Source organism: Dendrobates tinctorius, unplaced genomic scaffold (assembly GCF_039654945.1).
Source record: "Dendrobates tinctorius isolate UK_male_01 unplaced genomic scaffold, ASM3965494v1 ptg000119l, whole genome shotgun sequence".
Classification (NCBI taxonomy): Eukaryota; Metazoa; Chordata; class Amphibia; order Anura; family Dendrobatidae; genus Dendrobates; species Dendrobates tinctorius.
The window spans coordinates 887,534-959,622 of NW_027361787.1; the positions used below are offsets into that span (position 1 = coordinate 887,534).

Sequence of the window (72,089 nt, forward strand, 5' to 3'; positions counted from 1 at the left end):
CCCTATGTGATGTCTCTAATGTTTATTAACAGTTGATTTCCAAGTAAAATATTTCCCACATTAAGAAAATGAAAACGGCTTCTCCTCTGTGTGACTGCTCTGATGTCTAACAAGAAGCGCTTTCCGGTTAAAATATTTCCCACAATCTGAACAGGAAAAAGGCTTCTCCCCTGTGTGAGTTCTATGGTGTATATCAAGATTACATTTCTGGTTAAAACATTTCCCACATTCTGAACAGGAAAAAGGCTTCTCTCCTGTGTGAGTTCTTTGGTGTATATCAAGATTACATTTCTGGTTAAAACATTTCCCACATTCTGAACATGAAAAAGGCTTCTCCCCTGTGTGAGTTCTCTGGTGACTAACAAGATGCCATTTCTGGTTAAAACATTTCCCACATTCTGAACAGGAAAAAGGCTTCTCCCCTGTGTGAGTTCTCTGGTGAATAAGAAAAAGTTTTTTTTTGTGAAAACATTTCCCACATTCTGAACATGAAAAAGGTTTCTCCCCTGTGTGAGTTCTATGGTGAGCAACAAGCAGTGATTTACGTGCAAAATATTTCCCACATTCTGAACATGAAAATGACTTCTTTGCTTTAGGAGAAGTTTGTTTTTTAATGCCTCTTTTGTGACTTTGATTTTTCTTAGTAGTCAGTAATGAATCAGAAGATGGGACCTGTTTCATAGGACCAGATGACAGATCTTTGCTGTGAATGGATGATGATATATCTGGAGTAATAGCAATCACTTCAGTTGTATCTTGTAGGATCTCAAGATCATCAGATTTCAAAATTGAAGATGTCAGCTGTCCCTCTGATCTCCTGGTACAGTCATCTGCTAAAATAAAAAAACAATTATTTTTAATAAAATATCCTTGAGTTTTATATCTTTGAACGTTTCTACTTGAACTGTCCATAAAAATGGCAAGCTATGTAAAAAACTTTAATTATTTACCAAGACAATGAGAGTTCACAGTCTAATAGAAAATCTTGTTGGATGAGCCAGTAGTGTGCGGTGTTCAACTGTTGGTTCATTCTGCCTCCCAAATATCGAATAAAAAGAAACCAATCAATGTTATGTAGGCGAAAATAATACCAATTCTCATCTCACAAAAACAAGTCCCCACTCAGGTCCATCATCTGTCAATGGAAAAACAGAGGTTCCCGCACTATTAGTGGCTCAAAGGCTGTTGAAAAGCAACAAGGTTTCCATAAGCCAATCCTGCAAAATCCGCTCTCACTTCGGAGTCTTGCAGTGTGCGCAAACAACATTTAGGATCCCTGTATTTAGCAATATTATAGTGAGAAGAATCCACTTAATTTGTGGTGTGTGTCTCCTGGAGCACAATCTGGGCACTATGTGCTGGGTAATAAAATGGCAAATGTGTAATTTTCACTCCAACATCCACTGCGTGTTAATTTCCGGAAAGGGGCTGTGGAGTCAAAATATTCACTCCTCCTACACACGTGGTCAAAATTGTTGGTACCCCTCGTTTAATGACAGAAAAACCCACAATGGTCACAGAAATAACTTTAATCTGACAAAAGTAGAAATAAATCAAAAATCTATGAAAATGAGCAGATGAAAGTCTGACATTGCTTTTCAGCCAGGCTTCCACAGAATTTTTTAAAAATTAAAACTCATGAAACCACCATGGTTACTTACCGGTAGCCGTTTTTTCCGGAACCCATGACAGCACCACATGAGAGAGGGATCCGCCCCGCCAGGACAGGAACCTACTGAAACATAAGGGGCGGCACCTCTCCCCCGCTTCAGTTGGATTACAGAGCACTTGAGAGGACTTCCCGGTTAGTTACATATTTATCCAACACCACATCACACAAATACACCCGACTATTGTGCACACCCAAACGGTGAAAAGGGGGGGGAATATACGGGTGCTGTCATGGGTTACGGAAAAACCGGCTACCGGTAAGTAACCATGGTGGTTTTCCCTTCACCCATGACAGCACCACATGAGAGATTCTGGAGACTTCGAACACCTTAGGGAGGGACCACCGCTTGCAGCACCCTTCTACCAAAGGTCAAGTCAGCCGAGGAGGATAGATTTAGTCTATAGTGTCTAAAGAAAGTTGAGGGTGAGGCCCAGGTAGCGGCCTTACAAATTTGATCTATTGACACCTCTGCTTTCTCAGCCCAGGAGGTCGCCACGGCTCTGGTGGAATGAGCCTTGATGCCGTCAGGAACCGGGACGCCACTAGCTGAATAGGCTACACTAATGGCCTCCCTAATCCATCGGGCAATAGTCCCTTTTGACACTCCATAACCTTTCCTAGCACCCTGGAAGGCTACAAATAGGGACTGGGACCTCCTCCACTGGCTGGTTATAGACATATACTCTACTAGGGTTCTTTTAACGTCTAGGCTATGAAATTTCTCCTCCCCTGGGTTTTTCGGATTCTCGCAAAAGGAAGGGAGGACAATTTCTTGATTTCGGTGAAAGTTAGTTACTACTTTCGGCAAGTAAGCAGGGTCTGTTCTCATCACCACCCTATCCTGGTATATCTGGGTATATGGTGGGTTGACTGAAAGGGCCTGCAGGTCACTAACTCTACGTGCCGACGTTAGAGCTACCAAAATGATGGTTTTTAGGGTGAGATTTTTAGTTGAAATCTGCTGTATGGGTTTAAACGGCTCCTTCGTAAGGGATTCCAGTACCAGATTTAGATCCCATGGAGCTATTTTCGGTAAGGAAACTGGCCTAGATCTGTGGCAAGATTTTATGAACCTGGCTACCCATCTGTCTGCTGCTATGTTGCAATTGTATAATGCACCCAGCGCTGAAACCTGTACCTTTAGGGTATTAACCGCCAGGCCTAGCTGTAAGCCTGCCTGCATGAACTCCAAGATGGACTTGATTGGGGGTTCTTGACCTAACGGTTTTCCCAGGAATTGAAGGAATTTCTTCCACGTCCTGCCATATATGTTGGTTGTTATTGGTTTCCTACTTTTCATTAGAGTAGTCACCAACCCCGGGGAAAACCCTTTATCTCTCAAAAGCGCCCTCTCAAATTCCACACCGTCAGATGGAGCCCCTTGACTTGTTTGTGGAATATCGGCCCCTGAGCTAATAAATCTGGAATTTCTGGCAGTACCCACGGGTCCGAGAGAGACATCCTTTGTAGTAGTGAAAACCACGGTCTTTTTGGCCAGAACGGGGCTATGAGGATTACTCTGGCTTGCTCGTCTCTTATCTTTCTTACCACTGCCGGGATTAACGCTATCGGGGGAAAGGCGTAGCTTAGTTTGAACCGCCACGGGATTTGTAGAGCGTCTACTGCCCACGGGTTTTCCCTTGGGTTTAATGAGCAGAACCTTCTCACTTGCCGGTTGTTTTTGGTAGCAAAGAGGTCGATCACTGGTTGCCCCCATACCTGTACTATCCTCTGGAATATTATACGATTTAAGACCCACTCTCCCTGTTTTAATTTGTTGCGGCTTAGAAAGTCGGCTTGAACATTTTCTGTCCCTCTGATGTGTAGGGCTGTTAGGGAGGTTAGATGTTGTTCTGCTTTGAGGAAGATTCTTTTGGCTTCGTCCATTAGGGAGTTTGACCTTGTCCCTCCCTGGTGGTTGACATACGCCACTGCCACCCTGTTGTCTGACATAATCCGGACGTTTTGACCCTGAAACATGGGGATAAATGCCTCTAAGGCTTTGTTTATCGCTCTTAACTCTCTTAAGTTGGAGGAAGCCTTCTGCTCTATGTGACCCCAGGACCCTTGGGCCATATGTTCTCTCAGGTGTGCCCCCCATCCCGAGGAGCTTGCGTCCGTCAATATTACATCAGACACGGGCCTGTGCCACAACGTTCCTCCTGCTAAATTTGTGCCGTCTAGCCACCAAGTGAGAGAGTTTTCCCCCTTTCGGAAAGTTCCAGCTTCCCCTCTAAACGCCCTTTCAATCGTCTCTGGGCTGACAAGATTTCCGCCTGCAGTTGCCGGGTATGAAACTGTGCCCAGTTGACCGCCGGGATACAGGCTGTTAGCGTGCCCAACAGGGACATTGCCCTTCTTAGGGTCATGTGAGGATGCTGTATTGCCGTAAGGGTCATTTCTCTCACCTTCTCTAGTTTTTTCTCTGGCAAGAGACAAACTTGACGGTCGGAGTCCAAGACGAAACCTAGAAATGTTTGTTTCCTTAGGGGTTGGAGTTTTGATTTTTTTAAGTTTACCATCCAACCCAGTTTTTGCAGGGTCTCCGTTATTTTCTCTACCTGATGTGCGCAGTGATGTTCTGAATTGCCAATGACCAAAAAATCGTCCAAGTAAGGCACCATAATCACATTGTGGATTCGAAGGAAAGCTGTCATTTCCGCTATTACTTTTGTAAAAATCCTTGGCGCTATGGAGATGCCGAACGGAAGAGCTGTAAATTGAAAATGCCTGAGGTCGCCCTGGATGTATAGGGCTACCCTCAGGTATTTCTGGTATTCTTGGTGCATCGGGATATGGTAATAGGCATCCTTCAAATCTATTACGGCCATGAAGCAGTTGTGGTGTAACAGCTTTATGGCCAAAGTCACTGATTCCATTTTGAATGTTTGGTTCGTAATCCATTGATTGAGGCGCCTGAGATTTATTATCGTTCTGAAGGAAAGGTCGGGTTTTTTTATTAGGAAGAGGGGAGAATAGAACCCCCTTCTCTCTTGGTCTTTTGGGACCTCTATCAGAACTTGTTTCTCCAACAGTCCTAAGATTTCTGTTTCTAAGGCTGATTGCTCTTCTGGTTTCTTCCTGACGGGGGTCACCACAAATGAAGCTCTTGGATGCTGGAAGAAGGGGATTTTTAGGCCTTTCTTTATAATGTTCAAAATCCAATTGTTGGCCGATATTTTCTCCCATTCTTGGAAAAAGAGCCTCAATCTTCCCCCCACAGGAGGGCTGGTGTCATTGCGGGGATTTTTTGGCGGTTGAGGTAGTTCCCCCAAACATGAATCCTGGTTCTTTTTTCCTCTTGTCGTCCCACCTTTTCCGCTCTCCCGGGGGATGGCCTCGATTGAACCTTCCCCTCCGAAAGGGCGGTCTCCTTTGATCACCCATGTATCTGGGGAAGCCCTTCTTTTTATCACCGGCTTTTTCCAGGATGTCATCCAGGTTTTTTCCAAACAGGAACTGCCCATCACATGGTAACGAACATAATTTCGCCTTAGATTGAATGTCCCCAGGGCAGCCTTTGAGCCATAACGCCCGTCTTGCGGCGTTCGATAGCCCCGCTGCTCTTGCCGTTAACCTCATCGAGTCGGCGGAGGTGTCAGCCAAGAAGGCGGCAGCTCTGTGTAGCAGGTACATTTCTCCTAATATTTTCTCCCTTGGTACTTTGGAGACTAATTTCTCTTCGAGTTGTTGCAGCCAGACCATTAATGACCGGGCTGTGCAGGTGCCGGCTATTGCTGGTTTCAGACCCCCTGCCGCTGCCTCCCAAGTGTGCCTTAGGTATGAGTCCGCTTTTTTATCCAAGGGATCTCTCAAAACCACTGAATCCTCCAGGGGCAGGGCCGACTTCTTGGAAGACCTAGACACTGCTGCGTCAATCTTTGGGACCTTGTCCCAGACGTCCGTGTCTTTAGCCTCGAAGGGGTATCTGCGCTTTGAAGAGGAGGGAAGGCTACCTGACTTCTCCGGTTTCTTCCACTCTCTCTCGATTAGGGCTTGAACCTTGTCATTGACCGGAAAGGTACGCTTTTTCCTTTCTTGCAGGCCGCCAAACATTACATCCTCCAGTGATCTCTCTACTTTCTCCTCTTGCAGGCCCATAGTGGACCTGATGGCTTTAAGGAGAGTGTCCGTATCTTCTACGGGAAAGCAAGGTCTGCCCCCCGTATCACTGTCTGAGGATGAAGATGACCCCTGCTCAACTTGATACTCCGAAGAGGAGGAGCCTGATGAGGAACTCGGGGAGGCTTTCCTACTCTTCTTTTTTAATAATTTTTTAAGTGAGCCCTGTACCTCAGATTTTATTATCGATCTGAGGTTTGTTGCCAGGTTCGGCACCTCTTCAGCCATAGTCCGCTGAATACAGCTGACACATAAGTCCTTTGGGTAGTCTTTTGCTAAAGGGCTGTGGCATATGGCACATTCTCTATTTTTCTTTTTACTTATGGCTTTTTTGGCTCCCTAAGAAAAACAAAAAAGACATAGGAAGGCCTATTATAATACTGCCTAACTTTCACGGAGATCACTCACCACCCAGGAAAGACTGATACCGGGCTCTGGGGCTGCGAAGGAGCGTGCGCCCTGCGCTCTTTTGACCTCGAGGAATCCCTCGATTGGTGACTTGGACGGCTGCTGCTTTTGCCGCTCGAGCGGCTCTTGCGACCAGAAGCTTGCGATGGGGGCAGGGACAATGGGGACGGTGAGCGATCCTCCTGAGACGCCATTGTCACCCCTGCAGCCGCTTCTGCTCCTTCTTTTAACAGTGAGTGAGCCCCACATTACCCCTCCCCCCCGCTACCGCCAGCCGCTCCTGGCCGGCGTCGCGCCCGGCGCCATGACTGTCGCGTCCTGATGACGTCAGCGGTCGCGCTCCCAGAATCCTCTGCGCCGCTGACGTCAGACGCCGGTCCCCGCCCCCGGCTTCCCCTGCATGCAGGCGAAGGACGGGCGCGCGGAGGGGGAGGGCGGCACGAGGAGGACCTCCGAAGGGAGGACATCAGGACGTGCCCGCACGAACCCGGGGCCCGAATCAGGCAACACCCCGGGGACTGCGCTACCAGCTGCCGACGGCCGGCGTTGCAGGTAAGTCAGCCCTGCAATCCTTACACGCCGGGACGGCCCTGGGTCTTTCATTCTGACAGGCACCGCCGCTGTCAGAGGGATTCCTTTCCAGGACAGGAACCCAACTGAAGCGGGGGAGAGGTGCCGCCCCTTATGTTTCAGTAGGTTCCTGTCCTGGCGGGGCGGATCCCTCTCTCATGTGGTGCTGTCATGGGTGAAGGGAAAATAGGCCTTAACGTAATCGGTTCATGACCGCCAATGGTAGATAATCGCCAGCGCTAGCAGGGCTTTGTGCAGCGCAGTCGTTTGTCTACGGTCGGCAGTTTTGTGCTCATCGGGACCCCACGTACCTTATAACTAGGGGATTCCACCGCAAAATGCTTCCTGTGACCCCCTACCTCATTGAGACCTGATCGGTACAGGTCCTTATGACGTCAGTGTCACACCAGCCAATGAGACAAATCACTAGGAAAGTTTGTTGTAGCAGCGAACTTTTCCTGGCAATCTGCCCCATAAAAACGCTGTTTCTTCTCAGATCTCCTGTCAGTGAGAGATTAGAGGAGAAACAGTGTTACAAGTGCTGCTGCCAACAGCTGTGTCAGTCAGCGATTGTGCTATAAAGTAACAATACAGATAAGACAGGTTAGGGTTAGGCTAAAGAATTAGGTTTTTCTCAATTGTTTCCCCAATAATTTGGTCACGTCATAGTTTTCTATTTCCGGAAAAAAAAATAAATAAATAAAATGGCCCGTCAGTATTATAGTGCAGAGGAGGCTTATGCACTTTTATGTTCTGACAGTGAAGAAAGTGCAGTGTCAGATGGCGATGTGGATTTCGAGGGCTTTAGTAGCAGCGACAGTGATAGTTCAGAAATGAGCAGTGATTCTGGTCCATCCTCACACACAAGGACCAGTACAACAAGAAGGACAAATAACGCTTCTGGAGAAATGTCTCCAACTCAGGGAACAATGCCCAGTACTAGCGCTGTCCCTAGTGCTCGGGAATTGGCGCACACCAATGTCCAAGGGGCTTTGCTTCTTGATGAAATATTTCCAAGATGGGAGGCTTCAGATTCAGCTACTCCATTCATCCCTAATTTTAATGCCATTCCTGGTATAAATGTGGAGGTGGAAAATTTTGGAACAATTAATTTTTTAATTTGTTTCTGACAGATAGCTTGCTAGAGCATATTGTCCTACAAATTTATATGTGTCCCAATTCATCAGCCAGAATCCACGATCCTATTATGCTAGGTCAAATTTATGGACACCAACTAATGTCCTAGAAAGTAAAACATTTTTAGGACTTACATTCAATATGGAGCTTGTTTAAAAAAATGAGCATTCAGTCCTATTGGTCCAACTGCCCTGTTCAAGCCACCCCTATGTTATTTCCATTGATGAGTCCATTATAAAATTCAAAAGGAAGACTGCATCTTAAGCAATTTATTCCTTCTAAGAGGGCAAGGTTCGGCATAAAGCTCTATAAAATGTGTGAGAGTTCAACCGGATACACATCAGCTTTTCACAATTATGACAGCAACCTGAACCCACCAGGATGCCCTACTTATCTGGGGACTGTCAGGGTCCTGACAGCGCCAGCGTACAGCCTCCACTAAGCAGGGACTCACCCGCACCGTAGGGACCCCTGGGGACAAGAACAGCCGGAAAATAAAGATGAACAGGACCTGAATGTAGAAGTTTAGCAAGCCGGCATAGGACCTATGGTCATGTGAACGGCCATGTGACTGCAAGGGGGCAGGGCTTAGTGTCCTGCTTTCAGAGGAGGTAGAAAACTCAGAGTCAGGCAAAGCGGGGGTCAAGCACAATACAGGCAAGCGAGGTACCTGAGGGATAAACAGACGGAAGGTCAGACAAAGCCAAAGGTCATACACAAGATATCAGTACAGTACCAGGGATGAGACAGAACGGACAGTCAGGGCCAAGCAGAGATCAAAACCAAACAGACGTAGAAGGTACCAGGCAGAATCCAAAGCGATATCCAGAGAACAGACCGAGTCATACACAGAGAATCAAGTAACCAGAACACAGCACTAACACACTCAGGGGTCACCACACAATGCCAAGGGCGAAAGTATAACTGACGGGGGATGGGAGCTTCCTGAGGCTATAAGAAGCCTCCCCAGAACCAATGAGAGGCCACCATAATAGGTCCCAGGTGTGCAGGTGAGAGTCTGCACTGCGATAAGAACATTAACCCCAGAAGTGCCGGTCACCCAGCACTGGTATCATGACAGTAACCCCCTCTCAACGGGGGGGCCTCTGGACCCCCAGGCTTGCCCGGGTACCTAGCATGGAAAGCCCGAACCAGACGATCCGCATGCATCAACCGGGCCGGCACCCAGGACCTGTCCTCCGGCCCATACCCCTTCCAATGAACTAGGTACTGTACTGACCGCCGTACCAATCTAGAATCTACGATGTGACCAATCTCATATTCCACATGTCCCTCAACCGAAACCGGAGGAGCAGCGGACTCGGATTCTCCCCGGACTGCTTCAAACGGCTTCAGTAGAGATCTATGGAAGACATTAGGGATCTTGAAAGAGGGTGGAAGGCACAGCCTGTACGCTACTGGGTTGATTTTTTCCACAATCTTGTACAGGCCAATGAATTTGGGGCCCAACTTGGCTGACGGAATCTTTAACTTAATGTTTCGCGTGGAGAGCCAAACTTTCTCTCCCACCTGAACCATGGGACCAGGTGTTCGTTTCCTGTCCGTGAAAAACTTATACCTGCCTTGAGACCTAGATATACGCTGCTGGACTTCTGCCCATGTATCTTTTAACCGCTGAACAGAGTTCACAGCCCCGGGGCACCCCGAATCCAGACGAGAAAACTCACCAAAATGAGGACTGAACCCATAGTTGATCAAGAAACGGGACATACCAGTGGATTGACTCACCCGACTATTGAAGGCAAATTCAGCCAACGGCAGTATATCACACCAGTCATTCTGTCTAGCAGAAGTCAGACATCTGAGGATCTGTTCCAGAGACTGATTAGTGCGTTACGTCTGACCATTACTCTCAGGATGGTATGCAGACGAAAAGGACAGAGATATCCCTAATTTTTTGCAGAAAGCATGCCAAAACTTAGCCACAAACTGCACACCACGATCAGGCACCACATTCAGGGGTACCCCATGCAAGCGGACCACATGCTGCACAAACAATCTGGATAAGATCTCAGCAGAAGGTAATGCGGACAGGGGTATAAAATGAGCATGCTTTGAAAATCTGTCCACCACTACCCATACCACCGTATTACCCCTGGAAGAGGGAAGATTGGTAATAAAATCCATGGACAGATGGGTCCACGGTCTTTCGGGAGCTTCCAAGAGCATCAGCTCCCCCGCCGGCCGGCTATGGGAGCTTTTAGAACTAGCGCAGACCCCACAACCAGAAATGAATTTCTTTATATCAGAACCCAGAGTAGGCCACCAGAAGACCCTAGCCACCACCAGTCGTGTGGCTGATATACCAGGGTGAGCACACAACTTGGATTCGTGGAACTCTTGCAAGAGTTTAAGGCGAAGTTGCTCTAGGACAAACAACTTGCCCCCTGGCTTGGCCGCAGGAGCCAGCGACTGGGCCCCCTCAATTCCCCGTTCCAATTCAGAGAAGATCCCTGCTAACACCACCCCAGGGTGAAGAATGGAGGACGATGGCTCAGGGACAGACACAGGGTGAAAACTATGAGATAAGGCGTCAGCCTTGACATTCTTTAACCCTGGATGGAATGTAATAGTAAACTGGAAACGAGAAAAAAAAAGTGACCAACGGGCCTGTCTGGGCGTTAATCTTTTAGCAGACTCGATGTAAGACAAATTTTTGTTATCAGTGATCACAGTAACCGGGTGACTGGCCCCCTCCAAAAAGTGCCTCCATTCCTCAAACGCCAACTTAACCGCAAGAAGCTCTCTATTGCCTACATCATAATTTCTTTCAGCAGCAGAGAACTTCCTGGAAAAGAAGGCACATGGCCTGAGTTTGGTTAGAGTGGCAGGCCCTTGGGACAACACCGCTCCCACCCCCACCTCGGAGGCGTCTACCTCCACAAATGGCTTGGAAGGATCTGGCTGTACAAAGACAGGAGCAGACATAAAACATTTTTTCAGCGTCGCAAAGGCCTCTTTTGCGAGTGAGGACCAATTTCTCACATCCGCACCTTTGCATGTTAGATCTGTGAGAGGTTTGACCACTTGCGAAAACCCCCGGATAAATTTGCGGTAATAACTGGCAAACCCCAAGAAGCGCTGAAGACCCTTAAGATCTTGGGGTTGCACCCAATCCGCAATGGCCTGCACCTTCTTGGGGTCCATGCGAAAACCCTCACTGGATACAATTAATCCCAAAAAAGACAATTCTTGCACACAGAATACACATTTCTCCAATTTGGCATACAGATGATTTTCTCTCAGTCTTTGGAGAACAGATCGTACATGTTCCAAATGAGAATGCTTGTCGGAGGAGTATATCAAAATATCATCTAAGTAGATAACGACAAAACGACCAATGAGATCTAAGAATACCACGTTGATGAAATTCTGAAATATGGCGGGGGCGTTGGTAAGACCAAACGGCATGACTAAATCTTCAAATAGTCCCTCGGTCGTGAGGAACGCGGTTTTCCATTCATCCCCCTCTCGGACCCTTATCAAATTATATGCCCCCGAAGATCCAGTTTAGAAAACCACTTTTCCCCTGATAGTTGGTTACATAAGTCGGGAATCAACGGAAGGGGGTACGTATTCCATACAGTAATCTGATTAAGCTCCCGGAAGTCGAGACAGGGACGTAACCTGCCATCTTTTTTCTTTACAAAAAAGAAACCTGCCGCCACAGGTGAGACTGAAGGACGTATGTGTCCTTTGCGCAGACTTTCAGCAATGTACTCCTTTATAGCCAAGGCTCAGGACCGGACAAATTAAACAGACGGGCTTTAGGTAATTTAGCCCCCGGGACCAGCTCAATAGCGCAGTCAAAGGGTCTATGTGGCGGTAACGGCTCGGCCTCGCTTTCGGAGAATACATCTTCGAAGTCCTTCAGGCATCCCAGAATACCTTTCAGCTCGACAGATGATACAGACACAGATTTAACAGGTTCAACCAGCAGTGCGGATTTATCACATAACTTAAAATCATTAAACCCCCATTGAACAATCTCCCCCGTTTTCCAGTTAATAACTGGGTTATGGTGTTGTAACCAGGGCATGCCCAACACCAACCCTGCAGGTAGATTGTCCAGCACAAAACAACTTAGGTTTTCCACATGAGTAGCGCCCACTCTGAGCGAAAACAAGTCAGACATAAAGAGAATTCCCTCCTTAGTGAGGGGAGAGGAGTCAATGGCCATCACCTTGATCGGAACCTTGAGCCTAACTGTCCCTATCTTGCAGTGTGTGACCAATTGGGAGTCAATGAGATTAGTCGATGACCCGCAGTCCACGAAGGCTGTAGAGGAAAAAGAACTACCGTCCACAAACAGTTCCAGAGGCAGTAACACTTTAGAAAACGAGGAAAAGGGTACCTGAGGGTCTGAGTAGTCTCCCTGTTGACTACCTAGACCTAGTTGTTTCCCGCTGACCGGGTTGAAGATGGGCAATCAGGACACTCCCTTTTCCAATGTCCCGTTTTACCGCAGTAAAAGCATAACTGCTTGTCCTTCCGGCGTTTCCTCTCTGTATCCTTCAGGGAGAGGGCGCCTACATCCATGAGCTCAGGGGCAGTCTCTTTTCCACTGGGGAACAATGGAGTCTCCACCTGCATCACCCCTCTGGCCCACAGCCTGCGGTCCATCCAGACAGCCTGGGTCATGGCGTCCTCGAGAGAGTTAGGTGGGGGATGTAATGCCAAGGCATCCTGCAGCCGCTCGGACAAGCCTCTGCGAAAGAGTCCTCGGAGTGCGGCGTCGTTCCAAGAGACCTCTGCGGCCCAGCGGCAGAATTCAGTACAAAACCACTCAGCTGAGTGTTTCCCCTGACAGACACTCATCACCATGTCCTCTGCCAATCGCACTCGGTCAGGCTCAACATAAATGTGCCCGAGGGCCTCAAAAAATGCATTCACAGACACTCTCTCAGGGGCAGTGGGAGAAAGGGAGAAATCCCAAGCTTGTGGGGACCATTTTAACAGAGACATAACAACCCCAACCTTCTGACTTTCGTCCCCAGAGGAACGTGGTCTCAAACTAAAAAAAAGTTTGCACCCCTCCATGAAGACCCTGAACTCCTTTTTGTTTCCAGAAAAAAAGTCAGGCAGTTTAACAGGTGGTTCTGGGGACACCAAAGCAACATCACTCGCTCCAGCCCCCAGAGACCCAGCAGCTAAAGCCCCCCGCACTGTCTCAGAAACCTGCTGCTGAGAACGAGCCAGAGCTTGCTGCTCCAGAGATAAACTCTGAAACATCTGACTCAGACTTTTCATCTTGTCATATGGGAGCCATAACTCTCTGCATAAAAAACCCCCCAAAAACTTAATGGTCAGTTATAATGTCAGGGTCCTGACAGCGCCGGCGTACAGCCTCCGCTAAGCAGGGACTCACCCACACCGTAGGGACCCCTGGGGATAAGAACAGCTGGAAAATAATGATGCACAGGACCTGAATCTAGAAGTTTAGCAAGCCGGCATAGGACCTATGGTCATGTGACTGCAAGGGGGCAGGGCTTAGTGTCCTGCTTTCAGAGGAGGTAGAAAACTCAGAGTCAGGCAAAGCGGGGGTCAAGCACAATACAGGCAAGCGAGGTACCTGAGGGATAAACAGACGGAAGGTCAGACAAAGCCAAAGGTCATACACAAGATATCAGTACAGTACCAGGGATGAGACAGAACGGACAGTCAGAGCCAAGCAGAGATCAAAACCAAACAGACGTAGAAAGTACCAGGCAGAATCCAAAGCGATATCCAGAGAACAGACCGAGTCGTACACAGAGAATCAAGCAACCAGAACACAACACTAACACACTCAGGGGTCACCACACAATGCCAAGGGCGAAAGTATAACTGACGGGGGATGGGAGCTTCCTGAGGCTATAAGGAGCCTCGCCAGAACCAATGAGAGGCCACCATAATAGGTCCCAGGTGTGCAGGTGAAAGTCTGCACTGAGATCAGAACATTAACCCCAGAAGTGCCGGTCATCCAGCACTGGTATCATGACATGGACATCTGGAAAAATGGTTTGGGAGATGATAACTCCATTTTTACAAAAAGGCTACAATCTGTATGTTGACAACTACTACACCAGCATACCCCTATTTAAAAGTCTGGTTGAACATAACATAGGGGCTTGTGGGACCATTCGCAAGAACCATCAGGGGTTTCCACAATCATTGGTCAAAGAAAAGTTCTGAAAGGGGCAGTCAGGGGCTTTACACAATGGAGAGCTGCTTGTCCTTAAGTATAAGGATAAAGATATTTTTATCCTGAGCTCGATCCACACAGATGCCACAAGGGCCACTGCAGACCAACAGGGATCCACTACTCCAAAACCTGTGTCTGTCACTGACTACAACAAATATATGGGGTGTGGACCTTGCAGATCAGGTTCTACAGCCATACCAGGTATCAAGAAAATCATATATCTGGTATAAAAGTTAGTCATGTATTTGTTTCAGGTGGCCACATATAATTCTTTTGTGTTATACAAAAAGCCGGAAATGCAGATACTTTCCTTGATTATCAGGAAAAGGTCACTGAAAATCTTGTTTTTGACAATTTTGCCCCCACCAATCCTTTAGAATCTGAAGATGTGAGAAGACTCACTGAGTGACATTTTATTGCACTCATCCCAGTAACTGAAACAAGAAAGATCCCCCAGAGAAGATGTCGTGTATGTTCCTATAGGGGAATGAGGCATGATCCCCGCTATTATTACCCACAATGCCCATCATTGCCAGCCTTATGCCTCCATGACGGCTTTACAATCTTCCACACAGAACCACGTTGTTGAACTGTTTTGACATTCAAGTATTTGGTTTATTTAGTGACAGACACATTTGAGTAGAGCTGACTTAACAATTTCCGGGGGTAGGTAGGGGAGGTCTCCAGAGACACAAGCTGGGCACAATATATTGGGCACTACAATGACATTTTTGCAATTTTTGCTATAAAACTTCTACTACGAGTTTCTGGAAATCATCCATGTAGTGAAAATGGTCACTATACCCATAGATGAATTCCCAGAGGGGTGTCATTTCCAAAATGGGGTCACTTCAGGGAGGATTCTCTTGTTCTGGCACTTAGCGGCTCTCCAAAGTGCCATAAAAGCAGAATCCCCCCTGAAGTGACCCCATTTTGGAAATGACACCCTTCTGGGAATTCATCTCTGGGTGTAGTGACCATTTACCTATCTACCTATTTTCCAATGTAATATCTGGGGTTAAAAAAACATTTTAGTCGTATTATTGAAAAAATGACTAAGTATGGAATGGACAAGGCAACTGTTAGGTGGATTCATAACTGGCTTAGTGATCGGACCCAAAGAGTGGTCGTAAATGGCTGCACATCCAGTTGGAAGAATGTCTCAAGTGGGGTACCACAGGGCTCTGTCCTGGGCCCTGTATTGTTCAACATCTTTATCAACGATTTAGATGAAGGAATTGAGGGTAAACTGATTAAATTTGCTGATGACACAAAGCTAGGAGGGATAGCTAATAAGGTTGCAGGATTTGGGAATGTTTAGTTTGCAAAAGAGAAGACTGAGAGGAGACTTAATAGCTGTCTACAAATATCTAAAGGGCTGTCACATTGTAGAAGGATCAACTTTATTCTCATTTGCACAAGGAAAGACTAGAAGCAATGGGATGAAACTGAATGGGAAGAGACACAGATTAGATATTAGAAAAAACTTTTTGACAGTTAGAGTGATCAATGAGTGGAACAGGCTGACACGAGAAGTGGTGAGTTCTCCTTCAATGGAAGTCTTCAAACAGAGGCTGGACAGACATCTGACTGGGATGATTTAGCGAATCCTGCTTTGAGCAGGGGGTTGGACCAGATGGCCCAGGAGGTCCCTTCCAACTCTACGATTCTATGATTCTATGAAATGTACCATATTATTCGGACTATAAGACGCACTTTTTCCCAAATATTTTTTGGGGAAAATAGGGGTGTGTCTTATAGTAGGAATATACTTACAAATGATGCAGCGGCGCTCTGTGCTGCGTGGAGGGCTCCGCCAGCATTTTGTCAAAGCCCAGAGGCCCCTGCAGCTCCATTGCTGCGATGCGGTGGTCTCCAGAAAAATGGCCGCTGTGGGCGGCTCATGCTCAAATTCAGATCTCGCCCCAAGATCTCGTTGCCGAGATCTGAATCTGAGCATGCACCGCCCCCAGCTGCCATTTTCCCAGAAGCCACCGCATCGCAGCAATGGAGCTGCAGAGGCCTCCGCTTTGACAAAATGGCGCCGCCGCCCCAGCACAGAGTGCTGCCACTGTCGCAGGTAGAGCGCTGCCGCACCAGCATAGAGCGCTGCCGCCACCCCAGCACAGAGCACCGCTGCCGCACCAGCCTGGGATGGGATTTTCCGGAGGCCACTGCACCAGCATAGACCACCGAACAACCTCTGTGATCACTCTTGCACCTGTGCTGATCCCCCCCGGTAAGCTGAATTCAGACTGTAAGACGGACCCCCATTTGGCACTTTTTTCCCCTATTCTCGTTTTGAAAATTTGGGGTGCATCTTATGGTCCGAAAAATACAGTAATTTTTTCTTCACTGCCCAATGGTATAATTTTCTATGGAACAGCGGTGGGGTCAGTATGCTCACTGCACCACTAGAAGAATTCATTCAGGGAAGTATTTGGTAAAATGCAGTCACTTTTGGGGCTTATGCTGTTCTGGCACCTCAGGGGCTCTGACAATGTGACATGTCACCCACAAACACTTCCAGCAAAATCTGCTCTCCAATATGGCGCTCACTCCCTTCCGAGCTCTGCCATGCACCCAAACAGTGGATTACCCCCACATATGGGGTGTCAGAATACTCAGGACAAATTGCAAAACAACTTTTTGGGTGCAATTTCTCCTGTTACCCTTTGGAAAAAACATTTGAGGTTGAAAAGTTAATTTTTTGTCGAAAAAATATGATTTTTTATTTTCACAACTCTATGTAACTAACTTCTGTGAAGCACTTGGGGATTCAAAGTGCCCATCACACATCTAGATAAGTTCCTTGGGGGGTTTAGTTTCCAAAATGGGGTCACTTCACTGTTTAGACACGTCATTGTCTCTGACAATGTGACGTCACCCACAAACAATTCCAATATGGCGCTCCTTCCCTTTCAAGCTCTGCCATGCGACCAAACAGTGGTTTCCCTTTTTATTTCCACGGCTCTACATTATGAACTTCTGTGAAGCACCTGTGGGTTCAAGGTGCTCAATACACATCTGGATAAGTTCCCTAAGGGGTCTAGTTTCCAAAATGGGGTCACTTGTTGGCGGTTTCCACTGTTTAGGGACATCAGGGGCTCTGCAAATGCGACATGGCAACCGCTAATTATTCCAGCATATTTTACAGTAAAAAAAAATGAGAATTTGCAAAACAAAATGTATCGTCCATTTTCTCCTGTTACTCTTGTGAAAGTAAAAAAAAAATTAGGTGTAAAGGAAAATTTTTGTGAAAGAAAAGTAAATGTTTATTTTTTCCTTCCACATTCCATTCATTCCTGTGAAGCACCTGAAGGGTTAATAAACTTCTTGATTGTGGTTTTGAGCACCTGGAGGGGTGCAGTTTTTAGAATAGTGTCACTTTTGGGTATTTTCTGTCATATTGATCCCCCAAACTCACTTCAAATGTGAGGTGGACCCTAAAAAATGGTTTTGTAAATTTGTTTGTAAAAATGAGAAATCGCTGTTTAACTTTTAACCCTTATAACTTCCTAACAAAAAAAATTGATATAGTTGATATAGAGGCTACTGCGCAGGCGCCGCCATCGCCGGTGACATTTTGCTGGATGTAATTTCTTTCTAAGCCTCACAATAGCCACAATATTATAGGCATTATCACCAATAATATCAATGCTATTATATGCATTATGTAATAATGGGGGGCAGGTCAGTGAGGGATCAGCGACCTGTCATAAGCCAATACAGAGGAATATGTAATCAGAGCACCACATAAAGCCCCGCCCACAGCCCCGCCCACAGCCCCGCCCCAGAGCATGAGAATCTCATTAACTGAAAACTACAAATACAGATTACACAACAGTAAACCAGAGTTGCCCTCATTTATGGTGGACCATTGGAGCTACTATGGATCCTGAGCAGAAGATTAGAGAAAATAATATTGCTCCCCATTTCAGGAGAGACCGTGCAGTAATCTGAATTCCTTAGGATCAGAAACAATGTAATGTATGACGTGGAGAGAATTCATGACACCAGGGCTGGAGCCAACACATCTGCAGGCGGGAATAAATGTATATTACAGCCATCAGCCACGCACAGCTTAGAGATCTATCATGGCACAGGTGGAATGTTTGTCCTGGAGATTATCACAATCCTCCTGAAGTTAGTTGGTTTTAATACAAATGGAAAAGTCAGGATAAAGGGAAACTCTGCTGCTATTGGACAGAAATTCACACTTGGCCTCACTGCACATTTACTGGTGTCGCTCATAAAAGGGAAGTTTGGCCAGAAAGACTGGACCTGGTCTTGTAGGGACCATGAGACATTCAGCAGCACAGAAGGGAGAGAAGATTCATCCGATAAGATCTCAGGGATCTAGGAAGCCAACAGCATCATCACCCTCCGCTTTCTCTTACAGGCCCAGCATAAGATTTTTCTCCAAGTGATTTTCTATCTTGTCAGCACATTCTACGTACGCTGTCATTTGGCTTTATAGTTACAGATCTGGGCAGGTAACGGTCAGCGTCTCCTAATGTGATGGAGAGAATGGCTATTTCGTTTCTTTTGAGAATAAACTTGAGTTTTGTGCAAGCCTTTACTGAGAAGAGTAGACATGTAAAGCCGGGATCACACTACTGTGTGTGATGTGAGAAACTCGCACGAGTCTCTCGCATCAACACCCGGCACTGCCACCGATACTCAGAACCGGAGCTGTGGTTGCATGTATTTCTGTAAAAGGAGCCACATTCATTAACCCCCGTGGAAGTCGGTCTGTGGTCCACATTAGGCCTGATAAAGAGAATGGTTTGGAGAGAAATGATTCCAGAATAACCCATCTCGGACTATTGGGATATGAACACGCACTTATTAATGGAGCAATCTGTGCCGACTTGTAATAAAGTGTAAAATTAGGGAGGGATAAACCCCCTTCTTTTCTGTGATGGAACATAAGTTTTTGCACAATTCTGGGTTGTTTTCCTAGCCAAAGAAACATAGACATCGTAGAGTGTAAATGAGGGAACGTTCTGGCTGGTACCATAATTGGGAGGGACCTAAATAGATATAAGAAGCGAGGCAGTGACACCATTTTTAATGCATGTATTCTGCCGAGCCAGGGTAACTCTGAGGAAGTCCATCTATCGAGGTCTCTCTGGAAGTTTTGGATCTGTGGAGTGTAATTCCTCCTAAACAGAGGTGACCTGTTGGCTGTTAAGTTGATACCCAGATATGTTAGATAATGTTCTTTGTGTATAAACCCAAAATGGGAGGCTATATTAGTTTGCTCTTAGGAAAATTTACAAATAATGCTTCGGATTTATCAATGTTAATCTTAAACCCTGAAATCTTCTCAAATTCGTGAAGGAGAGAAAACAAGTGAGGGAGTGTAGTGTGGGGACTTATTAATGTTAGCAGGAGATCATCCGCAAAGAGGCTGACTTTATAGTGGTCTCCCATATTCTCAGGGCCCAGGATATTCTGATCTCTCCTTATTGCTTCCACAATGGGTTCCATTGCAAGTGCAAAAAGATCCGGAGATAGAGGACAGCCCTGCCTGGTACCCTCTGAATATTAATTGGAGGGGGATGTGGTGACGGGAGTTTTACATAAGCGATAGGGCTGTCATATAACAATTGGAGGCACTTTATAAGTTTAGGGGAGAATCCGACTTCCGATAGAACCGTAAAGAGATACGTCCAGGACACCGAATCGAAAGCCCTCTCAATATCTAATGCAAGCAGGAGAAGTCGCTTTCGCTGTAGGTTAGTTGTATGAATAATATTTAACGCTCTCCTAATATTATCTGGGGCCTGTCGCGCTGGTATAAAACCAACCTGACCCCGATGGATGAGGTGAGGGAGGATTTTAATGATCCTGTCAGTCACAATGGATGTAAAGATTCTGAAGTCAATGTATAAGAGGGATATAGGTCTATAATTTGTGGTGAGATGATCTTTCTTAGGATTAGGGATTACGGTTACATGCGCCACGTAGAGCTCAGGGGGCAGCTGTGAGCCATTTAGTAGTGAATTACAGAGGTTTTTATATGTGGTGTCAGCACATCGCCGCATTTTTTATAATATATTGCTGTAAGACCATCCGGCCCCGGGGCCTTTCCTCTTTTTAGTTTTTTGATTGATGAAACTATTTCCTCCTCAGAGATGTGTAAATGGAGTTGTTGTGCCGCGGACTCAGTCAGGTTAGGTAGATGTAGTGTGTGAAGGAATGACTCCAGTAGTGAGGGGGGTGATTGTGGGGGGAATACAAACTCTGGGGGTATTCATTATAAGTGCTATACATGACATCGGGGTGGGCTGAGGTCTGACCCTTAGGGTCTTTTATAGAGGAGATTATATGCAGTGACTCTCTCATTCTGAGCTTACGAGCGGCATCTTATTAGGCTTATTGGCATGGTGATAAAACGCGGCTTTACTCCAAGTTAGCGCCTCTCCGTTCTGGTGGTGAGAATGGCGTCTAATTGTCATTTCATATCTTGTATTTGTGTAGATAAGTATAGGGGTGAAGAGCGCTGATTGGCCAATTCTAACTCCTGCAGTTTCTCCTCCAGTCTGGGCTGTAATTCAGACCTTTCTTCTTCCTGTCGGCCGATAACTTATCACAGAACCGGGAATAGATTTTCTGTGCGCGAGTCACATTGCTCCAAGTGAGGCCTCCTCCGCTGTGTGAGTTTAGGGGAAATTTGTTATATCTTCTCTTATAGCGGTTACTTTAGAGATTTGGGCATTTTAGCCCCTGGTGTGGAGTCGATAGCACAATCAAATGCCGCCATATAGTAGACGGCCAGTAACTGGTGAGAATTCCCTCATGTGTGGGGTCTATTTCCCTCCAGAGAAATCACACGTTACATTCCACACATAACACTGTGTAGAGAAGGCGGCGCGGAGTAATTGTGCCAGTAGAATAATGGCGGGAATGTCACTGACTGAGGAGAAGGCTCCATGGTGGTCTGCACTCCGGAGATCATGTGACCCCTGACTCCTCCCCTCCTGTGACCTCATCACAGGTCCTGTGCACAAAGCAGCCATATATGTGGAGTGCGGCTCTGCAGGTTAGTGATGGGCAGTCCGGCTCTTCTGGCTCCTTTCCCCACTTGTCTCCCTCCTGTCCCTTCACTATAAAGCCTGGGCCTCATTATACAGCTGTACAGGGGTCTAGTGAAGGCTTTTTAGCCCTTTCCTCAGACTGTAGCTCCTGGGCACAGGCCCTCACTCCTGTCCCTTCACTATAAAGCCTGGGCCTCATTATACAGCTGTACAGGGGTCTAGTGAAGGCTTTTTAGCCCTTTCCTCAGACTGTAGCTCCTGGGATCAGGCCCTCACTCCTGTCCCTTCACTATAAAGCCTGGGCCTCATTATACAGCTGTACAGGGGTCTAGTGAAGGCTTTTTAGCCCTTTCCTCAGACTGTAGCTCCTGGGCACAGGCCCTCACTCCTGTCCCTTCACTATAAAGGCTGGGCCTCATTATACAGCTGTACTGGGGTCTAGTGAAGGCTTTTTAGCCCTTTCCTCAGACTGTAGTTCCTGGGTACAGGCCCTCACTCTTTTCCCTTCACTATAGAGCCTGGGCCTCATTATACAGCTGTACAGGGGTCTAGTGAAGGCTTTTTAGCCCTTTCCTCAGACTGTAGCTCCTGGGCACAGGCCCTCACTCCTGTCCCTTCACTATAAAGCCTGGGCCTCATTATACAGCTGTACAGGGGTCTAGTGAAGGCTTTTTAGCCCTTTCCTCAGACTGTAGCTCCTGGGCACAAGCCCTCACTCCTGTCCCTTCACTATAAAGCCTGGGCCTCATTATACAGCTGTACAGGGGTCTAGTGAAGGCTTTTTAGCCCTTTCCTCAGACTGTAGCTCCTGGGAACAGGCCCTCACTCCTGTCCCTTCACTATAAAGCCTGGGCCTCATTATACAGCTGTACAGGGGTCTAGTGAAGGCTTTTTAGCCCTTTCCTCAGACTGTAGCTCCAGGGCACAGGCCCTCACTCCTGTCTCTTCACTATAAAGCCTGGGCCTCATTATACAGCTGTACAGGAGTCTAGTGAAGGCTTTTTAGCTCTTTCCTCAGACTGTAGCTCCTGGGCACAGGCCCTCACTCCTGTCCCTTCACTATAAAGCCTGGGCCTCATTATACAGCTGTACAGGGGTCTAGTGAAGGCTTTTTAGCCCTTTCCTCAGACTGTAGCTCCTGGGCACAGGACCTCACTCCTGTCCCTTCACTATAAAGCCTGGGCCTCATTATACACCTGTACAGGGGTCTAGTGAAGGCTTTTTAGCCCTTTCCTCAGTCTGTAGCTCCTGGGATCAGGCCCTCACTCCTGTCCCTTCACTATAAAGCCTGGGCCTCATTATACAGCTGTACAGGGGTCTAGTGAAGGCTTTTTAGCTCTTTCCTCAGACTGTAGCTCCTGGGAACAGGCCCTCACTCCTGTCCCTTCACTATAAAGCCTGGGCCTCATTATACAGCTGTACAGGGGTCTAGTGAAGGCTTTTCAGCCCTTTCCTCAGACTGTAGCTCCTGGGAACAGGCCCTCACTCCTCTCCCTTCACTATAAAGCCTGGGCCGCATTATACAGCTGTACAGGGGTCTAGTGAAGGCTTTTTAGCTCTTTCCTCAGACTGTAGCTCCTGGGCACAGGCCCTCACTCCTGTCCCTTCACTATAAAGCCTGGGCCTCATTATCCAGCTGTACAGGGGTCTAGTGAAGGCTTTTTAGCCCTTTCCTCAGACTGTAGCTCCTGGGCACAGGCCCTCACTCCTGTCCCTTCACTATAAAGCCTGGGCCTCATTATCCAGCTGTACAGGGGTCTAGTGAAGGCTTTTTAGCCCTTTCCTCAGACTGTAGCTCCTGGGCACAGGCCCTCACTCCTGTCCCTTCACTATAAAGCCTGGGCCTCATTATACACCTGTACAGGGGTCTAGTGAAGGCTTTTTAGCCCTTTCCTCAGTCTGTAGCTCCTGGGATCAGGCACTCACTCCTGTCCCTTCACTATAAAGCCTGGGCCTCATTATACAGCTGTACAGGGGTCTAGTGAAGGCTTTTTAGCCCTTTCCTCAGACTGTAGCTCCTGGGATCAGGCCCTCACTCCTGTCCCTTCACTATAGAGCCTGGGCCTCATTATACAGCTGTACAGGGGTCTAGTGAAGGCTTTTTAGCCCTTTCCTCAGACTGTAGCTCCTGGGCACAGGCCCTCACTCCTGTCCCTTGACTATAAAGCCTGGGCCTCATTATACAGCTGTACAGGGGTCTAGTGAAGGCTTTTTAGCCCTTTCCTCAGACTGTAGCTCCTGGGCACAGGCCCTCACTCCTGTCCCTTCACTATAAAGCCTGGGCCTCATTATACAGCTGTACAGGGGTCTAGTGAAGGCTTTTTAGCCCTTTCCTCAGACTGTAGCTCCTGGGATCAGGCCCTCACTCCTGTCCCTTCACTATAGAGCCTGGGCCTCATTATACAGCTGTACAGGGGTCTAGTGAAGGCTTTTTAGCCCTTTCCTCAGACTGTAGCTCCTGGGCACAGGCCCTCACTCCTGTCCCTTCACTATAAAGCCTGGGCCTCATTATACAGCTGTACAGGGGTCTAGTGAAGGCTTTTTAGCCCTTTCCTCAGACTGTAGCTCCTGGGCACAGGCCCTCACTCCTGTCCCTTCACTATAAAGCCTGGGCCTCATTATACAGCTGTACAGGGGTCTAGTGAAGGCTTTTCAGCCCTTTCCTCAGACTGTATCTCCTGGGCACAGGCCCTCACTCCTGTCCCTTCACTATAAAGCCTGGGCCTCATTATACAGCTGTACAGGGGTCTAGTGAAGGCTTTTTAGCCCTTTCCTCAGACTGTAGCTCCTGGGCACAGGTCCTCACTCCTGTCCCTTCACTATAAAGCCTGAGCCTCATTATACAGCTGTACAGGGGTCTAGTGAAGGCTTTTTAGCCCTTTCCTCAGACTGTAGCTCCTGGGATCAGGCCCTCACTCCTGTCCCTTCACTGTAAAGCCTGGGCCTCATTATACAGCTGTACAGGGGTCTAGTGAAGGCTTTTTAGCCCTTTCCTCAGACTGTAGCTCCTGGGAACAGGCCCTCACTCCTGTCCCTTCACTATAAAGCCTGGGCCTCATTATACAGCTGTACAGGGGTCTAGTGAAGGCTTTTCAGCCCTTTAGTCAGACTGTATCTCCTGGGCACAGGCCCTCACTCCTGTCCCTTCACTATAAAGCCTGGGCCTCATTATACAGCTGTACAGGGGTCTAGTGAAGGCTTTTTAGCCCTTTCCTCAGACTGTAGCTCCTGGGCACAGGTCCTCACTCCTGTCCCTTCACTATAAAGCCTGAGCCTCATTATACAGCTGTACAGGGGTCTAGTGAAGGCTTTTTAGCCCTTTCCTCAGACTGTAGCTCCTGGGATCAGGCCCTCACTCCTGTCCCTTCACTATAAAGCCTGGGCCTCATTATACAGCTGTACAGGGGTCTAGTGAAGGCTTTTTAGCCCTTTCCTCAGACTGTAGCTCCTGGGCACAGGCCCTCACTCCTGTCCCTTCACTATAAAGCCTGGGCCTCATTATACAGCTGTACAGGGGTCTAGTGAAGGCTTTTTAGCCCTTTCCTCAGACTGTAGCTCCTGGGCACAGGCCCTCACTCCTGTCCCTTCACTATAAAGCCTGGGCCTCATTATACAGCTGTACAGGGGTCTAGTGAAGGCTTTTTAGCCCTTTCCTCAGACTGTAGCTCCTGGGATCAGGCCCTCACTCCTGTCCCTTCACTATAAAGCCTGGGCCTCATTATACAGCTGTACAGGGGTCTAGTGAAGGCTTTTTAGCCCTTTCCTCAGACTGTAGCTCCTGGGCACAGGCCCTCACTCCTGTCCCTTCACTATAAAGCCTGGGCCTCATTATACAGCTGTACAGGGGTCTAGTGAAGGCTTTTTAGCCCTTTCCTCAGACTGTAGCTCCTGGGCACAGGCCCTCACTCCTGTCCCTTCACTATAAAGCCTGGGCCTCATTATACAGCTGTACAGGGGTCTAGTGAAGGCTTTTTAGCCCTTTCCTCAGACTGTAGCTCCTGGGCACAGGTCCTCACTCCTGTCCCTTCACTATAAAGCCTGAGCCTCATTATACAGCTGTACAGGGGTCTAGTGAAGGCTTTTTAGCCCTTTCCTCAGACTGTAGCTCCTGGGATCAGGCCCTCACTCCTGTCCCTTCACTATAAAGCCTGGGCCTCATTATACAGCTGTACAGGGGTCTAGTGAAGGTTTTTTAGCCCTTTCCTCAGACTGTAGCTCCTGGTCACCATGTGATCTCACCATAACCCTAACAAGCTAATTAAGGTGTGAAATCTTGATCAAAATTATCTCAGTACACAAATCTCTAAAGGTGCCCAAAGTTTTGCATCGCCCCTTTTTCCTTTTTGCAATTATGAAATTGTAAAAAAGTCTATATATATTTTTTTGTATTATTATTTTTCTCTAAAATACAAAGGCCATGTGTGATCTTAGAGGTTCGGCCTTTTAGAGATCATTTCATCTTCATCTTACTACTGCTCACAATAACGGTCATTTTGACCAGGGGCGCCCACACTTTTACATGCCGCTGTCAATGCTTCATCCCGCTGGTGCTGAATATTTAATAGGGTCTTACTATTAAACTTAATGAAAAGTTTGGTGAATGTCTTTGAGCTGTTATTACTAGAGATGAGCGAATATCGTCGGAGAAGTTGTTATTGGCTAATATCACTTACCGAATAGCTGCATCGGGACCCCGGATCCCTGGAGCGCTCCCGATAATCAGCTGCATGTGTCGCTCTCCATGCAGGTGCTGTGACTATCACACAGCGCGACACACGCAGCTGATTATCGGGAGCGCTCCAGCACACTGAGTCCTGCACACACTGAGGCCCCTGATCATGTGACCGCTGACTCCTCCCCTCCTGTGACCTCATCACAGGTCCTGTGCACAGAGCAGTCATATATGTGGGACACTCCTGGATCTTCTGCTTTCTGGGCCGGTTCCTCCTGTGAGTCCTATTAACCCTTTCGCTCCCTGTATTCTCCTTTCTGACAGGACAATATCTGAATTCGGATAGTGTGACAGGAATATAAGCAATGTGGAAGGAAAAAATGACAATTTTACTTTATTTCCTCACAAAAATGTGACTTTAGCCCCAAAATTGTCAGCGTAACAAATCCTTATTTCCCCACTGTAGTTTGTAGACTCCATATACAGATCCCTTAAGTGTGAAAAGAGCTGAATTCCCCACTTAAGTTATTGCATTTTGGAAATTGCCCCCACTGGGAATTTATCTCCAGGTAAAGGCACAATTGTGTCTCCATGGGGGTTGTGCTCACAGCCCAACATCGTGTGGCCTCCAAAGAAATGCCACCCCGCACCATTACTGACCACTGCCAAACCGGTCATGCTGAAGGATGTTGCAGGCAGCAGATCGCTCTCCACGGCGTCTCCAGACTCTGTCACGTCTGTCACATGTGCTCAGTGTGAACCTGCTTCCATCTGTGAAGAGCACAGGGCTCCAGTGGTGAATTTGCCAATCCCGGTGTTCTGTGACAAATGCCAAGCGTCCTGTACGGTGTTGGGCTGTGAGCACAACCCCCATCTGTGGACGTCGGGCCCTCAGACCATCCTAATGGAGTCAGTTTCTAACTGTTTGTGCAGACACATGCACATTTGTGGCCTGCTGGAGATCATTTTGCAGGGCTCTGGCAGTGTTCCTCCTGTTCCTCCTTGCTTAAAGGTGGAGGTAGCGGTCCTGCTGCTGGGTTGATGCCTTCATACGACCCCCTCCACATCTCCTGGTGTACTGGCCCGTCTCCTAGTAGTGCCTCCAGCCTCTGGACACTACGCTGACAGACACAGCAAACTTTCTTGCCACAGCTTGCATTGATGTGCCATCCTGGATGAGCTGCACTACCTGAGCCACTTGTGTGGGTTGTAGAGTCCGTCTCATGTTACCATGAGTGTGAAAGCACAACCAACATTCAAAAGTGACCAAAACATCAGCCAGACGCATTGGTACTGAGATGTGGTCTGTGGTCCCCACCTGCAGAACCACTCCTTTATTGAGGGTGTCTTGATAATTGCCAATAATTTCCATCTGTTCTCTATTCCATTTGCACAACAGCATGTGAAATTGATTGTCAATCAGTGTTGCTTCCTAAGTGGACAGTTTGATGTCACAGAAGTTTGATTTACTTTGAGTTATATTCTGTTGTTTAAGTGTTCCCTTTATTTTTTTGAGCAGTGTATATAGATAGAGAGATTTTTTTTTCTTTACGTTGGAGGGTCCAATTCCAGCTATTGCTGTGGGATCTGTGATTTCTATCTACTCCACTGTGTACAGGATAATAGAGTATAATAAAGTAGTTATGGACGTGACGTAACTAACATTGTGCAGTGACTCTGCTTTCCATATAGTGACAGATATTTTTTGTTGCTGAAACTGATATATTTTCCCCCTTTAAACCTTTTTTAGTGCGATCGTACAACATACAAGCCTCTGATGGCTCCGGTGATGCCCTGTACTACTGTAGTGCCGTGTATCATCACTGCCTGTCAGTGTAATACTAACGGCCCCACACACATGAGATCAGAGTTGGCTGATCGGTCATTTGGCAGACGGCGATCTCTCCCGACTCCCCCATACACACAAATATTCCAGCTTTCCTGTGGTCTGTATGAGAGAGTCGCCTCCAGACTCCTCTAGAGGAGGATTATCTACAGGAAGAACAAACGGATTATCCTCTGAAATTCAGGATGCCAGATCCTACTCTGCCCTGACATCATCTGTCGGGAGGCCCCCAAATACATTATATGGTCGGCCAAACCCCCCGAAATCAGTGCTTTCATGGAACTTTAGTCTAATGTGTATGGGGGCGTTATAAGGTAACTTATTGGACGCTGCCTCTGGCCCGGCCTAATAGACCTTCATACATTGCAGCCCAGACCCCATTATTAGGCATGTAAGTATCGCAGTAACTAGGCCGCCCCATACTATCGAGTACTTGGAGGCGGGGGGCATTCAGCCAAACTCTGTCACACCTGCTTAGATGCCATGTTTGCTTTTCACAGCAGCAAGTGGTAAAACTGTCAGGGTTTTTGTTGCAGCCTCATCTGTGCCGTCCCTGCGGTGTTCATCTATGTCCTGGGGCACAAAAAGATTAATTTCTTTTTAATAAATGTTTAACATGTTAAAATTTATAAAATGTGTCTTCTGCTTTTTGCATATTTTTTTTCTTCTTACAAGAATTGTTGGAGCCAATTTTTCTCTGGAAACATTTTAATATCGGCTTTTTCTGGAGTTTTTCCTGTAATATGGGAAAGCCTAAGGCCAGAAATAATCCCCATAAATCACTGTACATGGAGACTTTGGGATCAGATCATTTCTGTCCGTTGTGATTGTGGAAACTAAAAATCTTTTCTAAAAGCCTCAAACTTCTGTGTGTGACTCAGAGCTGAGATCTAACGGGATAGAAGATTCCAGTGCGGGGAAGACGGGAAACCTTCATATAGACGGCCGGTGGGGATGGAGGCAGTGACCGACTCTGGCCACATCTGTCTCTAGAGCCGTAGTAGGAGATGAAGATGTCGTCCTCATCATGAAGGAGTTATTTCTCATGTCGCGTGTAATGAATATCTCCTGCAGTATTGCTAATGCCGATTCCAGGGTCGGTAATGAGACGAGAATTAGCGTTATGGAAGATGAGTCTATGAGGAACGTGTTCAGCTGCCGACTCCGAGGAGGAAACTGCTTGTTGTCTGTGGCCTAAATATATAGGTTTTATTAGTAGATGTCAGGGAAGAAAACTAAACCCTGTAAGATAATAAATCTCCTCATATGTTTCCCTTATTATCTCCAGTAATTGTATTATTACACAGGATTCTTATGATGTTACATCGGATCATCTTCTTCTCATTCAGGTCTCTACAATATCGGATCCTCTCAGTGAAGATCTTCTACAAAAGAAAATTTTCCTGATTTACCCATCAAGGATGGATATGGACAGAGACAAGATGGCGGAGAGGATGTTACACCTCACCCTAGAGATCCTCTTCCGTCTCACTGGAGAGGTGAGAGATTCTGATGACGTCACATTACATCATTCTTATCTATGGGAATAACAGATGGACAGAACTGGAGAGGTGAGGACTCTGGGAATGTCTGTAGTGAGATTTATTAATGTGTCTCTCCATAACCAGGATTACACAGTGGTGAAGAAGACCTCTAGTGGTCGCTGTCAGGACCCTGTATCTGAGGGATGTGGCAGACCCCTGAGCCCAATCACAGTGCCTCCACCTCACCCCCTGATCCATGAGGACATCAATGACCAGAAGATCCTAGAACTCATCTACAAGATGATTGAGCTGCTGACTGGAGAGGTGACACTGCTGGGAATGCTGGGACATTATACAGTAACACTATGAAGGGATCGGGGGATGACGGTATCATTGTATGTGTCAGGTTCCTATAAGGTGTCAGGATGTCGCTGTCTATTTCTCCATGGAGGAGTGGGAGTATTTAGAAGGACACAGAGATCTGTACAAGAACGTCATAATGGAGGTTCCCCAGCCCCTCACATCACCAGGTAATAGACAGGACTAAATACACACGGCCTATAATTATCTGTATGTAGAGAATGAATTCAGTCCCTGTATGTGTTTCCTCCAGATCTATCCAGTAAGAGGACAACACCAGAGAGATGTCCCCGTCCTCTTCTTCCACAGGACTGTAACCAAGAAGATCCCAGTGCTCCTCAGGATCATCAGGTAGATGGAGAGAAGGTGTCAGGAGATCTCCCCTATGATGTGTAGACGGCTGTGAAGGTCTTGTGCTCAGTCTTGTTTTATCCACCAGTATTATATGTTTTATACTTGTGTAATGAGAGCGGTGGAGATGGCAGGATTAGAGCTGATCATAGATGGGACTTCTCCATCTGTCGGTGACTTTTACAATATTTGTTTCAGGGTGAAGATCTGACCCATATTAATACTACAGAGACATATGTGAGGGGTGATGAGTGGTGTAAAGAGGAGATTCCCACATATGACTACCCAGGTGAGTAGTAACCACTAAATGCAGAGAAGTCACAGATTCCTCTCAGTCACCGGCTGTGGCTGCTTTATCGGTGGTGTAGTCCGGCTGTATTACCATGATCACCATTTTGCCTCTAGACCACAACATTCTCCTCCAACCAAAAATGTTCAAATGACTTTGGGCAGTGAAAGCCCTTTTCTATAGAACTTACAATCTGGAGGATCCACCTACTCCCTGGGATTAGTGTGAGGGTGATCCCTTAAAGCAAGATCTATATGATTGCTTGTACTGACCCAATATAGGCCAAGTGTGCGCTTAAAGAGTCACACCGAACACACAGTTAGATGTCTACTCCTTTCTCAGCAAAGGCTTGCACACAACTGAAGTTTATTCTCAAGACAGAGAGACAGGAAATGGGTGTCACACAATCTCCTGAGTAACCACTGTCAGTCTATGATAGGTCCATTCACCTTCACTTCCATATATGGTATCCAGTATCTCAGCTTCTGCATTCCAAGGATTCCTTCCAGGGTGTTGTCTGAAGACACAGACGCCATCTTGGTACAACATATCTGAAGTGACTTATATAAGGGTTAATAATTGATTTCATTAGCCATTCTCTCCTTCACATTAGGAGACGCTGACCGTTACCTGCCCAGATCTGTAACTATAAAGCCAAATGACAGCGTACGTAGAATGTGCTGACAAGATAGAAAATCACTTGAAGAAAGGTATTATGTGCTTTATGTGGTGCTCTGATTACATATTAATCTGTATTACATCCAGCAAAATGTCACCGGCGATGGTGGCGCCTGCGCAGTAGCATCTATAAGTAAGAGATTGAGGCTACTGCGCTGGCGCCGCTGATGACATTTTGCTGGATGTAATTTTTTTTCTAAGCCTCACAATAGCCACAATATTATAGGCATAATCAGCAATAATATCAATGCTATTATATGCATTATGTAATAATGTGGGGCGGGTCAGTGAGGGATCAGCGACCTGTCATAAGCCAATACAGAGGAATATGGAATCAGAGCACCACATAAAGCCCCGCCCACAGCCCCGCCCCAGAGCACGAGAATATCATTAACTGAAAACTACAAATACAGATTACACAACAACCACAAGACGGATTTCATCACCAGGTATCGATGTAATCAGTACAACGGCGCCGACCTGACAGTGTCTGTAGGTTACTGTGCACAATCCTGCTGACAGGTTCCCTTTAAGACATCTCAGCTCTGCACTATTATACACAGTTCTCTATAAATGTGTAATATTTCTCCATGAATCTCATCTGACAGAAAATATTGGACCTTACGATAGTTTAGATTGTGACGTCACCGAGCCCCATACTCTAATTACCCCAGAGAGGTTTCACCACTAGCTGCTCATTTATTACTGATGGAGACTGTGGAGTTTGATCATTTCAGTAGATGTTATTGTCTATAGTCACAGTGTTTGATTACAGTAGTGTCCAAAATCCTCTGATATAACCTCTTCCTGCAGCCAGTTTTGTGTTCCTAACAGGCCCCATTATTAATATCTGACGTGTGTCACTTTATGTGGTGGTAAATTATTCACAAAGGATAATAGAAAACAAATGGATCTTACAAATTATTTTCCAGTTTCGCACTATACCCTACATACGGTTGTACACTACTGTCTGGGCACATAGCAGTGTTCAGAAGGGAAGGAGCGCCATTTAGCTATTTGAATGCAGATCTAGCTGGAATAGTTTGCAGACACAATGTATTGGGAGCACTGTTCATGGTCACCTGGCAGCTCAAAAGATGTCCACCATGAACATGCTTGGCTCTATCTTCTCTGCTTTCCATATCCCAAGGATTGCCTTGCGCATCGCCCTTTAACACCATTCCATGGAATCTGGACTTACACTGGGACCCCTAGGCTTGGACCATGGTGTTACCTGCTATTCTGTGGTGTTAGATGGCGAGAAGAATAGTCAGGTAGCTGGGTCAGAACTAGAAGGACAGAATCAGAAGACACAAGAGTAGTCAGTAAACGGGCCACGGTCACAGCAGGAAACAAATACACAAGCCACAAGCTGAGCACAGAGGACTGAACCAGAGGAGAACAGCACTGTATCTGGCAGATTCCGGCCATGTGCTTTGCGCTTTAGTAGGGTGTGGTACTTTCCAATTGGCTGAAGTAGGGAGCAGATTACTCCAGCTGGACAGCAGGAACAGATCCCAGATGAGATTGGACACACCATATGCAGAAGCCCTAATATAACTAAATGACAGAAAACCAGAATAGTAGAAATCCCCATAAAGTGATTCCATTTTATAAATTAATTCACTGATGGTTATAATCTCTACACACGGGGTCAAAATTGTTGGTACCCCTCGTTTAATGACAGAAAAACCCACAATGGTCACAGAAATAACTTGAATCTGACAAAAGTAATAATAAATAAAAAAATCTATGAAAATGAACAAATGAAAGTCAGACATTGCTTTTCAGCCATGCTTCCACAGAATGTGTAAATCGCAGTGTGTCCACTAATTATCATCACAGGTGTCTACAATCCTGGAATCAGTGAGCGGCCTGTATAGAGGCTACAGATACTCACTGTGCTGTGTGGTGACATGGTGTGTATCACACTCAACATGGACGAGAGGAAGCGAAGGAAAGAGATGTCTCAGGAGATTAGAAGGAAAATTATAGACAAACATGTTACAGGTAAAAGTTATAAGACAATCTCCACGCAGCTTCATGTTTCTGTGACTAAAGTTGCAGATATTATTCAGAAATGTAATATCCATAGGACTGTACCCAACCTCCCTGGACGTGGCCGCAGGAGGAAAATTGATGACAAATCAAAGAGACAGATAATATGAATGGTAACAAAAGAGCCCAGAAAAACTTGTAAACAAATTAAAGGTGAACTTGAAGCTCAAGGAACATCAGTGTCAGATCACACCATCCGTCGTTGTATGAGCCAAAGTGGACTTCATGGGAGACGACCAAGGTGGACACCATTGTTGAAAAAAAATCAGACTGGAATTTGCTAAACTACATGTTGACAAGCTACAAAGCCTCTGGGAGAATGTCCTATGGACAGATGAGACAAAAATGGAACTTTCTGGCAAGGCACGTCAGCTCTATGTTCTCAGATGGAAAAATGAAGCATATCACAAAAAGAACACTGTCCCTACTGTGAAACATAGAGGAGGCTCTGTTATGTTATGGGGCTGCTTTGCTGCATCTGGCACAGGGTGTCTAGAATCTCCATCGTACAATGAAATCTCAAGACTATCAAGGGATTCTAGAGAGAAATGTGCTGCCCAATGTCAGATAGCTTGGTCTCAGTCGCAGGTCATACAGGATAATGACACACAATACACAGCTAAAAACATGCAAGAATGGCTAAGAGGAAAATATTGGACTATTCTGAAGTGGCCTTCTATGAGCCCTGACCTAAATCCTAATGAGCATCTTTGGAAAGAGCTGGAACATGCCGTCTGGAAAAGGCAACCTTCAAACACGAGACAACTGAAGTAGTTGCTCTTGAAGAGTGGGCCAAAATACCTGTCGAGAGGTGCAGAAGTCTCATTGACAGCTACAGGAATCATTTTATTTCAACAATTGCCTCCAAGGGTTGTGCAATAAAATATTTTAGTTAAGGGTACCATCATTTCTGTCCAGGCCTATTTCATGAGTTTTATTTATTTTAAATTCTGTGGAAGCATGGCTGAAAAGCAATGTCTGACTTTCAGTTGTTCATTTTCATAGATTTTTTAATTATTACTTTTATCAGATTAAAGTTATTTCTGTGACCATTGTGGGTTTCATTAAACAACGGGTACCAACAATTTTGACCACGTGTGTAGGAGGAGTGAATATTTTGACTCTACAGCAACTTTCCGGAAATTAACATGCAGTGGATGTTGGAGTGAAAATTACACATTTGCCATTTTCTTACCCAGAACATAGTGCCCAGATTGTGCTCCAGGAGACACACACCAAAAATTAAGTGGGTTCTTCTCACTATAATATTGCTAATTACAGGGATCCTAGATGTTGTTTGCGCACACTGCAAGACTCCGAAGTGAGAGCGGATTTTTCTGGATTGGTTTATAGAAACCTTGTTGCTTTTCAACAGCCTTTGAGCCACTAATAGTGTGGGAACCTCTGTTTTTCCCATTGACAGATGATGGACCTGAGTGGGGACTTGTTTTTTGTGAGATGAGAATTGGTATTATTTTCGTCTACATAACATTGATTCGTTTCTTTGTTCATTCTGCCTCCCAATTATCGAATACAAACAGTTGAACACCACACACTACTGGTTCATCCAACAAGGTTTTCTATTAGACTGTGAACAGTCATTGTCTTGGTAAATAATTAAAGTTTTTTTACATAGCTTGCCATTTTTATGGACAGTTTAAGTAGAAATGTTCAAAAATATGAAACTAAAGGATATTTTATTAATAAATAATTGTTTTTTATCTTAGCAGATGACTGTACCAGGAGATCAGAGGGACAGTTGACATCTTCAATTTTTAAATCTGATGATCTTGAGCTCCTACAAGATACAACTGAAGTGAATGCTGTTACTCCAGATATATCATCATCCATTCACAGCAAAGATCTGTCATCTGATCCTATGAAACAGGTCCCATATTCTGATTCATTACTGAGTAATAAGGGAAAGCAATGTCACAAAAGAGGCATTAAAAAACAAACCGCTCCTAAAGCAAAAAAGTCATTCTCATGTTCAGAATGTGGGAAATGTTTTACATGGAAATCAGATTTGGTTAATCGCCATAGAACTCACACAGGGGAGAAGCCTTTTTCCTGTTCAGAATGTGGGAAATGTTTTACACTGAAATCAAATTTGGTTAATCACCATAGAACTCACACAGGGGAGAAGCCTTTTTCCTGTTCAGAATGTGGGAAATGTTTTACGCTGAAATCAGATTTGGTTAATCACCATAGAACTCACACAGGGGAGAAGCCTTTTTCCTGTTCAGAATGTGGGAAATGTTTTATACAGAAATCACATTTTGTTACTCATCAGAGAACTCACACAGGGGAGAAGCCTTTTTCCTGTTCAGAATGTGGAAAATGTTTTAACCGGAAATCAGATCTGATTAATCACCATAGAACTCACACAGGGGAGAAGCCTTTTTCCTGTTCAGAATGTGGGAAATGTTTTATCCAGAAATCAGATTTGGTTAATCACCATAGAACTCACACAGGGGAGAAGCTTTTTTCCTGTTCAGAATGTGGGAAATGTTTTGCACTTAAATCACATTTTGTTAGACACCAGAGAACTCACACAGGGGAGAAGCCTTTTTCCTGTTCAGAATGTGGGAAATGTTTTAACCAGAAATCAGATCTGATTACTCACCATAGAACTCACACAGGGGAGAAGCCTTTTTCCTGTTCAGAATGTGGGAAATGTTTTATCCAGAAATCAGATTTGGTTAATCACCATAGAACTCACACAGGGGAGAAGCCTTTTTCCTGTTCAGAATGTGGGAAATGTTTTGCACTTAAATCACATTTTGTTAGACACCAGAGAACTCACACAGGGGAGAAGCCTTTTTCCTGTTCAGAATGTGGGAAATGTTTTAACTGGAAATCACAATTGGTTAATCACCATAAAACTCACACAAGGGAGAAGCCTTTTTCCTGTTCAGAATGTGGGAAATGTTTTAACCAGAAATCAGATTTGGTTAATCACCATAAAACTCACACAGGGGAGAAGCCTTTTTCATGTTCAGAATGTGGGAAATGTTTTTGCACTAAATCAGATTGTGTTAGGCACCAGAGAACTCACCAGGGGAGAAGCCTTTTTCATGTTCAGAATGTTGAACAATTTTTAACCAGAAAGGGAGTCTTGTTCCACACCAAATAACTCACAGAGGGGAGAAACTTCCTTTATGTTTAATGGAAAATAAATCTTGATCACATCAGAGAAGCCATTTTTCCTGTTCATAATGTGGGAAATGTATTAATAGAAATGGAATCTTACTACTAATAATAATCTTTCTTTTTATATAGCGCTAACCTATTCCGCAGCCCTTTACAGTTTGCACACATTATCATCACTGTCCCCAATGGGGCTCACAAATTAAATTCCCTAACAGTATGTCTTTGGAATGTGGGACGAAACCCAAGCAAACATGGGGAGAACATACAAACTCCTTGCAGATGTTGTCCTTGATAGGAGTTGAACCCAGGGACTAACACTGAGCCACCTCAACAGAGAACTTACACAGGGGAGAAGCCTTTTTCCTGTTCAGAATGTGGGAAATATTTTGAATGGAAAGCGCTTCTTGTTAGACATCAGAGCAGTTACACAGGGGAGAAGCCTTTTTCATTTTCTTAATGTAGTCAATATTTTACTTGGAAATCAGCTGTTAATAAACATCAGAAACGTCACATAGGGGAGAAGCCTTTTTTATGTTCATAATGTTGGAATAGTTTTAACCAAAATTAAATTTTCTTAAATGGGTTGTCTCTTGTCATTCCTCATGTTTGCTGAAAAAAGGATAAAACTAAACTTTATTAATTCCAAATGGAAAACTATACCCTTAATTCACCCCCTGAAGGTTAGTCAGAAGGTGACTAATAGAAAAAAAACATATACCCCACAATTCAGTATATAGGATGAGGTGATGTAAACACACTCACTCTCCAAGCCTCTTATTTCTACTGCTTTCATTGTCCTCACCAAAGGCGTCATCAGGTGACTATTTAACATTGACGTATATTCAAGCGAGACTGGACAAAAAAAAATTTAAAATCATGTTATCTGAAACAGAAAACTAGCCACATATCGGCAGACCCCAGACTTAAAACTATATACTTCGTATAGTTTTTACATCACGAGGGACTCAGATCTATCATTCGGTAGGAAACAACCTAGGGGTTTTCAGCCTCGGTTGGAAGAATACAGATCTGCTCCATTGACTATCGTTGAACCATGGATACGTTTGGAGAAGCCAGGTTGTGATCCTCGGATCAACTGGCCTTTTACCTTGGTGGTTGTAAGTGGCTGCACATCCAGTTGGAAGAATGTCTCAAGTGGGGTACCACAGGGCTCTGTCCTGGGCCCTGTATTGTTTAACATCTTTATCAACGATTTAGATGAAGGAATTGAGGGTAAACTGATTAAATTTGCTGATGACACAAAGCTAGGAGGGATAGCTAATACTAGAGAAGAGAGAGAGAGGATTCAAAAAGATATAAATAAACTGGAGAAGTGGGCAGCAACTAACAGAATGGTTTTTAACAGGGAGAAATGCAAAGTACTACATCTGGGCAATAAAAATGAAAAAAGCGTATACAGAATGGGAGGAATAGGGCTAAGCAACAGCACATGTGAAAAAGACTTGGGTATACTAATAGATCACAGACTGAATATGAGTCTACAGTGTGATGCAGCAGCAAAAAAGGCAAATGCAATTCTAGGATGTATTAACAGAAGCATACAGTCTAGATCACGTGAAGTCATTATTGCCCTCTACTCCTCTTTGGTCAGACCTCATCTGGAATATTGTGTCCAGTTTTGGGCACCACATTTTAAAACAGACATCAACAAACTGGAGCAAGTTCAGAAAAGAGCGACCAGAATGGTGACCGGTCTGCAAAACCTGTCTTATGAGGAAAGGTTGCAGGATTTGGGAATGTTTAGTTTGCAAAAGAGAAGACTGAGAGGAGACTTAATAGCTGTCTACAAATATCTAAAGGGCTGTCACATTGTAGAAGGATCAACTTTATTCTCATTTGCACAAGGAAAGACTAGAAGCAATGGGATGAAACTTAATGGGAGGAGACACAGATTAGATATTAGAAAAAACTTTATGACAGTTAGAGTGATCAATGAGTGGAACAGGCTGCCATGAGAAGTGGTGAGTTCTCCTTCAATGGAAGTCTTCAAACAGAGGCTGAACAGACATCTGACTCGGACGATATAGCGAATCCTGCTTTGAGCAGGGGCTTGGACCAGATGGCCCAGGAGGTCCCTTCCAACTCTACGATTCTATGATTCTATGACTGAATGCATTGTCATCTTCCTACGCTTGTCATTACCTCCTCTCTGTGCGTGCCACAGGTGGGGTAGCGACCCTGGGAGCGAGTCAGCGGAAGGATGAGACTCTGTAATGTGCACTCTGTTGGGTATTTTGCTGGGACTGTTCTATGTGTTATCTGCCTGTTTTGTGGTACAATAAAGCATTGCCACACTGCATTACCCTCACTGTGCGTTGTCTGAGTAGCATTATGCCCATGTTAAAGGGAGAGCCGGCGTTCGGTGGAATGATCCCTGATCCATTTGGTTTCAGCCAGCAGACCAGGGTGCACGCTGACCACCCCATGTCTCCACAGGCATGCTTCAATAGTCTCAATGGGAGGTTAAAAACTGCTATAACCCGATTAGCTCTGCTACATACAAGCAATGATCAGATCACCTGCATGTAGCAGAGTTGCTCACTTGCTATGAGCGCCAACCACTGGGCAGCGCTCATAGGATCCGGCAGTGACAACCATAGAGGTCGGCTGGAGACTTCTGGTTGTCATACCAACCCATCGGTGACCCGCGATCACGTGACAGGGTCACTGACGTGCGGGGTTTCTGGCCCATCATGTGCGAGAAAAGATGTGGGCTCAGCGCCGGGGCTCACATCAAAAGGAGGGAGTCCGACATCAGCGTACATTTACACCCGATGTCAGAAAGGGGTTAAAGGGGATTGTTTTTACAGAGACAGAAGTGGTAATCAATCATGTGTACATACAAATAATTACAGAAATACACAGCTTCTAATGTTAAATAGTATAGAGTTACCACAAGAAAATATAATTTGTGTAAATCATGTGTAGATATAAAAATTCAGGCAAATGTCAAATGTTCAAAAACAGCAAAAAGCAGAGATGCCGACCTGCCCAGACCTCCAAACAAATGCACTATCAGGGTGAGTGCGCCCATATAGTTAGGATGGCGGCAACACAGGTGCAAGAATACCGATGAGACAACCGCTCACAACCTACCAATGTGTGGAGGGGCGGTTGCTTGGTATATTAATGCACAATGAAGACTTGTATGCGGCGCTGTTCACACAATGGGAATGCACAGCATCCAGGCCAACAGCCTATTAGTTACGCCCATACTATTAGATCAGGCAGGCTGCCTAGTGCCATCCAAATGCATCCCATGTGAACAGACACCACAGTTTACAAGACTGAATGGGCCCAACTGCACCCTGAAAAATAAAGTGCAAAAAACACATAAAAAATATGAGAGGTATTAGTTAATATTTTGGGTAAAATATGTAAGCAAGTAACCCACGTCATGCGTTGGCCTAAAAAAGTGTCAAAGGACTCACAGAAATTGCTTCTTCTACTTTCACTGCTGCTGCTGCTAATGTTTTGGCGTTGAAGAATTGACGGTCCGGAGGTTGGAAGTCTACAGCTGCGATGTGAATGGTGTGCTTCACTGCTGTCTTGGGGAAAAGCTCTCCTAAGGTTGTGTAAAAGCGTGTTTTGATACTCCAGCATTCGCTGTTCCCTTTCTAGGGTGCGAACCATCTGGCAAAATTTGGTTTTATAACGTTTATCTAATAAAGTGGCAACCCAGTAGTCAGCATTATTCCTAATCATAACTATACGGGGATCATGTTGCAGATAGTGCAGCAAGAAGGCACTCATATGTCGGGCTCTACCATGAGGTCCAAGCCCATGCTGTGTTGGTGGCTGGGTAACAATGAGGCTCATTTCCTCCGTCCCATCCCTCCAACCACAAACAACAGAGAGGGAAGTATTATCCTCTTCATCTGACAGTTACTCGCCCATCACCTCTTTCTCCTCCATTTGTTCCTTGGATCTTGCCCCTTCAATAACAGCTTGTCTGTTATCACCAGCCTTCATCGATCACAGTAATCCACCCTCCCTTGGCACCCACCTGTGTGGCGACAGTCTTGAACTTAAAAACAATATTATCCCTTCTGCATCCTCCTCTGCTTCCTCCTCTTCTTCTAGGACCACCATCTCTTCCCGCTGGCTATTCAGTCTACTCCAGCATATAGATGACCAGAATAGTGATGCTGATGATGGCGGCATCAGTGATAACCATCTTAGTAGCCATTTCAAAACTGTGCAGAAGGGTGCAGAGGTCCTTAATCTGTGTGCACTCTGTAAATGTGACATGCGCCATCTGCATACTGTGTTGGCCCAGGCTATACGACATGACATACTGCGTCAGGGTTTGTTGCTGCTGCCGCAGTCGCCGCAACATGTGCAGGGTGGAATTCCACCGTGTATCAATGCAAGTCGATGAGAGGGGTGCGAATGGCAGAAATGAGCACACAACTTGTGTGACTGGAGCAGGCAAAGTATACAAAGAAAGGTTGCACTCTATCATGCTAAAGCATGTCAATGTGGAATATGTCAAATTTCACATATTCCACATTGACATGCTTTAGCATGATAGAGTGCAACCTTTCTTTGTATATTGTATATTGGGGTTGCTCCTCTTGGTATGCACCTATTCACACTAGTCTGGATGTGCCAGTCAGTTTTTTTGTCTTTTGTATGTTAGCTTACTGACCGAGAACTCCGCCCTCCACCAGGTGGTGATTTTAATTACAGCAGGTCACTACTTACCCATAAATGCAGGCATTGCTGACAGAGGTGTCCACATTCACCCAGGAATGCAGACATCAGCCTAAGGCTAGTTTCACACTTGCTTTTTTTTGCAGCGCGTTTTTCCCGCAAAAAAACGCATTGAAAAAACGCATACAAAAGCATACAACTGCTGCGTTTTTTTCAAGCATTTTTATGAGCATGCATGAAAAAAACGCAGCGTTTTTATGCATTTGTATGCGTTTTTAGTGCGTTTTTACCGCGTTTGCGTTTTTTTCCAACATTAGGTGGCCCCTCACACTAACCCAAACCATGACTTTACTAACCCTAACCCTGACCCTAACCCTAACCCTAACCCTGACCCTAACCCTAACCCTAACCCTGACCCTAACCCTTAACCAAATCATACTTAACCCTAACCCAAACCCTAAACCCTAACTAACCCTAACCCTAACCCTAACCCTGACCCTAACCCTAACCCTAACCCTGACCCTAACCCTAACCCTAACCCTAACCCTGACCCTAACCCTAACCCTAACCCTGACCTTAACCCTTAACAAAACCATACTTAACCCTAACCCTGACCCTAACCCTAACCCTGACCCTAACCCTAACCCTAACCCTGACCCTAACCCTAACCCTAACCCTAACCCTGACCCTAACCCTTAACCAAACCATACTTAACCCTAATCCTGACCCTAACCCTGACCCTAACCCTTAACAAAACCATACTTAACCCTAACCCTGACCCTAACCCTAACCCTGACCCTAACCCTAACCCTAACCCTGACCCTAACCCTAACCCTAACCCTAACCCTGACCCTAACCCTTAACCAAACCATACTTAACCCTAATCCTGACCCTAACCCTGACCCTAACCCTTAACAAAACCATACTTAACCCTAACCCTGACCCTAACCCTAACCCTGACCCTAACCCTAACCATAACCCTAACCCTGACCCTAACCCTTAACCAAACCATACTTAACCCTAATCCTGACCCTAACCCTGACCCTAACCCTTAACCAAACCATACTTAACCCTAACCCTGACCCAAACCCCAACCCTAACCCTGACCCTAACCCTAACCCTAAACCCCCTTAACTAACCCTAACTCTAACCCAAACCCCTAAATTCCATGGTTAAAAAAAAAAAACGCATATGCAAAAAAACGCATACATGAGCATGCCAGTGCGCACATATGCGCATCCATAGGCTATAATGGCCATTTTTAGCGCAAAACGTGCGCATATGTGCGCATGCGCTTTTTTGCAGGGCCAAAAAATGCAACATGCTGCGTCTGGAAAATCCAAACGCACACCCCAAAAAAACGCAGCGCATGAAAATCGCATACATGCGCTTACAAGCGCGCAGGTATGCGCACCCATGTTAAATATAGGGGAAAAAACGCATGCGCACATATGCGTTTTTTTCCAGCGCTAAAAAACGCAAATGTGAAACCAGCCTTAGAGAGGTATTCACACAGGTCAGGGATAGGGATTAGTGAGTAGCTCCTAATACTCGGGTACTCGTAGCGAGTCTAATGTAAATCTAATGGGCAGAGAATGTGTGTGGCAGAGAATGTGTGTGGGCAGAGGTGGTCTGTGGGGCTGTATCTGTGTGTGGCGGTCTGTGGGACTGTATCTATGTGCAGTGGTCTGTGGGGCTGTATCTGTGTGCAGTGGTCTGTGGGGCTGTATCTGTGTGCAGTGGTCTGTGGGGCTGTATCTGTGTGCAGTGGTCTGTGGGGCTGTATCTGTGTGCAGTGGTCTGTGGGGCTGTATCTGTGTGTGGCGGTCTGTGGGGCTGTATCTGTGTGCAGTGGTCTGTGGGGCTGTGTCTGTGTGCAGTGGTCTGTGGGGCTGTATCTGTGTGCAGTGGTCTGTGGGGCTGTATCTGTGTGCAGTGGTCTGTGGGGCTGTATCTGTGTGCAGTGGTCTGTGGGGCTGTATCTGTGTGCAGTGGTCTGTGGGGCTGTATCTGTGTGCAGTGGTCTGTGGTGCTGTATCTGTGTGCAGTGGTCTGTGGGGCTGTATCTGTGTGCAGTGGTCTGTGGGGCTGTATCTGTGTGCAATGGTCTGTGGGGCTGTATCTGTGTGCAGTGGTCTGTGGGGCTGTATCTGTGTGCAGTGGTCTATGGGGCTGTATCTGTGTGCAGCGGTCTGTGGGGCTGTATCTGTGTGCAGTGGTCTGTGGGGCTGTATCTGTGTGTGCAGTGGTCTGTGGGGCTGTATCTGTGTGCAGTGGTCTGTGGGGCTGTATCTGTGTGCAGTGGTCTGTGGGGCTGTATCTGTGTGCAGTGGTCTGTGGGGCTGTATATGTGTGCAGTGGTCTGTGAGGCTGTATCTGTGTGCAGTGGTCTGTGGGGCTGTATCTGTGTGCGGCGGTCTGTGGGGCTGTATCTGTGTGCAGTGGTCTGTGGGGCTGTATCTGTGTGCAGTGGTCTGTGGGGCTGTATCTGTGTGCGGCGGTCTGTGGGGCTGTATCTGTGTGCAGTGGTCTGTGGGGCTGTATCTGTGTGCAGTGGTCTGTGGGGCTGTATCTGTGTGTAGTGGTCTGTGGGGCTGTGTGTATGTGTGCAGTGGTCTGTGTGGCTGTGTGTATGTGTGCGGGGCTGTCAAACTTTTTGCAATTAAAAATCTTTTTTTATATGTGCCTTAGGTTTTTTATCACCACAGCACTGAATGACAAGGTGGGATAGAGCAGGCTGTTTAATATTTTGTCACTAGCTACATGTGAATTAGAATGCAATACTCGTGCATGGAGCACAATAGAAGCCGTGAACGGCTGGTTTTGTCTGTGGACCTCAGTAATGTCCAAAAAAGAAATGCGGGAAGGTAAATGTAACAGCCGCACTGGACACTATCTAGCTACACGATCTGTCTGATATACAACGGCCTAACTAAATAGCTGAAATCTTGCTGTAAACAGTGGCAGCGTCAGGAGCAGCCTCTCTGCGCTGTTACAATGTACAAATGGCGCTAAAACAAGATGTCCGCTATTTATATGGAGAGCGACATGTGATTTCAGCAGCCAATGACACAAGCCGTAGTGTCAGGACATTGTGTTTCCTGCACCCTGATTGACTGACTGTTGTGCTTACAAGCACGCCGCGCCTCTGAGCTCTGCACACTATTTTTGTGGCAACGCAAATATTTTCCTGCACTTTGTACCGAATGTTACCGATTTTTCTTGATTTTTTTTAAATTTTGCTCGGGTTTCTAATCACAGATCCGAATGCACCATATTTGTGTCGAATTTCTGTTTGACAATCATTTTTCAAACAAATTTGCTCATCACTAGCTGTTACCCACAGATTTTTAGACCGGCTTCACATCTATGTTGCATAGAGTAAACCAACTTCTGGCCCCTGTCAGCTGTTATTCCAGCCCAGGATGCTCGGACTACATCCCACACAATTTTTTGGCATTTGTTGGCTTTGCCTCAGAAACGGCATTTTTGATGTCGCCCCACAAGTGTTCTATCGGATTGAGGTCCGGGATTAGGGCCGGCCTCTCCATAACCTCAATTTTGTTGGATGGGATCCAAGATTTTGCTCGTTTACTGGGGTGTTTAGGGTCGTTGTCTTGGTGAAACACTCATTTCAAGGACATATCCTCTTCAGCGTTAGGCAACGTGACCTCTTCAAGTATTGTAATATATACAAACTGGTCCATGATCCCTGGTGTGCGGTAAATAGGTCCGGCACCATAGTAAGAGACACATGCCCATATCATGATGCCGGCACCACCTTGCGTCACTGTCTTCAGAGTGTACCGAGGCTAGAATGCAGAGTTTGGAGATGTCTGATGAACTGTCTGCGGCCCTTGGATCCAAAAAGAACAATTCCACTTTCATCAGTCCATGAAATGTTTCTCCATTTCTCTTTAGGCCAGTTGATGTTTTCTTTGGCAAATTGTGTCCGCTTCCGTACATGTGTTTTATTAACAGTGGAATTTTGCGGGGACTTCTTGGTAAGAGATTACACACAAGCGTCTTCTGTCACAGTCCTCACAGGTAGCGTGAGACTGTCTGTGATCATCCTGGAGCTGGTCATTGGCTGAGCCTTTGCCATTCTGGCTATTCTTCCATCCATTTGAATGGTCATCTTCTGTTTTCTTCCATGTCTCTCTGGTTTGGCTTTCCATGGTAAAGGATTGGAGATCATTTTAGCTGAACAGCCAATCATTGTCTGCTCTTCTTTATAAGTTTTATCTTCTGCAATCAACTTTTTAATCAAAGTACTCTGTTCTTCTGAACAATGTCTCGAGCGACCCATATTTGTCAGGGTTTCAAGGAGAAATGCATGTACAACATGTCCTGGCCTCACCCTTAGATAAGGACCACCGGATTCCCACCTGTCTCTTCACAGAATGATTGCCCTCACTGATTGACCTCCACACAGCTATTATTGTGATCACCGCCTTTCAATTATTCTAATACACAGACTCAAAAACCCGCAGATCATGAATGCGAAGTCTGGTGGTTTTCTTAGAATCTACTGCACCAACTGGTAAATTGTGTGACACGTAATTTAATTTACACCAAAAACAGGGATTAATCGGGTTAGTCATATTGGACTGCTGTTATACTGAACCCTACTGTAGCTAGTGTAACACAAGAGAAGGTCGCCAGCGTCTGATCAAACTGAACAGTGGCAAATCCCCCGGCACAGATGGCACTCACCCATGGATATTGAGGGAATTGAGCTCAGTAACTGACAGATCTACTGCATCTCATCTTCTTACACTCACTTGTACTTGTATTTTCACTTTATTTTATTCTTATTTTTCATTCATTTTCGTTTTTTCACACATTTTATTTTTTTCTCCTCATTATTTCTCCCTTTGTCCTGACACCCTTTCACACAGTGTCAGTATTTGTTCATTTACATATTATTTGCTAATATTTCCACAAGTCCTTACCATAATGTATGTGCACATTAATAACTTTTATTCACCGACTCTGGCACTCAACACTTTGTACAATTTTTGTTACATATAATCCTATTGATTGGCGCCTGGTAGCAGCTTTCATTCTGTTCCCTCCCCATTCCTTCAAGTCTGTTTTTTTCTTACAATGTGATTCCATGACTTTTATGCCAGAACAATGTCCTTATACATGGCTGTTACCAGCTGAATTCTTAAAAATGGCCGCCAATGTGCGCCTGCACCCTGCGCTCCTGTTCCTTTCTGCACTGTCAGGTCATCTGTTTTGTGACTCATGCGTGTCTATGGTGTCACTGGATTTGATTTACCCGACACGCACGCCGCTATGATGGTGGTGGGTAGAAGCAAATCATAATGACGTGGACAAGAGTAACCATGCTCCACTGTAATTGGCAGATGAGATTATCATATAAATAGCTAATGGGGCAGGACTCCAATGGCAATTCCTCTTGAGAAAGCTGATACGCTAAACGTGCGTCGGGGGAGCGTGGTAGGTTCATCTTATCCTCCCTTACTTTGGGTCAGCATTGCAACATTATTGAACTGGACATGTCCACATTGGTTATGGCTAGTGATGGGCGAGCACTAAAATGCTCGGGTGCTGGTTGCTCGGGTCGAGCAAATCGGAATACTTGGGTACTCGGACAGAACAACGAGCCCAATGTCTATGGGAGACCCGAGCATTTTTACCGCGATCCCCCGGGGGTCCTTTTAAGGTCTAAAAACATCTGAAAATTATTGAAACACTGCTCAAATGACACGGGAACATCATGGGGAAGACCCCTGGAAGCATCTGTCACTCCTAGGTCACAGCTGTAAACAATGTTCTCAGAGTTTCATACCATTTTTACAGGTTCACCAATAAACGTACAAAAACGAAACCAAAATGGATTTTGCTGGGAAATATGTTAAGGTGCATCCTTTCCAGGTTAATGACTTGTATATAAGGTAAAATAATTAACCCCAGACCAATATCTTCCTCTGCCACTTGGGCTATGTTCAGACGCAGCATTTTTGAAGCGTTTTTCAACTTTAACATTGCTTTCAACCAATACAAATGCATTCACTGGGAAATGTCATTGGAACATTTACCAACCCTAGCTGGCCATGGGGGGGTAGTACCGGATGTATTATTAGGAATGTTACTGGCCCGGCCCATCTCCCTACAATGGCATACAGAAGATTACAACACCATGGAGACGTCACAGTGGGATGATTTATGAAACCTGCTATATATGTTATTTCTCACTCTAGGAGGACTGTTGTTTCTGTTATAGAGTGTTCTCTTTGCTGGTGGCATGGCTCTCCTGGTATATTCCCAGCGAGCTCCCACCACCGATTTGTAAAGTTAACTATGTTGTTTACTTTTTTATTGTTCTCTGTTACCTCTATCCTCTTGTGTTTCCCCCTTCTTAGATCAAACACCAATGGATACGGAACCCACCTTTAATACTTCTGATGAAACTGCAGAGGCGGTGAAACGCACGTCGGGGTGTGTTCACAGGTCCCCTCCACCTGGGTGGCAGCATGACTACAGGTACACTGGTATTTCTCTATATGGCGATTTTTGTGTGTGCCTTTTTCTTATAGCAAATCTGCTGCATCTTGTAGGTCATTTTTAGGCTGCATATTCAGCATAACAATATATAATAGACCTATGCTGCGCCCTATTTAGGTGCTGGGTATCGTCATACAGTTTGTCTCTTATCCACTAACCATAAGTTTGCTGATATTAGGGTGAGGTATTTTTCTCCCCTTATATACTCTGTACTGTACTATTAAAATATGGTGTTGTATGATATATACTTTTTAATCATGGTGCAATAAAATTTGTTATATATTGGGATCATGTTCCTTCGTTTTTCTCTTTTTGGTATAGTTTAATACTTGTTCATGCCTGCGGTTTCCTGGGACTGAAAGGGATGGTCACACCTTAATACTACACTCCGCACTGACCTCGCCCTGGGACCCAGGATAAGTATACCTCAGACACCAGATTCTGACACCATTTACTCCTCACCGCACTTACGATTCTTGCCATGGAACGTGGCGGGTCTTAACACCACCCTTAAATGCAAAACAGTTTTAATACACATAAAATGATTCCGACCAGATGTGATTTTTCTTCAGGAGACGCACTATTGCCACAATCTTATCGCCAACTCTCACTCCTCAACCACGACTATAAACTCTTGGCGAGGATCCTGGTGAACTGACTGCAGATGCTGCTACCTGGCCTCCTATGTGAGGCTCAAACAGGATTTAGCCAGGGACTGAGCAGTGTGGCAAATATTCGCATGGCGGTCGCAGCCACGGTCCTGGCTCAAGATACATTGTGGCCACCTGCAATGCTGATGAGTCTCGATGCCGAAAAGGCCTTTGACAAAGTGTCATGGCCTCTTCTATACAGAGTCCTGGATAGGGGAAATCTCAGCCCGAAGTTCTTACAATATGTTCACTACCTCCATGCAAACCTTATACTCAGGTGTCAGTCAATGGATACGATGCGCCATCAATTGATCTTTTTCAGGGAGTTAAACAAGGATAAAATTTTGGAAAATTGATGTCATATCTTGGAATATTTTGAAGTATTCGCTCGTTAGATCGTCGGGGCGGGGGGACTTATTATTTTTCATCCCTCTAATTGTTTGCTGTATTTCTGTTTGGAATATTGGTTGATTCAACATGTGTAATTCGTCTTCCGGTATTTTAGTAAGTTTTACGCTCTTTAAGAACTGATTTATTAGTTGGGGGTGGGGTTGTGGTATTGCGGTATTTTCCTGCAGATTACAGAGGGAGGAATAGTATTCTGAGAAGATTTTAGCAATTTAGGGTTATATATATTTTTTGGTCGCCCTGTATGTGGGACAATCTTTGGTCATTTTGGCTGTGATTTTGTTGGCTAAAATTTTGCCCGTTTGTTCCCCTGCCAGTAATATTTGGCTTTACTTTTCCGTAGATTGTGCTCGTATTTGTGTTGGAGCAGTTGGTATAGTTCATACCTTAGTTTCTGTAATGTTTGGAGGATTGTGTTTGTGTGGCTACGTTTGTGTGCCTCTTCTAGGGCGGCTATGTTTTGATTAATTTCCTCTATTTGGTGTAGTGTTGGTTTTTTATTCTGGGACGCTATTTTACCCTGGATATCGACCTTGTGGGCGCACCATACTGTAGATACAGACACATCAGGTGTGATATTAATTGTGAAATATTATGATAATGCTTCCTGAAATTGGGGCCTAATTTTATGGGATGTGATTCGGTAGTTATTTACTCTCCATGTGGAATATGTCGGATAGTTGTGTCCCTCTGTAATTTGGCAGGAGACCGGGGCATGGTCCGACCAGGTTATGTTCCCTATCGTGGCCTTTTGGACGTCCTGTAATAACCATTTATCTGTCACCATTAGGTCAATTCTGGAGTCGCCTCTATGGGAGTGTGAGTAGATGGTGTAATCCTGCTCGGAGGCGTGTAGAACCCACAAGACATCATAGAGTTCTTCCTCTAGGAAGGTCTGAGAGAGTGATTGGGTATTTTCTTTCTTTTGAGGGGATACCGATTTGTCAATGTTAGGACATCGGGTGATGGTAAAGTCCCCGCAAACTAACAGGGCGCCTTTTTAACCTTTGCTACTACCGCCAGGGTGTCTTTAAGAAATGAGATCTGCTTGGAGTTAGGGGCGTAAATAGAGACAATTGTGTAGGTCTCGTTATTTATAGTGCAGACTAGGATGACGTATCTGCCCTCGTCGCCCACTACGCTGGTGATTAGCAGGAAGGTGACGGTGTTCTTTATTGCGATTACTACTCCTCTTTTTTGTCAATTGCATGGGAATGAAAGACATTTGGGAAATTTCTATTCTGCAGTCTGGGGGCGTCAGTGCTATATAGGTGGGTGTCCTGAACGCACAATACATCTGCTTTTAGGGATTTGGCCTCTTTCCATAGAAGGGATCTTCTGAATGGACTATTCAGTCCCTTTACATTAATGCTAGAAATGTGAAGAACCATGTACAGATTACAGATACAATCTATGTGTCACCACTAGACAATTAGGAAAAAATGGGGGAATAACAAAATTTTTTTTTTAATTTTGTGAAAAAACTGTAACAGTTTCAAAAATAGAGTTTGGTTCTAAGTGAATCTCCTGGATATGCTCCTCTATCCAGTATATAGTGGGGGTATTGGGGGCTGATATGCTTCTCTATCCAGTATATAGTGGGGGAATTGGGGGCTGATATGCTCCTCTATCCAGTATATAGTGGGGGGTATTGGGGGCTGATATGCTCCTCTATCCAGTATATAGTGGGGGTATTGGGGGCTGATATACTCCTCTATCCAGTATATAGTGGGGGCATTGGGGGCTGATATGCTCCTCTATCCAGTATATAGTGGGGGTATTGGGGGCTGATATGCTCCTCTATCCAGTATATAGTGGGGGCATTGGGGGCTGATATGCTCCGCTATCCAGTATATAGTGGGGGTATTGGGGGCTGATATGCTCCTCTATCCAGTATATAGTGGGGGCATTGGGGGCTGATATGCTCCGCTATCCAGTATATAGTGGGGGTATTGGGGGCTGCTATGCTCCTCTATCCAGTATATAGTGGGGGTATTGGGGGCTGATATGCTCCTCTATCCAGTATATAGTGGGGGCATTGGGGGCTGATATGCTCCTCTATCCAGTATATAGAGGGGGTATTGGGGGCTGATATGCTCCTCTATCCAGTATATAGTGGGGGGTATTGGGGGCTGATATGCTCCTCTATCCAGTATATAGTGGGGGCATTGGGGGCTGATATGCTCCTCTATCCAGTATATAGTGGGGGCATTGGGGGCTGATATGCTCCTCTATCCAGTATATAGTGGGGGGTATTGGGGGCTGATATGCTTCTCTATCCAGTATATAGTGGGGGCATTGGGGGCTGATATGCTCCACTATCCAGTATATAGTGGGGGCATTGGGGGCTGATATGCTCCTCTATCCAGTATATAGTGGGGGGTATTGGGGGCTGATATGCTTCTCTATCCAGTATATAGTGGGGGCATTGGGGGCTGATATGCTCCGCTATCCAGTATATAGTGGGGGTATTGGGGGCTGATATGCTTCTCTATCCAGTATATAGTGGGGGCATTGGGGGCTGATATGCTCCTCTATCCAGTATATAGTGGGGGCATTGGGGGCTGATATGCTCCTCTGTCCAGTATATAGTGGGGGGTGAAGAGAAACAAAAAAACCTCTCCTCTCGTGCCTCCGCAGACCATGGTGAAAAATAGTCTTGTATTCTTTTCTCTTGTTCATGTCCACTCCATCAGGATGGGCGGCATCTTCTTCAGCGGGGAGCTGGTATCCCCGTCCACCGTCGCCAGCAACCACTTCTGCAGCAGAGACATGGCCTCTCAGGGGGAAGTCAGGACCTGTGTGACCCCATTCTTGGTGACGATCACCGGGTAGCCCCACTTGTACGTGATCCTGTTGTCCCGTAGGATCTTCGTGGCTGTGGAGAACACCCGCCTTCTGTTCAGGATGACGGCGGATAGGTCGGTGAAGACCATGATGCTCTTGAACCTCTGGGAGCTCCGGTCCACTCGCTGCAGCTTTTATAATGGTTTCTTTAAAATTATAAAAATGAAGCCTGGCAATTACATCCCTGGGCGCAGAGCGGGGGCATTTTTGGGTTTGGGGAACCTGTATGCTCTGTCTATTATGAGGTCTCGCTCTTCCGCCTCGGAGACTAGTGCGGTAAAGAAATATTAGGAACTTCTTCAACGCGTCTGCAGTAACACTTTCTGGTATCCACCTGAAGCGCAGATTGTTGCACATGGAGCGGTCCTCCAAATCCACCAGCTTTAGTTTTAGGGCGGTGATCTCATCTGCCTCATAATGAGAGTCCGATAAGTGGTTGTGGGCTGTGGTGAATTCCTCCAGCTTCTCCTCAGTATGGGCTGTTCTGTCCCTTAAGTGCCCAATGTCTTACTTTAGTGCAGTGAAGGCTGAGGTAATGTCACTGTGTACAGCCTGCTTTAGATCTCCTAGCAGGGACTTCAGTGTGTCCTCAGTGATAGGGGTGGAGGGGTTCCCTGTGTCAGGTGCATATACTTGCGTTTTGTGCTTCTCCGGGCTCCTGGGTAAAGAGCTGCCCGATCTTTCCTGTGCCTGCTCCTCTGTACTCATACCCCTCTCCAGTAAGGTCTGGCCCAGTGTCAGATCAGACCCCCCAGAGCGCTCAACACCACCGCTGGCCGCATGGTGAGTGCTGTGGCGGCCATCTTGGATTTTCCCAGGCTCCGGCAAAATGAACGGTATCCTGCCCGGCGCTGCTCCCCTGCTCCTCGTTGCGCGCCCCATTAGTGCACGGACCCCGTCTGAGGTCGTGGTGAGTGGAATTGCGGGTTTCCCCCACCGTTAGTTGCTGCTGGGGCCCGGAGCTAGCGTTCCCTGCGCCCGCTCAGCTCCTCATCCAGACACGCCCCCCCGTGTCATCATTATATAAGCTATTCATCTATAAGTGCACAGGATCTATTCCCCTTATACACTGATATCCAGTGATAGATCTACAATCCACTTACATATATCTATGTATGGATTTATCTTACACTCAGTAAATACGGTGCACTTATCTCATTTCCCCCTTGATAGTGACGCTCTCTTAGGATACATGTTACTCTATGATGGCACTTTTGCACATAGTCACTAGATGGCGCTACAACATTTGACATTTGCCTGAATTTTTATATCTATACATGGTTTACACAAATTATATTTTCTTGTGGTAACTCTATGCTATTTAACATTAGAAGCTGTGTATTTTTGTAATTATTTGTATGTATACATGATTGATTACCACTTCTGTCTCTGTAAAAACAATCTCCTTTAACACCTTTCCGACATCGGGCGTAAATGTACTTCCTCCCTTTGATGTGGGCTCCGGCGGTGAGCCCACATCTTTTCCGGCACGTCAGCTGTTTTGAACATCTGCCATTTGCCCCGAACAGCCTCTGACTGGCATTTAATGCGCACTTCCAGCAAGCGCGCCAGAAATCCCGCCCATTGGTGACCCCGCCAAATGATCATGGGTCACCGATGGATTGACATGATAACCAGAGGTCTCCAGCAGACCTCTATGCTTATCACTGCCGCAACTGATCCACTGGGATAATAGCTGCTGTGACTTCAGATCTTCCAGGGTCACTACTCCACCTGTGGCACACACACAGAGAGGAAGTAACGACAAGCGTAGGAAGATGACAGTCCATACAAGGTACAAGGCCAGTTGATCCAAAGATCACAATCTGGCTTCTCGAAACGTATCCATGGTTCAATGATGGTCAATGGAGCAGATCTGTATTCTTCCAGCCAAGGCTGAAAATCCCTAGGTTGTTTCCTATAGAATGATAGATCCGTGTCCCTTGTGATGATGTTGTGGCTGCTGTCCTATCTCTTGTCCTTAGGATGTATAGATGTCTTGGCAGAATCTCTCTGGCTGTTTCTCTCTCAGTCTCTTTATACAGAGGCATGTAACCTATTTTTAGACTTAACAAATGTCCCTCATTCAGTATTTACATAAAGGGTAAGAATGGAGATGAGATTATTATAGCATTACTTGATTATAATAATAATAAATTTTATTTCTATAGCGCTGACATATTCCGCAGCACTTTACATTTCAGAGGGGACTTGTACAGACGATAGACATTACAGCATAACAATAATCACATAGATCATAACAGATACCAAGATGAATGAGGGCCCTGCTTGCAAGCTTACAATCTATGAGGAAAAAAGGTAGACACGAAAGGTGGGTGGTAACAGTTGCCCTGATTGTATGGACCAGCCATAATGTTAAGTGTGTAACAGTACAGACACAGAGGGCTAATGGATGCATAAAGCATGTGGGAATATGATACGGGGAACCTGGTTATGGTAAAACTTTTGACTGTGCCACACAGGCATAGTTAGGTTAATGTGTTGAGGCGGTAGACCAATCTGAATAAATACGTTTTCAGGGCACGCTTAAAATTGTAGGGATTGGGGACTAATCATATTGACCTTTTAGATGGGAGTGGGAGGTTCTGATTATTGAGGATGCTAACCTCAGGTCATCAACAGAATGGAGGGCACGGGTAGGGTGATATACTGAAACAAGGGAGATGTAGGGTGGTGCTGAGCCATGGAGGGCTTTGTGGGTGAAGGTAAAGTTTGTACAGGATTCTGGAGTGGATGGGTAGCCAGTGTAATGACTGGCACAAGGTAGAAGCATCGGTGTAACGATTGGCAAGGAATATGATCCTGGCTGCAGCACTCAAGACAGATTGGAGAGGGGAGAGTTTGGTAAGAGGGAGACCGATTACAAGAGAGTTACAATAGTCGAGACGAGAATGAATAAGAGAAACAGTAAGAGTTTTTGCGGAATCAAAAGTAAGAAAAGGTCGAATTCTAGAAATGTTTTTGAGATGCAGATAACAAGAGCGAGCCAGTGATCAGATGTGGGGGGCAAAGGAAAGCTCGGAGTCAAGTATGACCCCAAGACAGCGGGCATGTTGCTGGGGAGTAATAGTGGAACCACAGACAGAAATGACAGTGTAGGGTGATTATGTAAACTATTTGCATAGTTTTTCCCTCTCTGCTTTAGAAGTCAACAAACTGGCTCCATAACACAATGCATAATTAGCATATCAGCAATCATCACTAGTGATCAAGGATAAGCACAATAATAGTCATTTATTACCGGCTTACACAAACAAAAGTCTGTTTTCTTGACCAACTATAAATCAAGACTTAAATTTAAAGCCAACATACAGATAACATTCTATTATTCTTCTTTTGCTAAAAAAAAATCGTCTGGTTAATTAAGATACAATGCTGTATGTCTTCACAATGCCAAAAGTAAAAAAAAAAATGTTTTAAAAAATATTTTAAAAAAGTATAAAAGTTGAAATCACCCCCCTTTCAAAATAAAACAATTAAAAATCAAACATACACATATTTGTTATAGCCGCGTTCAGAATCGCCTGATCTATCAATATAAAAAAGAATTAACCTGATCGCTAAATGGCGTAACGAGAAAAAATGTCAAAACACCAGAATTACTTTTTTTTGGCCGCCACAACATTGCATTAAAATGCAATAAAGGATGACCAAAAGATCATATCTGCACCAAAATGGTCTCCATTAATAACGTCAGCTCGGCACACAAAAAATAAGCCTTCATCCAACCCGAGATCATGAAAAATGGAGACGCAACGGGTATCGGAAAATGGTGCAATTCTTTTATACTTTACCTAATAAAGATGAGTTATTTTTACTGATACAGTGGGTATGGAAAGTATTCAGACCCCTTTCAATTTTTAAATTGTTTCATTGCAGCCATTTCGTAAATTCAAATTCATACTATCTATTCCTGACACTGGAGTGGCTTATACACGTCCGAAGTATATAGTTTGAGGTCTGGGATCTGCCAATATGTGGCAAGTTTTCTGACTGTTTCAGATAACATGATACATGATTTTAGTTTTTTTTTGTCTAGTCTCGCTTGAGTATATGCCAATATTAAATAGTCTCTTCATGAGTCGTCTTTGATGAGGACAATGAAACCCATAGAAATGAGAGGCTTGGAGAGTGAGTGTGTATACGTCACCTCACCCTATATACTGAGATGTGGGGTACATGTTTTTTCTATTAGTCACTTTCCGACTAACCTTCAGGGGGTGAATTTTAGGTATAGCTTTACATTTGGAATTAATAAGGTTTAGTTTTATCCTTTTGTCAGCAAACATGAGGAATGACAAGAGACAACCCATTTAAGAAGATTCAACTTTGGTTAAAACTATTCCAACATTATGAACATAAAAAAGGCTTCTCCCCTATGTGACATCTCTGATGTTTATTAACAGTTGATTTCCAAGTAAAATTTTTCCCACATTAAGAAAATGAAAATGGCTTCTCCTCTGTGTGACTGCGCTGATGGCGATCAAGAAGGACTTTCTGATTAAAATATTTCCCACATTCTGAACAGGAAAAAAGCTTCTCCCCTGTGTGAGTTCTCTGGTGCTTAACACAATCTGATTTATGCCTAAAACATTTCCCACATTCTGAACATGAAAAAGGCTTCTCCCCTGTGTGAGTTCTCTGATGGGTAACAAAATTTGATTTCTGTGCAAAACATTTCCCACATTCTAAACATGAAAAAGGCTTCTCTCCTGTGTGGATTCTCTGGTGCTTAACACAATCTGATTTACTGTTAAAACATTTCCCACATTCTGAACAGTAAAAAGGCTTCTCCCCTGTGTGGATTCTCTGGTGATTAACACAAGCTGATATATTGTTAAAACATTTTCCACATTTTGAACAGGAAAAAGGCTTCTCTCCTGTGTGAGTTCTCTGGTGGGTAACAAAATGTGATTTCTGTGCAAAATATTTCCCACATTCTGAACAAGAAAAGGGTTTCTCCCCTGTGTGAGTTCTCTGATGGGTAACAAAATTTGATTTCTGTGCAAAACATTTCCCACATTCTAAACATGAAAAAGGCTTCTCTCCTGTGTGGATTCTCTGGTGCTTAACACAATCTGATTTACTGTTAAAACATTTCCCACATTCTGAACAGTAAAAAGGCAACTCCCCTGTGTGGATTCTCTGGTGATTAACACAAGCTGATTTATTGTTAAAACATTTTCCACATTTTGAACAGGAAAAAGGCTTCTCCCCTGTGTGAGTTCTCTGGTGAATAACAAAATGTGATTTCTGTGCAAAATATTTCCCACATACTGAACAGGAAAAGGGTTTCTCCCCTGTGTGAGTTCTCTGGTGAATAGCAAAATTTGATTTCTGTGCAAAATATTTCCCACATTCTGAACATGAAAATGGCTTCTTTGTTTTAGGAGCAGTTTGTTTTTTATTGCCTCTTCTGTGACTTTGATTTTCCTTAGTAGTCAGTAATGAATCAGAAGATGGGACCTGTTTCATAGGATCAGATGACAGATCTTTGCTGTGAATGGATGATGGTATATCTGGAGTAACAGCAATCACTTCAGTTGTATCTTGTAGGATCTCAAGATCATCAGATTTAAAAATTGAAGATGTCAGCTGTCCCTCTGATCTCCTGGTACAGTCATCTGCTAAGATAAACAATTATTTTTTTAATAAAATATCCTTCAGTTTTATATTTTTGAACATTTATACTTAGCTTGCCATTTTTATGGACAGTTTATGTAAAAAACTTTAATTATTTCCCAAGACAATGACAGTTCACAGTCTAATAGAAAACCTTGTTGGATGAACCAGTAGTGTGCGGTGTTCAACTGTTTGTTCATTCTGCCTCCCAAATATAAAATATAAAGAAACCAATCAATGCTATGTAGGTGAAAATAATACCAATTCTCATCTCACAAAAAACAAGTCCCCACTCAGGTCCATCATCTGTCAGTGGAAAAACAGAGGTTCCCACACTATTAGTGGCTCAAAGGCTGCTGAAAAGCAACAGAGTTTCTATAAACCAATCCAGCAAAATCTGCTCTCACTTCGGAGTCTTGCAGTGTGCGCAAACTACATTTAGGATCCTTGTATTTAGCAATATTATAGTGAGAAGAATCCACTTAATTTTGTTACGCGAGGCTTAGGTCAAAGAAGGCTGAAATACCCGGGGCCCCTGCAGAGTCCCTCCAACTAGGGAAAACCCTGTCTGACCCTCAACCCAGGGTTTTTGCTAATGGTGCAAATGCCTGAGACTCCAACCTTTCCTTATCTCCTGCTCAGCCCTAAGCTGAACCCTCCACCCTCCACCCAGTGAGTCGTCAAACCACCAAAGCCCCCACAGTAATGACAGACAGGGAGAACTTAAACCGCACCGCGCCGCATACACACAGGACAATACCGTAATGTGAACAGGGCAAAACAAAACACAAATATAGGAAGGCGAAAAGGTAACAACGGATCATACGCCACCAGATACGAATTTCTCTCTCCAACACCTCCTCTCCAGACCGGAACCACTTGGCATAAAATACAAGCTATAATCGGCGACGCCCATAGGCCAGCACGACTATTTAAAGACCGTGGGCGTGACCAAACATCCCACCTGATTTCCAGCTAGATTAACCCTCAATAACCTGAGTAAAATCAAGCCGGCGCCACTGCGGCTATAGTGGACGGAGATGGAACTACCGCTGCCTGCCGGACGCTGTGGTGTGAATAGCGTCCGACATGACAGTACCCCGTCTTCTACGAGGGACCCCAGGGCCCTCAAGACTCATAGGACCCGGCTTGTCCGGATGACGGCGGTGAAACGAACTGACCAGCCGATCCGCATGTATGTCCGAGGCTGGTACCCAAGACCTCTCCTCCGGACCATACCCCCGCCATTGTACCAAATACTGAAGAGTACGGCGCAGTACTCGAGAGTCCACCACCTTGGAGACTTCAAACTCTAAATCGCCATCCACCATGACTGGAGGTGGCATCGGCGTCGTGTCCACAGAGGCTACCACCTTTTTCAATAAAGCCCTGTGAAACACGTTGTGTATCTTGTATACCGCAGGAAGTTCCAACCGATAAGCAACCGGGTTAATGATGGCAGCAATCTTAAAAGGGCCAATAAACCTTGGACCCAATTTCAATGATGGAATTTTGAGTTTTATGTTTTTAGTAGCTAACCACACCCAATCACCCACACACAGGTCCGGACCTGGCACGCGTCTAGCGTCAGCCACTCGTTTGTACCTTGCACTCATGCTCAGCAATCGCTGTTTCACACTCCTCCAGACCGATGATAGTTGAACTCCAAGCTGCTCCTCCTCCAGGACGCCCCCAGAGCCACCCTGACGCAAGGTACAAAATTGAGGATGGTGCCCGTAAACACAAAAGAACGGAGACTCTCCCAATGATTCTTGGTGGTGATTATTTAACGCGAACTCGGCCAAGGGAAGGAATGTCGACCACTCCTCTTGGTTGTCAGACACAAAACATCGCAAATACTGCTCCAGATTTTGGTTCATGCGCTCAGTTTGACCATTTGACTGGATGAAATGCCTACGAATGAGACAACTTGATCCCCAATCGTGAGCAAAAAGCTTTCCAAAACTTCGCCACAAACTGGGTACCCCTATCAGACACTATGTCCGACGGAACTCCGTGTAGTCTGACCACCTCCTGCACAAAAACCTGAGCCAACATCTTCGCGTTGGGCAAGGAAGGCAACGACACAAAATGCGCCATCTTCGAAAATCGATCAACCACCACCAGGATGACCGTGTTCCCCGCCGAGGCAGGCAAGTCCGTGATAAAGTCCATGGAGATTTCTGTCCATGGCCTACTAGGTACCCCCAGAGGCTGTAGAGTGCCAGCAGGACGGGATCTGGGCGACTTGGCCCTGGCGCACGTGATGCAAGCTGCCATGTACGAGACCACGTCCTGCCGGATTTTTGGCCACCAGAAGCAGCGCGATACCAGCTCCAAGGTGCCCCTAACCCCTGGATGACCGTCCAGGACAGAGTCGTGGTGTCCCCCCAACACATTAAGATGAAGGGGTACGAATGACTTGTTAGCGGGAAGTCCTGGCGGTACCTCCTCCTGGGCCTCGGCAATCTCCGCCTCTACCTCAGTCGTGAGAGCCGAAACCACTACACCTTCCTGGAGGATGGGTACCAGATCTTCCCGAGGTTCTCCCCCCCGGAAAACACCTGGACAAGGCATCCGCCTTGGTGTTTTTAGCCCCAGGACGGTAAGTCACCAGAAAGTTAAATCGTGTAAAAAAACAATGCCCAGCGAGCCTGCCTGGGAGACAGACGCTTGGCCGACTCCAGATAGAGCAGGTTTTTATGGTCGGTGATGACTGTGACCTGGTGGGCCGCCCCCTCCAAGAAGTGACGCCATTCCTCAAAAGCCAATTTGATGGCCAACAACTCCTTGTTGCTGATATCGTAATTCCGTTCGGCAGGCGACAGCTTCTTGGAGAAGTAGGCGCATGGACGCATATTGCTCAAGGACGAGCCCTGTGACAGTACTGCCCCCACTCCCACCTCAGACGCATCGACCTCCACAGTAAAAGGTTTAGGTACGTCTGGTTGCACCAGAATGGGGGCAGAAGCTCAAATGCACGCACCACAACCTCAGACCAGATAGCGAGATTGGTACCTTTTCTCGTCATGTCCGTGAGCGGTTTGGCTATAGTAGAAAAATTCTTAATAAACTTCCTATAATAGTTGGCAAACCCAAGGAACCGCTGGAGCGCTTTTAGATTATCAGGCCGTTCCCATCACAGCACCGCTTGCACCTTCGCGGCGTCCATTTTAAACCCTGCGGCGGACACAATATATCCCAAAAAAGGCAACTCCTGAACAAAAAATACGCATTTTTCAAGCTTAGCATAGAGCTTATTCTCACGGAGCAATTGTAACACCTGCCTGACATGCTCTAAATGAGTGTCCCGGTCGCTCACATAAATGAGGATGTCATCCAGGTACACAATCACAAATTTCCCCAGCACATGAGCGAATACATCATTTATGAAATGTTGGAAAACAGCAGGTGCGTTTGTCAACCCAAATGGCATAACTAGGCTTTCAAAATGACCCTCAGGGGTATTAAACGCCGTCTTCCACTCATCCCCCTGACGGACCCTTATGAGGTTGTACGCCCCCCTGAGGTCAAGTTTGGAAAACCACTTCGCACCAGCCACCTGGTTGAACAAATCAGGGATCAGAGGCATCGGGTAGGGATCACGGGCCGTAATCTGGTTTAACTCCCGGAAATCCAGACACGGGCGTAACCCCCATCTTTCTTCTTAATGAAGAAAAACCCCGCTGCTACAGGCGAGGATGAAGGCCGGATGTGCCCTTTACTTAGACTCTCTGCGATGTAGTCTTTAAGAGCTTGTCTCTCCAGACCAGAAATACTAAACATCCTAGCCTTTGGCAATTTGGCCCCGGGTTTTAACCTAATCACACAGTCATAGGTTCGATGTGGAGGTAGTTCTGAGCATCCCCTCTCAGAGAAGACATCCGCAAAATACAGCAATGCCTCCGGAAGGCTGGACTTCACGGCGGACACACATGTGGCCAAGCAATTTTCCTGACAGAAACCACTCCACTGGACTATGTCCTGGGTTCTCCTGTCAATCACCGGGTTGTGCTTGGACAACCATGGGAAACCCAGGACCATTTGTGCTGGGAGATTATTGAGTACCCTACATGTAACCCACTCAGAATGTAGGACCCCAATGTGGAGTTTAACCTCAGCTACAAACTCAGTAATCTCCCCCTGTGGGAGGGGAGCGGCATTAATGGTAACCACGCGAATAAGATGAGGGAGTTTTTCGATCTTAAAACCGGCCGTGCGTGCAAACTCCTCATCCATGAGATTGGTGGTGGAACCGCTGTCCACAAACACTGATATTGGTAGCTCTCTGCCCGCAATAATAACCCTGGCAGGGAGCATACATTGAGATACCATCATGGAGGATATGCATACGCTCAGCTGGGCCTCCTCCATACCCTCTGAGCTTACCAGTTTTCCGCCGGTGCGACTTTCTTTGGTAACACAGGACAAGCATTTACATAGTGATCTCTTTTACCACAGTAAAAACATGCTCCTTGCTTCCTGAACCCAGGAACGCGACGCTTAACATGTGATACCCCAGCGATTTGCATAGGTTCCGTGGGCTCACCTGCAGCAACCACACTTGCACCCCTGCTTTCCCTCAGGGGTAGCGTCTCCTGTGCCCCCTGACGCAAACGTCGATCAATACGAATAACCAAACTCATGGCAGATTCTAACGATGCAGGAGTCTCATACATCAGGAGGGCCTGTTTAACTCTTCCTGAAACCCCATGAATAAACTGACTCCGCAGCGCTGGGTCGTTCCACTGTGTGTCTACTGCCCAACGGCGAAATTCTGAGCAAGTCTTCCGCCATCCGTTCCCCCTGACGGAGGGCGCAGATTTTAGATTCCGCTAGAGCCAATCTGTCTGGATCATCATAAATGAGCCCGAGTGCTGAAAAAACATTCTCAACCGAATGAAACGTAGCAGAGTCAGCTGGTAAGGAAAACGCCCATGCTTGGGGGTCCCCACTCAGTAATGATAACACCAGAACCACCCGCTGAGCCTCATTACCTGAGGAGACAGGGCACATGCGAAAGTATAACTTGCAGGCCTCCCGAAAGATGACAAATTTGCTGCGTTCCCCAGCAAATCGTTCAGGCAGCGGAATCTTCGACTCTGCACCTGCACCTGCAGAAGCCGCTTGCACATTAGCTACAACCAGGCCCTGCTACTGAACTGCCCCCTTCAACTCGGTGACCTGTAAGGACAGCGCCACCAACTGGCGGTTTATGGAAGTCATGAAATCCATGGACTACCAAAATATTGTGGGCCGATTATAATGTTACGCGGGGCTTAGGTCAAAGAAGGCTGAAATACCCGGGGCCCCTGCAGAGTCCCTCCAACTAGGGAAAACCCTGTCTGACCCTCAACCCAGGGTTTTTGCTAATGGTGCAAATGCCTGAGCCTCCAACCTTTCCTTATCTCCTGCTCAGCCCTAAGCTGAACCCTCCACCCTCCACCCAGTGAGTCGTCAAACCACCAAAGCCCCCACAGTAATGACAGACAGGGAGAACTTAAACCGCACCGCGCCGCATACACACAGGACAATACCGTAATGTGAACAGGGCAAAACAAAACACAAATATAGGAAGGCGAAAAGGTAACAACGGATCATACGCCACCAGATACGAATTTCTCTCTCCAACACCTCCTCTCCAGACCGGAACCACTTGGCATAAAACACAAGCTATAATCGGCGACGCCCATAGGCCAGCACGACTATTTAAAGACCGTGGGCGTGACTAAACATCCCACCTGATTTCCAGCTAGATTAACCCCCGATAACCTGAGTAAAATCAAGCCGGCGCCACTGCAGCTATAGTGGACGGAGATGGAACTACCGCTGCCTGCCGGACGCTGTGGTGTGAATAGCGTCCGACATGACAAATTTGCGGTGTGTGTCTCCTGGAGCACAATCTGGGCACTATGTGCTGGGTAATAAAATGGCAAATGTGTAATTTTCACTCTCCAACATCCACTGCATGTTCATTTCCAGAAAGTGGCTGTGGAGTCAAAATATTCACTCCTCCTAAGGATTATAACCCTTAGTGAATTAATTAATAATATGGAATCACTTTATGGGGATTTCTACTCTTCTGGTTTTCTGGCATTTAGTTATATTAGGGCTTCTGCATATGATGTGTCCAATCTCATCTGGGATCTGTTTCTGCTGTCCAGCTGGAGTAATCTGCTCCCTACTTCAGCCAATTGGAAAGTACCACACCCTACTAAAGCGCAAAGCACATGGCCGGAATCTGCCAGATACAGCGCTGTTCTCCTCTGGTTCAGTCCTCTGTGCTCAGCTTGCGGCTTGTGTATTTGTTTCCTGCTGTGACCATGGCCCGTTTACTGACTACTCTTGTGTCTTGATTCTGTATTCTGTCCTTCTAGTTCTGACCCAGCTACCTGGCTATTCTTCTTGCCATCTAACACCACAGAATAGCAGGTAACACCATGGTCCAAGCCAAGGGGTCCCTGTGTAAGTCCAGATTCCATGTGAGGGTGTTAAAGGGCGATGAGCAAGGCAATCCTTGGGATATGGAAAGCAGAGAAGATAGTGCCAAGAATGTTCATGGTGGACATCTTTTGTGCTGCCCGGTGACCATGAACAGTGCTCCCAATACATTGTGTCTGCAAACTATTCCAGCTCGATCTGCATTCAAATAGCTAAATGGCGCTCCTTCCCTCTGAACACTGCCATGTGCCCAGACAGTAGTGTACAACCGTATGTAGGGTATAGTGTGAAGCTGGAAAATAATTTGTAAGATCCATTTGTTTCCTATTTGACAACCAGCCTCACTAAAGCTAAAAACTGGCTGTTGGTATTCTCATACTTGTAAGGGGCAATGGATATTGACCCCCCAGTCTAAAAATAGCAGCCTGCAGCTGCCCAGAAAAGGCACATTTATTAGATGCGCCAATTCTGGCGCTTTGCCCAGCTCTTCCCACTTGCCCTATAGTGATGGCAAGTGGGGTTCATATTTGTGGGGTTGATATCACCCTTGTATTGACAGGTGACATCAAGCCCACGGCTTAGTAATGGAGAGGTGTCTAGAAGACACCTCTCCATTACTAATCCTATAGTTATATGGTAAATAAAGACACAGACAGAATAAAGTCTTTTATTAGAAATAAAACAAACACAGTTTTTGTTTTTTTACTAAAAAATAACAAACAGAATTCTCACGGTGATCTGCTGTGAAGTCACTTAGCTTGAACAGTGGTGACCTCATCACTAACTTTTTCCCACGGTCCTGAGGTCACTGCTGTTCAGCCTGGCTGGAAACCTCGATGATGTCACTGCTGGTCAATGATGCTGTGCTTGCAGCAGCTCATTCACCAGTGGTTCTCTGCCTGCACGGTCGCATCTTGGCACCGTCCAGGTTGAAAACTAATTATCCATCAGACATGGATTATGGCGTGGGACAGAGCGACAGACAGGTATGGTATATTGTTGTATTTTATTTTTATTACAGGAGAACGAGGTCTTCGGTGGAAATAGGCGTTAGGTGAGTATAACTGTGTTTGTTATTTTTAAATAAAAAATGAAATTTTTTTTGTTTTATTGCTAATAAAAGGCTTTATTCTGGCTGTGTCTTTATTTTCCGTGTAACCAGGGTCGGACTGGGAGTGAAATTCAGCCCTGGCATTTGTAAGACCACAGGCCCACGTCTTGTACCCTCTGTAATCTTGCTCTCTAGATAGTCTAATACAGGTCCGCGGCCTACAATCACAACGTTTAGTGTTGTGGAGCTGCAGGGCTGACAGCCACTGAATTATGGCCACTTTAGATGGGCCAATAATCATGAAATGTGGGATTGTAAGAGCGCGGCTTCCTGATTATCGGCTCATTTCAATAGCTCAGTAATCACCTGATGGAAGGAAAAATGATTATTAGTCACGGCTTAAAAATCCAGGTTCTTGGTGGCACATTGCTCGGGGTAAACAGGACATGCGCTCCTGAGAACAGGACAGTCTACGTGCACAGAACATATTACCAGTCGCTGTGTGCACAGAGAAGTGCGTCCTCCTGTGTGAACAGGCCGTAGAGGACACTGACTGACGTGTATATGGCTGGTCGGTGGTCGTGGACATGCTGGAGCACAGTAATGACAGGAAAGTCTCAGTCAGACGGCCGTTTCTCACGTCCATGTTCTCTCTGTGGTTTTCATTAGTTCTCTTCCATTATAGTCTATGGTGCTGCTCACAGGCTCATGTTCTTGCAGTCTGTGTCTCCCCAAATAAAAATCAGAGACATTTTCGTTTTTTATCGTTGTCACAGACACATTCCCCTCCACAAGTCTCTGACCCTGCGCCGATCACAGACCCCACATAGATCGCCCCAGTGCACACTCTGCGCGGATTAACATTGTAATGTATAGGAGATTTTAATTCATTTAGTTTTTTCAAACGTGAAAATCACTAAAGTTCGAGTCTGGGGGCCGCACCCATCACTGGCCCATGTGTAGTGACCCATTAACCAGTTTATTGCTGCCTTGCCTTCCTTATAGAAGCAGCAGAGACTGGACAGATGGTTTTCATTCTGGGATGCCTGTATTTTGTGGCTGCAGAACCAAGGTAAGGGGATGTGCACACATCTTTGTCAGGCGGATTGAAAAAGCGCCACAAACCTGCCGCTAAACATGAACTTAGTGCACGGCAATGGAAAACCACATTGCTGTACCCGCTCCGTCTGAGGCCATTAATAGAAGTAGCACATTCTGTCACCTGCAACTATAATAGAAACTATCGAGAAAAGACGCCGGTGGCACAAAAGACATGGCGCCTTCAGGTAAAAGACCGGAGACACTTTCCTGAAACAGCTATGCCCCCAGAAAAAAATTGTGTGCACATACCCTAGATACAAACACTAGGCTACAGCACCCTGCAAACGCTGAGTACAAGAATCATTCTAAGGCCGGGGTCACACTAGGGTGTGTGATGCGAGAAACAACACCCGGCACTGCCACCGGCACCGGAGTGTGTGGCTACATGGATTTCTAAGGATTTATGAAAAATGTTGTTCCAAGCTTGCGACCTTTTATTTAATTCCAAAGGTGCATAAGGACCCCCTTAACCCACCTGGGAGGCCGATTATTGCAGCTAATGAAGGCCTTTGTGAAATAGCGTGTGCTATTGTGGATCACTTTTTGAAACCTCTTGTGACACAACTGCCCTCTTTTATTAAAGACACTAGCGCAGCTTAGGGTCATCTGGAGAACATTCAACTTACTGAGGAAATGGTACATGTCACCGCAGATGTGGAGGCATTATATTTTTCTATCGGTCATTCAGACAGATTGAAGGCAGTAGAGAAATATTTGAGTCATAGTAACTTGAATGATATGTCCTCCTTTATCTTGAAACTGTTGAGGTTTATCCTTACTCATAATGACTTCACTTTCGATGGGAAGATATTTTTGCAGCAAAGAGGAACAGCAATGGGGGCCTCGTGCGCCCCCTCTTATGCAAATTTGTTTATGGGGGCCTGGGAATGGTCCATCGTCTAAGGTGAGGAGATCCCTAATGTTGATTGGGTCCACAACTGGATTCGTTATATTGATGATATTTTGTTCATCTGGGAGGGTCCAGTTGTGGACCTTGAGACATTTATGAATGCACTTAATGATAACGATCAAAATATCAGACTATCTTATAAATTTGGACGAAAGATCAATTTCTTGGATTTATCCATTTTCAGTGCTCCCTGATGGAAGTTTGTCTACCACGGTTTTTCGTAAACCAACATCAACTAATTACTTACTGCATGCATCCTCCACTCATCAATGGCGGATCCTAATAGGGGCAGATGGGGCGGTCGCCCCGGGCCCAAGGTTTTTTGGGGGCCCAGGGGCAGGGGCGGGCTGGGCCGGGTGGCAGAGAGGCAAATGCCACCCGGACCGCTCCCCCAGCACCTGTACAGGGCCGGCCGTGCCCTGTGCTGCCTGTGACGCCGCCGGCAGCAGACAGCCGCCCGCGTCACATTCTATGAGGGGCCGGGAGCTGTGCACGGCCGTCACCTTGATGGCTGCTCAGCTCCGGCTCCCTCCGGCAGTGGCGTATCCAGGGGGGGGCAGCCGGGGCAGTTGCCCCGGGCGCAGGCAGCAGGGGGGCACAGTCGGGCCGCCCGGCCGCCTAATGCAGCGGTCGGCAGTGTCTCTCCCCCGGCGGCTGCGTTCTGCCGCCCCCCGTCCTGTGTGTCGGCGGTTCTCTGTGTCGGCTGTCAAGCTGACAGCCGACGCAGAGAAGGAGGCCACGCCGACTCCCAGGCAGCAATTGTACTGGCGTCTATACAGACGCCAGTACAATTGAAGCTCTGACCGCCGGGCCAGAGCGACGTCAGCAGCGTGATCAGGTCATGTGATCACGCTGCTGACGTCACTCCCCGGCGCCCAGAGCAAATGCTGGTGGTAAGTGTGCTCCACTGTGGAGCTGAAGAACCACCGAAGATGGGAGATGGGGGTTAATGAGTGGGGGGTTAATGGGTGGAGATGGGGGTGTTCATGAGTGGATATGGGGCTTAATGTGGGGATGGGGGTTAATGTGGGGAAGGGGGTTAATGTGGGGATGGGGGTTAATGAGTGGAGATGGGGGTGTTCATGAGTGGAGATGGGGCTTAATGTGGGGATGGGGGTTAATGGGTGGAGATGGGGGTGTTCATGAGTGGAGATGGGGGTTAATGAGTGGATATGGGGCTTAATGTGGGGATGGGGGTTAATGAGTGGAGATGGGGGTTAATGTGGGGATGGGGGTTAATGTGTGGAGATGGCATTAATGTGGGGATGGGGGTTAATGTGTGGGGATGGGGGTTAATGAGTGGGGGGATAATGAGTGGAGATGGGGGTTAATGTGTGGGGGTTAATGAGTGGAGATGAGATTAATGTGGTGATGGGGGTTAATGTGGGGGGTAAATGTGGGGATGGGGGTTAATGATTGGGGGGGTTAATGAGTGGAGATGGGGTTAATGACTGTGGGGGTTAATGAGTGGAGATGGGGGTTAATGAGTGGGGGGATTAATGAGTGGGGATGGGGGTTAATGTGTGGGGGGATTTGGAGTGGGGGTACATAATGTGTGGGGAGATTTGGAGTGGGGGTACATAATGTGTGGGGGGATTTGGGAGTAGGGATGAGGGGTTATTTAATGTGTGTGGGGGATTAGTGATGGGGGATTTGGAGTGGGGATGGTATTTAATGTGTGTGGGGAGATTTGAGGACACAAAATGAAGAGTATGAGGAAACAGTATGGGGGTTGGGTGCAGACAGTAAGGGGTGCGAATGTATGTGGACACAGTATGTGGAGTCGGGGATATGTGTGAGCAGACAGTATAGAGAGTGAGGGGGTAAATATATGAGGAGACAGTATGAGGAGGGAGGGGAATAGTATGAGGTGACAGTATATTGCAGATATTTGTATTTAGGAGCATTATAATGACACTTCTATCTTTAAGGGCATCGTGTGGAGATTTGCTGCAGAAGACCGGAGAAGATGGAAGTCTACAGAGACGGCTGTGGATGAGAAAACTCATCATGGGGTCTGGACAAGATGAAGAAAAGGAGAACGACTGCAGAGACGACGTCATCTATAAGGTACCTGGATGTAAATGTTATTTGTGACACTGACTAAGTCTCATGTTTTTATTTGTTAGGAGCATTACAGGGGTTCTCCAGGTTTGCGCTGAGTCTGCAGACATTCTATGTGACTGCAGACTTCTGAATTCTCACAGTGCTCACTGAACGCTGTCAGGATTCTCGGGGGCGGGGGCGGGGGGGGGCGCCGAACCAAATTCTTGCCCCGGGTGCCAGAAAGCTTAGATACGCCTCTGCCCTCCGGCTATACTTCCGGGTCAGATGTCGGGCGTGCGCGATGACGTCATCGTGCACGCGCCGACATGTCCCGGAGGATGCTGAAAGCAGAGGCGCTGCTGGGGAGCGAGCCGGCTGTGAGGTAAGTATGGGGAACTTTTTTATTTATTTTTTATTTATAAAATGAATTAAATGGGGGAGGGGGTGAGTGGGGGCTGTACACAATGAAGGGGGGGTGACTGGGGCCTGTATATGATGACGGGGGGGTGACTGGGGGCTGTATATGATGAAGGGGGGTGACTGGGGGCTGTATATGATGACGGGGGGGTGACTGGGGGCTGTATATGATGAAGGGGGGTGACTGGGGTTGTACAGGATGAAGGGGGTGAGTGGGGGCTTCACAGGATGAAGGGGGGATGAGTGGGGGCTTCACATGGTGGAATGGTGGCGGGTTTTCCGTATGGACCCGCAGCAAACCAAGTGCTGCGGTCCGTACGGCTGTCAATTCCCGCACGGGGACCGCAGCACTCAGGTGGGAAGGGGGGTACAGGGGCCCAGGTTTTATGAACAGCCCCGGGCCCATAGTCCACTTAATCCGCCACTGCCGCTCATCCTAAATCAACAATTCAAGGCATACCAATTGGCCAGTTTCTGCGCATCAGGAGGATTTGTTCGGAAGATCCTCAGTTTGAGGAACAATCCAGTATTCTTAAAAACGGTTCCAAGATCGAGGGTACGGCCACCAGGCCATTCAAAGGGGATATAATAAAGCCAAAAATACGCCAAGAGAATCACTTCTTCACAAAAATCAGCCCCTGGTGTCGTGTGATGAGGGGGACAAGCAGGTAAGGTTTATTACCAATTATAACAGTAGGTGGCCAGAATTGAGAGGAATTATTGACAAACACTGGAAAATCCTTCTCACTGATCCCATTCTTAAACAATGCTTGCCAGATGCACTGTCTTTTGTGGCAAGAAGGGCCCCCAACCTGCGGGATATATTGGTCCACAGTGCATATGACCCCAAAAGAAAAGAAAAAAATAAGAAAAATTCAGAACGTAAGGGGTTTGTTAGGAATCTGTGTCCTGCCATACTAATGCAGAGATCCAGATCCTCACATTCATCTCCAGAGGCTAAGTCCTTTCTGCCAGCTTGTGAGCATGCTCCTGGAATGAGCTCCCTTTGGAGTTCAGGAGTCAGGTGCTCAGGTCCTGCTCCTGATTCCATTGGTTCAGCTGAGGTCTCTGGAGATTTCCGGAAGGTCCCGGTCACTATAAAAAGTGCGCATGGCCGTTATGCCATGCGCTAGTATTTTCTGATACTTGCTGCTGTATGTTTGTTGATGGATGCGTGGTCTGGTGGATGACTTATTATGAAACCCCTTCCCTCGGTTATTACGAGTGTGTGAGTGATTGGGTCAGCCAGTAGCAGCACTAGCGCCAGCGCGCTCAAGCTTCAAGCCATCTCAGCAGCAAAGCGTCCTGCATCGCGCTTGCGTTATTGCGGTTGCAGACTTCTGTGGCGTTCGCAGTTGCGACGTCGTGCACACGCTCCTTTACGGTAAGTCCGTTTGGTTGTAGTGCCACTTTAACTACTCCTGTGTTCGGCTACCGTAAGTGTGCCGCTGTGCCCCTGTGCGTTTAACAGGCTCAGCGTTACCTTTTCTTTATTATTTTCCTGTGCAGCTCTGTGTCCCATAACAGAGACTGCCTCTTTTGCACTTGGGTGATTTAGAACCCTGTGCACACTACCGCTGTAGTGCACTGCCTCCCTTAGCAGCGGTTTTGCCATCTGCCGCACGGTGGACCCCGAGTGGCGAAGGCACTTTAATTATTTATTTTTTTTAGTGCCTTCCGCCACTCTTAACATAATACTAGCGCCAGGGTCTGGCTAGAGATGGCGGATCAGCAGCAGCTGTTACAGCTTGTGCGTCAGCTCGAGGCTCGCTTGGCCTCCCTCGAGAGGTCTCTCGCAGCTGCGCAGGCCACAGATGCTGCCGTCCAGGCACTTACGGACGCGGTAGGGCGTATGTCCATGTCCGCCCTTGCGCCGACAGTTACCCGCCTCCCGTTGCCCGATAAATATGCTGGGGATGGCGCCTCCTGTAGGGGTTTTATCAGTATTGCTCGATACACCTAGAGCTGCTGGCTGCGCAATTCCCTACGGAGCGGGCTAAGGTGGCTTTTGTCATCTCCCTACTGTCGGGCAAGGCGCTGGAATGGGCTACGCCTCTGTCGGAGCGTGGTGACCCCGAGATTCGGTCCGCGGCTAACTTGCTGACTGCCATCAGGCAAGTTTTTCTCGGTCCTCGGGTCACGCATGATACGTCCCTGCAGCTACTCGCCCTTACTCAGGGGTTACTCTCGGTTAGCCAGTATGCCGTCCATTTTCGGATACTGGCGTCCGAGTTGGAATGGTCCGACAAGGCCCTAATCCCCGTTTTTTGGCGAGGTCTAGCGGAGCATGTGAAGGATGCTCTCTCTACTAGAGAGATCCCCACCAGCTTAGAGGAGCTAATCTCCGTCTCCTCACGGATTGACCTCCGTTTTTCGGAGCGCGGTATGGAGCGGGCGCACTCCAAGCGCAAATCCGTTTCAGCTCCCAAATTTTTTGAACCCCTTGAGCTGGCAGAGCCAGAGGTTCTACCTCCTGAGCCCATGGAGATATCTCGTACCAACCTTAATTCAGACTCCGACCAGGAATCCATCTGCGGTTGTCATCTGTCTGTGCGGTTTCTCCGGAAGCCGTCTCCCCGCAAAGGTTGGAGTCTGAACCAGTTATCGAGACCTTTGTTACTCCTCATCTTAGGGATCAGGTGCTCACCTGGGCGCATGCACCTAACACGCACCACCATCGGGGCTATATGCAGGTCTCAAAACTGTTGGCTGGTGCGTATTGGTGGCCCCATAGAGCTCGGGACATAAAAAGATATATTCAGGCTTGCACCTTGTGTGCTCAGCCTAACCCTCCTAGACAGAGGGTGGAGACAACTGCCAACACGCGGCAGCGTGCCTCTGTCACTCCCGCTCCTACTATCTCCCAAGTGTCCCTCTTGAAACCTGGTGACCTCGGTTCCTCTGATGCCTTCCAGGTGTCTCGGGTTACTGTAACTCCTACCAGGGCTCGGGGAGGAGGGGGCCTTAGGAGGGGGGGTAATGTTAGGAATCTGTGTCCTGCCATACTAATGCAGAGATCCAGATCCTCACATTCATCTCCAGAGGCTAAGTCCTTTCTGCCAGCTTGTGAGCATGCTCCTGGAATGAGCTCCCTTTGGAGTTCAGGAGTCAGGTGCTCAGGTCCTGCTCCTGATTCCATTGGTTCAGCTGAGGTCTCTGGAGATTTCCGGAAGGTCCCGGTCACTATAAAAAGTGCGCATGGCCGTTATGCCATGCGCTAGTATTTTCTGATACTTGCTGCTGTATGTTTGTTGATGGATGCGTGGTCTGGTGGATGACTTATTATGAAACCCCTTCCCTCGGTTATTAC

At 46.3% G+C, this 72,089-nt stretch overlaps 2 protein-coding genes across 2 annotated transcripts in view; one reads left to right on the forward strand and one right to left on the reverse strand.

Moving 5' to 3' along the window:
• The first annotated feature begins 6,981 nt into the window (after window positions 1–6,981).
• LOC141101532 (uncharacterized) lies at window positions 6,982–36,635 on the forward strand. Its single transcript, XM_073590656.1, has 2 exons — window positions 6,982–6,994; window positions 34,893–36,635. Exons 1-2 carry the CDS (start codon window positions 6,982–6,984, stop codon window positions 36,032–36,034), a joined length of 1,155 nt encoding a protein of 384 aa, XP_073446757.1. The 3' UTR covers window positions 36,035–36,635.
• A 14,468-nt stretch (window positions 36,636–51,103) lies between these two features.
• LOC141101533 (oocyte zinc finger protein XlCOF29-like) overlaps window positions 51,104–72,089 on the reverse strand; it is a 28,653-nt gene continuing 7,667 nt past the window's right edge. Inside the window, exon 3 of the mRNA XM_073590657.1 lies at window positions 51,104–51,301. Within this exon, the coding sequence (XP_073446758.1) occupies window positions 51,104–51,301 (198 nt within the window). The remainder of the gene's footprint in view (window positions 51,302–72,089) is intronic.